The sequence below is a fragment of the Delphinus delphis genome, chromosome 3 (assembly GCF_949987515.2).
Source record: "Delphinus delphis chromosome 3, mDelDel1.2, whole genome shotgun sequence".
Classification (NCBI taxonomy): domain Eukaryota; kingdom Metazoa; phylum Chordata; class Mammalia; order Artiodactyla; family Delphinidae; genus Delphinus; species Delphinus delphis.
Genome location: NC_082685.1, coordinates 13925399 through 13987767, shown reverse-complemented (window position 1 = coordinate 13987767; position 62369 = coordinate 13925399). Strand labels below are relative to the sequence as shown.

At 51.1% G+C, this 62369-nt stretch overlaps 4 protein-coding genes and 1 pseudogene across 4 annotated transcripts; 1 reads left to right on the top strand and 4 right to left on the bottom strand.

The window, feature by feature from the left end:
- Positions 1-3238: 3238 nt before the first annotated feature.
- PLVAP (plasmalemma vesicle associated protein) lies at positions 3239-17429 on the bottom strand. Its single transcript, XM_060006698.1, has 6 exons — positions 16989-17429; positions 11296-11392; positions 10465-11177; positions 8457-8514; positions 8240-8321; positions 3239-3876 (listed from the first exon to the last, which is right to left on the bottom strand). Exons 1-6 carry the CDS (start codon positions 17355-17357, stop codon positions 3870-3872), a joined length of 1326 nt encoding a protein of 441 aa, XP_059862681.1. The 5' UTR covers positions 17358-17429; the 3' UTR covers positions 3239-3869.
- Positions 17430-23101: 5672 nt separating this feature from the next.
- CCDC194 (coiled-coil domain containing 194) lies at positions 23102-27994 on the bottom strand. The gene is made up of 4 exons (XM_060006695.1): positions 27671-27994; positions 25800-25896; positions 25278-25410; positions 23102-24781 (listed from the first exon to the last, which is right to left on the bottom strand). The coding sequence occupies exons 1-4, from the start codon at positions 27992-27994 to the stop codon at positions 24631-24633; spliced, it is 705 nt and encodes a 234-aa protein (XP_059862678.1). The 3' UTR covers positions 23102-24630.
- Positions 27995-31504: 3510 nt separating this feature from the next.
- BST2 (bone marrow stromal cell antigen 2) lies at positions 31505-34080 on the bottom strand. Its single transcript, XM_060006697.1, has 5 exons — positions 33682-34080; positions 32847-32901; positions 32507-32567; positions 32119-32237; positions 31505-31867 (listed from the first exon to the last, which is right to left on the bottom strand). Exons 1-4 carry the CDS (start codon positions 33946-33948, stop codon positions 32138-32140), a joined length of 483 nt encoding a protein of 160 aa, XP_059862680.1. The 5' UTR covers positions 33949-34080; the 3' UTR covers positions 31505-31867; positions 32119-32137.
- Positions 34081-55644: 21564 nt separating this feature from the next.
- LOC132421856 (UDP-N-acetylglucosamine transporter TMEM241 pseudogene) lies at positions 55645-56436 on the bottom strand (annotated as a pseudogene).
- Positions 56437-60523: 4087 nt separating this feature from the next.
- MVB12A (multivesicular body subunit 12A) lies at positions 60524-62331 on the top strand. The gene is made up of 4 exons (XM_060006693.1): positions 60524-60705; positions 60835-60933; positions 61067-61163; positions 62157-62331. Exons 1-4 carry the CDS (start codon positions 60616-60618, stop codon positions 62285-62287), a joined length of 417 nt encoding a protein of 138 aa, XP_059862676.1. The 5' UTR covers positions 60524-60615; the 3' UTR covers positions 62288-62331.
- The last annotated feature ends 38 nt before the right edge of the window (positions 62332-62369 follow it).

The window sequence follows — 62369 nt, the reverse complement described above, 5'->3', positions numbered from 1 at the left end:
GACCTGACGTGGTGGTGATGAACCAGCAGAGGGCGCTTTGCTCTAACAAAGAAGGTGCCTGGCAGTCCTCCAGGGAAGCTCCGGGACCTTAGGCTTCCACACCCACCTGGTGGCATATGAACAGTTAACTCCCCTTTTGCCAGAGGTGGACATGGAGTCTCAAATAGGGTCAGGATCTTTTCCAGAATCAGAAAAAAATCACCTCCAGTAGTTGAAGATACAAACTCGGTTTCAGGGGACACGTGAGCAGAGGCTGGGAGGTGTCCAGGGCCTACCACCCAACTAAAGGGACCTCCGACCCCGTTTCTTCATGACTTCATTGCAATATGTCACAGTCTGTTGATTTGTCTGCTTGTTCGACAGCTGCTGCCCCCCAACCCCCACCATGAAAGGCTTCTGGAGGGAAAGGGTCACTCCATGAGTTTAGTGCATGGATATTACTATTATGTCCATTTTGCAGAAAGACAAGAAGAAGCAACAATCTGGGTCTAGAAGAGGTGGGTGCCCAGATGTCCTCCGTGTGGGCAGGGCCTGGAGGGCTCCCAGGAGGGGTGAGTGGGGTCTGGGTGGGGGAGATGCTTTTGGGGAAGGATGCCTGGGCCCTGGCACACAGCTGGACTGAGGTCCTTGGCTACGGTCCCTTTTTTCCAAGAAGGGAGAGGCGGTTTGTGGGAAGCAGCCATGGGGGTTATTTATAGAGGTCACAGGAAATCCCCAAAGAGTCAGAACCTCACCCAGCGGCTGGACCACAGGGTCTGCCAATTACTCCCTGACTGGTACTCAACCCCTACCTGACTCCCCGCGGGGCGGGGGTGGAGATGGGGAGGACACCAGCCTGGAGAAGTCAGAGCTACAGGGTCAGGGCTGGGAAGAGGGAAGGATGGGGCCCAAGAGGTACCCAGAGGGAGCAAGAACTATGCCTGGAGCATCTAGGGGGGCTGCCTGGAGGAGATCTCTAGGGCTGGGCCTTGGGGGAAGAAGAATTTGCAGGCAAGAAAAAGGCATTCTAGTCTGAGGGCACAACACAAAAGTCACTGAGTAGTCAAAGAGTCAAAGGTCCAGGACAGCTGGAGGCAAAGGCGGCACTGTGTGTGAGGAGGGAGGGCACAAGAGAGCTGAGGAACTGGGCTTTGTTCCCAGGGTAATGAGGAGCCATGGAGGGTATGTGAGCGGGAGAGGCACATACCCTCATGGTCAGATCCCATGACGAATAGATCGGGTGTGGGGGCTGATTAGAAGGATGATATTGGGATGCTCTGAATGGGAGAGACCAACCAAGAATCAGAGACCTGCGCCCATGGGTCCAGAGAGTTAAGGATGGTGATGATGATGATTCTGGACGCACCGCACTGCTTGCGGGATCTTAGTTCCCCGATGAGAGATCGCACCCTTGCCCGCTGCAGTGGAAGCACGTCATCTTAACCACTGGACGGCCAGGGAGGCCCCTAGGGTGATTATTATTACACTTATTTCTAGGTGAGTAAATGGAGGCTGAGATGGACTGAGCCAAGATTTGAATGCAGGAATGTCAGAGTCTGGAAGCCAAACTCAGGTGTCCCACGGTTGCTTGGGGTTGGCTGCTGTCGGCATCCTCCCCAGGACTCCAGGCTGCTCAGGCAGTAGGCTCAGGGTCAGGGACGTCCCTGCTTCCTTGGGGCCTCCAGACTGGCCCGTCTGGGCGGCCAGGCCTGGCTGACCCTCCTGCCCTTGCTTGGCGGGGCCCCAGCCGAGTGTTTCCTGCAGCGGCCCGTCTCTCGCCCGGGTTCCTGTATCCAGGAAATATCGCTCCTTTGTCCCTCCTGACTAGCCTGCCCTAAGTGTGGCGTTGCCAGCCTCCGCTCCTCGTGATTCATCCCCTCCCTGTCCAAGGTCCCAGGGGATGGGCTGGGAGGGAATCAAAGTGGAGAGACAGACAAGCTGAGATTCTAGACCACAATTTTTTTTTTTTTTTTTTTTGCGATATGCGGGCCTCTCACTGCTGTGGCCTCTCCCGTTGCGGAGCACAGGCTCCGGACGCGCAGGCCCAGCGGCCATGGCTCACGGGCCCAGCCGCTCCGCGGCATGTGGGATCTTCCCGGACCGGGGCACGAACCCATGTCCCCTGCATCGGCAGGCGGACTCTCAACCACTGCGCCACCAGGGAAGCCCTTGACCACAATTTTTAGGCCATTTACCACCAATGGCCATTTGCTTTGTTTCCTGGAGTTTTCACTTCTCGGGGATAAAGTCCCAGGAATGGGATTGCTGAGCCGAAGGATTTGTATGTCTTCACTTTTCTTTTTTTGGTCACGCCACACAGCTTGCGGGATCTTAGTTGCCCGACCAGGGATTGAACCCGGGCTCTGGTCAGTGAAAGGGCAGAGTCCTACCCACTGGACTACCAGGGAATTCCCTGTCTTCATTTTTATTAAATATCATCAAACTAATTCCAGAAGGGCCAGGATGAGATGTGCATTTCTACCAGTCCCGTAGGAAAATGCCCTTTTCTCTACATCTTCACCAGCAGTCGGTATTATAGCTTTTTAACACTTTTTCCCCCAGTCTGTTGGGTATGTTGTGATGTCCCTGTGTTCCTCTAATGTGCAAAATTTCCCCGGCTTCCTGCTAATTTAGTGATCAGTCAGTTGAAGTGCTCCCTAATTGGACACTGGTGCCCTTTCTAACATCCCATCTTCCCACCAAAAAACCTCAAACAAAACAAATGCCTGGGACTTTTGTGATATTGTTCTGGAATCATTTTGGTGAGGAGGAGTTACTGCAAAACAGGCTGTGGTACCTCAGTAATTGTTGTCTGTACCTGGGGGAATCTCTGCAAACCTATCAAAAACAAAAGCTACAAATAGATAATCTGCTTTTTCAGAAACCGCTTTTTATTTGTATTTATTTAAGAAACTGCTTTTTAAATATATGCTTTTTAAAAAAATAGGAAAAAAAGCTGCTATTTTAAACAAACACTAAATTGACAACAATGCTGTCACAATGTGGGGTTTTGTAGGCATTTCATGAAACCCTTATTGACTATGATTTTGCCATTTCTCTTCACATATGGAGATGCCTACCGCTTGGGGGAAGCTGGTGTCTACTCACGTTTGCTCCGGGCTGAAGGGTCTTCTGACCTGGGGACACTGGCGATGGGATTCTTCAGCTTTCATCTTATTCCTAGTTTTTTTTTCTCACTCAGAGCCTGATGGTACCTTTTCAAAGCAGAAATCATGACTCTGGAGTCTTTGAAGGGATTTGATAACATTTATTTAGTGCCACTAACATTTATATGGGTCACAGACAGGGCTGGATATGGAGGGGAGAGAGAGTGAAGGGGCAGCACCCTCGTGGGCTCTGAGGGGTCCCCTGGACCAGATGCTCCCTCTCTCGGGGGCCTGGAAACTCTCAGGGGAGGACGAAGGTGAATGTCTTCCTGTTCTCACTCCCCCAGACCTGGAGCGCCAAGATGCTCCAGCTGAGTGTGGGATGCTGTGGGTGCCTTGACCCGCGTGCACAAAGGGATGTGATTCTGGGCAAGGGCTGGGCAGAAAGTGCGTGTGTGATGGCGCCGTGTATCTCTGTGATGTCATTGCCTTGTCTCTGTGTGACGTCACCACCATGTCTGTGTGATTGATGTCACTGCATCTGTGACGTCGTCCCGGCATCTAGGGGGTGAGGGATTGTGTGGTGCGGAGAGAGTGTTAGGGGGTGTGGGTGCGGTGTGGCGGAGGATGAGCAGAGGACGCAGGCCAAGGGCGCCCCCTTTGTCGTGCGTGCGTTATCTGACTCCACCCTGGCTGTGTCCCTCGCCGTGGGCGTCTCGCTGCACCTAGTCTCCAGACCGGTGAGTTGGGGCCACCCCTCGGTCCTCGGGGCCTAGAGCCTCCTCAGCCACTGGGGCAGGAAGGAGATGGGAATACAATAGTCAGACAGACAGACGGCAGGACAAACCTCGCCTGGGCCTGCCTCTTCCCCTGGGCCCCTTCTTGTTCCCAAGAACCCTAGGGCTCCTGCCGGTTTCAACCTGCCCTTAGACTTCGCCTTGTTGAACCTCTGTGGGACAGGTGGGACTGAGATGTGTGCCTATCCATTATATAGACTGAGGTTCAGAGGGGCCGCCTCCTGCGCTCCAGGCCTCTGTTGCAGTCTGTCTGACTCTCTCCCCTTTGCTCCCTAAGGCCCTGGGGATCCTGGGTGTTTGCCCAAAGTCCCCGGCCCCCCGTCCCCCAGGCAGGGCCTCAGTTTCCCTTTTGGTCTACACAGAACTGACCTAGACCTGGCCCCTCACTCATTCCCAGGAGGGTTTTACTAATGAGCCTGCCCCTACTCACATGCTCCCATGGCTCCCCAGCGCCCTTGGGACAAAGCCAGATCTTCTGTATCTGGCATTCAAGGCTCCACCCACTGTGCCTCCACCAGGCCTCCCCACTGGGGAATCAAAACCTGACAAAGTACCCCCCAGATTCTCAGAGCCATCACTTCACTTCCGCCCCTCCCCCTTGCCTTTGCAGGAGCCATCCCGCTGTCTGGGATGCCCCTCCCCCTCCTGGGCCTGCCAAAGGTTCTCACGAGGGGTCAGAGGTTGGCTCAGAGGCTGTTTCCTGATGGGGGAGGTGGGGGCCTCTGCCAAGTCCTGCTTCCGCTGGCCCCCTCCCTTCCTTCCCTGGCTCTTCCCTGGGGCCCCCGCAGCCTCACGTTCCTTGGCTGGCTCTGGTGCCCCCCTTCCCAGCTCCAGGCTCTGTCCTCTACCAGGATTTACAGGCTCCAAGGCAGCCCCGACAGACATCCTTTAACTCCTGCTCACCAGCCTGCAAGGGAGGGTCATCCCTGGCCATTTTCAGAGACTGGGGCTCCTAAACCCCATCGCTCATCTGGACCAGCACAGTCGCCTTCACCCCTGTCTCAGGTTCCCACCTTCACCCTCCACAACAGCGACCAGAATGAGCCTGTGAACACCTGAGTCGGGTCACATCCTCTGCTGTTCACAGCCTTCCCAGGGCTCCCAAAGTCCTCACTGCAGCCCCAAGGCCCTGCCTGATTTATCCTGACCTCACCTCCTCCCACTCTCCCCTCGATCACTCAGCTCCAGCCACACCAGCTGCCTCACTCAAACTCACCGGGCATGGATGGTCCTGCCTCAGGGCCTTTGCACGGGCTGCGCTCACTGCCTGGTGCACCCTTCTGAGAATCCCCTCATGGCTCCTCCCTCATCTTTAGTTCTCTGCTCAAATGTCACCTCCTCAGTGAAGCCTGCCCTGGCCCCGCCCACACCCCACCCCCGCGGAAAAGTCCAACCTCCTCAAGCTTCCTCATCCCTTTTCTGTTTCACTCATCACCAAGGGTCCCTATCATGGCTCCCTCATCTGGTTTGTCATCCACCTCCCCCACTAGACTGTCAGCCGCTCGAGGGTGGGGATTTGGATTTCTGTGCCTTATTCCTCCCTGTGTCCTCAGCACCCAGCAGCTGCTCAGGAAATATGGGTTGAAAGAAAAAACAAACGGTCATAGTGATGGCAGTGAACTTGAATCGACACTCACTGTGTGCTCGGCTCAGAGCCAGGGCTGAGCTCCCATCTTCAACCTTCCACATTGTGACTCGTGCCATCTCCAGCCACGTAGCCGCTACACCAATATTCACTTAATATTTGTCTTCACCTCCATTGTGTTGTGTTTTTTTAATTTAAATAAAGTGATCTCCAAAGCATACTCTGTCTTACCAAGTAAAGGAAAGCTGGTGCATTTGCCATTAATAGAAAACCACTTAAAAATGTTCAATGAAGGGACTTCCCTGGTGGTCCAGCGGATAAGACTCCGCGCTCCCAATGCAGGGGACACGGGTTTGATCCCTGGTCAGGGAACTAAGGTCCCACATCCCACATGCCACACGGCGCGGGCAAAAAAAAAAAAAAAAAATGTTCAATGAAAAAGCAAGACCATGTTCTCAAGTGCGGCTGACGCCGGAGCCTGGGTCTGCCCTCCCTCTGTGAATATGGGAGAACTGCAAGGGTCTGGGAGGCATTAGGGTGAGTTAGCAGCAGCGCAGACTTTCTCGAGGCCCGGAAGGAATGAGTGGAAAAGGAATCAACAGTCCCCATCATGGGGTGGGTGATTTGATGCGGGGCCTCGGATCTGGTCCCCTGTTGGGTGCATATAAAATTTGGACGTTACGATTCAGTCACTCACTGGCTGTCCACTGAGTGCCTGGCCGAGCTGGGGCTCAAAACCGGAGCCGAAGACCCCAGCCTGCTCATGCCCGGCCCCTCTCTCAGAGGAAGGCAAATCAAGGCGGGAGCCCATGGACCAGAAGCCCTTCCTGTGACACTGCAGAGAGAAGCAGGAGGGGCACAGGCTTAAGTACACATTGTTTCCTCTGTGGCGGTGGGCGGGGTGGGGGGGACGTCATTTGGGGTAAACAATGTCAAGAGCTTCCCCATCCTCAGCTGCGACCGGGACAGGCTTGGACTGGGTGCCTGGCTCCATCCCTGACTTGCTGACGCATGACCCTGGGCTGATCACTTCCCTGGGGCCTCAGTTCCCTCCTCTGAGAAATGGGGATAATAATAGAACCTCCTTCCTTGCCATGATGGCTTCAGGCCAAGATGGAGAGAGGAAAACTGTTTGCTCAGAGCAGGGTCTTCTCCCTACCCCCTTGCTTCCCTCTCTGCAGGCTGCCCGAGGCTGAGGGATTTCTCCCAGGCAGAGCTATCCAGAGCGAGGGGACCCAGTTCCGTAAGGGGGTGAGCTCCCCGTCAGAGGGCGTATGTAAGAAGAGGCATAGTGAAGATGGAGCTGGGTGCGGAGGACCGTGGGGAGTTAATGACAGACGTTTGGAAATCTTTTTGGCCCCAAGGGCTTTGTTTAGCACCCTGGGGCTGAAATAGACCTCGCTTCACCATAGCCTGGTGGCAAAACTGATGCTACAGGCTTTGGGATCAGAGGGGTCTGACAAAAATCCCACATACCTCCTTGAACCTCAGGTCCTAAACTGCAAATGGGCTGCCCATCCTAGGTCAGCAGTGTGGTCCTGAACAGGGTAGGGGGTGGGGGGTTGGGGGGGGGGTAAGAGTGACCCTGGAGGGAGCACAGGGTGTTCTTGGAGCTGTGGTCTGAGTCACCTTCCCCGTGACGCACAGGGTGTCGTCCAAGAGATGACCAGGCCCTGGGAGGCAGTGAGGGGGTCAAAGGCATGGAGCCATCACCTGAACATGTGCCAGGCACCCTTGATGCTCCCCACTGAGGCTCTGGGTTCCTTGCTCCTCCAGCCATGTGTGGACAGCACTTGACGGCTGGCAAAGCATTTGCATGCCTTTGATTTCAGAGACCCCCCCTTTTTTTTTTTTTTTTTTTTTTTTTTTTGCGGTATGTGGGCCTCTCACTGTTGTGGCCTCTCCCGTTGCGGAGCACAGGCTCCGGACGCGCAGGCTCAGCGGCCATAGCTCATGGGCCCAGCCGTTCCGCGGCATGTGGGATCTTCCCGGACCGGGGCACGAACTCACGTCCCCTGCATCGTCAGGCGGGCTCTCAACCACTGTGCCACCAGGGAAGCCCAGAGACCCTCATTTTTATAGAAGTAGAAAGTGCAGCTCAGAAGGGTGGAGTGAGAGGCCCAGGGTCACTCTCGGACACTGCTCTCCCTCTTCCCCTTCCTCGGCTCTGTTCACTTCTGCCACCCTAGTCCGTCCACAGGGCCTTTGCCCTGGCTGTTCTTGCCACCTGGAGCACTGTTCCCCTTGCCTTCCCCCAGGCCAGCTCTTGTCTAGCCTCCAGCTCAAAGGTCCCTTCCTCATCCAGGCCCTCCCTTTCCTGTCTGGAGTCTGATCACCTAGGTTCATGTCCCAGCTCTGGCTGTGTTGCCTGGGGCACGATGCACACCCTCTCTGTGCCTCATTTGCTTCATCCAGAAAGTGGGGATAACAGTAGCTCACCCACGGATTAGGATTCTGAGGATTAAATGAGTTAATTGGGCAGAGAGCTTAGGACTGTGCCAAGATCACGGTAAGCATCCGATCGTGGCAGGTTCTTGTTCACCCTGCCTCCTTCATTGTCTCTTTGGCCCACTACTCGGGAGTTTCATGAATGGAACTGTGTGTGTCTTGGTCACTGCTGTATCCCCTGGGTCCAGCATAGGGCCTGGTATACAGCAAGTGCTCGATTAAGGAAGCAACAAGTGTGATGCGAGCCTCCCTCCACCCCAGTCCTGTACCCAGCCTCATCCAAAGCCTGAGACTGAACTGTCTCAGCCTGTCCAGAGCCTCACCTAGCTGATGCTAAGACACTGCTGGCAGGGGGTCGCTGGGACTCCAGGATCCTCCTCTTGAATTCCTCCAGCCCAGCTGGGTCTGCCAAGAGAGGGAGGGGTCAGCCCCGACCTAATGCCTTAGTAACCATCCCCCCAGGGTCAGGGAATGGGCTGGCAACCCAGGATCCAAGGTGGAATCCGCCCCCCTCTCCTGGCTCTGCCCTCTGTCACTCACCAATGGGCGGGGGATTGGGGGCAGGGCCTGCAGGTCTTGGCACTGGTATTGACTGCGACTGTGGGAAGAAGGGTGAAAGGAGGTTGGTGGAGGCCAGGGATCCCAAACACGAGTCCCAGGGAGTTTCCTGCCTCTCCACACCCTTGGAGACCTGAGTTCCTTCCAGGGCAGAGAAAACAGACAGATACCCATGGAGAAGGACACGTGATGATGGATATATAACCACCTGTAGACACCTGCCTTCAAATGATCGGGGACTGCAGGGACCGGCTTCCCTTGGCAGCCCCCGGAGACCCCACTCTGCAGGGGTCCTGCCACGGTCTCCATTACAGCCTTGGTGCCAGCCTGACTCCAATCCAAGACCCCATTGGAGTCCATCCACCCAACCCAGCCCCGCTCCAGACTGAAGCTGACCCACTCTGTAAACCAACTGGCCCTCGATCCTCAATGCCATCCCTTGAAGGACCCTGAGACGATCTTTCCAAACCTGAAATCCAAAACCAGTTCTGAACTCAGTCACCTAAAATCAGATCCCAACCTGAAAACAGACCCTCCCTTAGAATCAAAGCCTGACCTTAACCCAGTCCCAATGACAAACCTGATCTGATCATAACTTTACATCTAACTCTGACCATAGCCCATCCCCTAGACCCAGCCGCTATGAAAAATCTACCCCCCCCACCCCCATTCCCTCAGCGCCAGCCCGGCACTCCACTACAGCCACCCATAAATACCTTCCCAATACCACGCTCAACCCCAGCTCAACCTCAGACCTCAGCCTCCACCTGAGTTAGAACCCCAGCCCAGCCTCAGCCCAAGATCAACGTCCACCCGGCTTCTACTCTAGACCCAGTCTTGACCTGCACTCGAAGCCCAGGCTCACCTAATCCTTCACGTCGAATATATCCTAACACCAGCCACCCTAAATGCAGCCCAATCTCAACTCCTAGCCCACGGTCAATGCCAATTCCAATCTTAATGCCCATGAAGTTCTGAATCCGCCCTTGGCCCCAAACTTCTAATCGTCTCTAGGCCCACCAACCACCTACACCCGCCTGAGCTTCCACTCCAGCCTCAACTGAATGCAATCCCAAACCCCCTGAAACCCTAGATTCGCTCTTCCCCAAATCCTTGATCCAAGAGCCACCCTGCATGTGACCCCTGACCCAACTTTTAACCTTTCCTCACAATCCAAACTCCAAACTCAACCTAATTCTAAGACTAATGAAATCTTACGTGGAACCCTAACCTTAACCCAAATCAACTCTAGACACAGGAGTCACCAAGAACCCACCTTGACCCAACTCTAACCACAAATTTACAGTCCACGTGAAGCCTTTCTCTAGACCTGCCTTAACCCTCACCCTAACCCCAGTATCACTTCCAGTCCTTAACCTGGTGCCCCCTGATCCTTCAACTCAACTCAAACCCATCCCAACCCTGACACCGACACTGGATGAGTCCCTAATCCTAAACTTAAGCCAATTTTGAGGCCCACCTGCCTTCCTAAACTCAACCCCAGTCCTTAACCCTTTCTTAATGTCATTCCCAATCCAAACTCCACCCCAAACCTAATGCCAATAAAATCCCTACGTTAATACATAACCACAGTCCTAAAGCATTAGACGCACAGTCACCCATGTCTGATCTCAGCCTCAAGCCTAAATCCACCCTCAGTGTCTCAGCTCACCCCAACCCCAAAGCAACCACAATTCTAGATTTGCCCCTCACTCAACCCTGGACCTGACAGCCACCCGACCTCCAACTCCAGTCTTAACCCGACACCTTTTCTCAATGCTGATCCCCATTCCGAGCTCTGCCTCAATCCTGACATCAGTGAAACCAGTGAAATTCTCAAGTGAGTCTAAGTAACCCAACCTAGACTGGGAAGCCAACCTCCACACCAAGGAAAAAAAAAAAAAAGTTCAAACCCAACTTCAACATCACCATCAGCTTGGCCTCCAGACCCACCCCGAATGCAACCTGAAGCCAGGGACCTCTGGCCCACCTTCGCCTTGATGCAGGTGTCCAGGGCCGAGTTGCTGACAGCTAGCTGTATCTTGAGCTGCTCAGCCTCCCGCTTCTTCTCCTCCAACTCCTTGGCCAGGTTGTCACGCTCCTTCCGCAGCACTGCTTTCTCCTCCAGGGCCAGCTGGGTCTGCCGGGCACATTCAGCCTGGAGCTTGGCCTCCCGGGCCTGGGCCTCCTTCCCCACCTTCTCCTTGGCCTCCTGACTGGCGCGCAGACCCTGTTCGGCCTCCAGCTTCTGGCGCTGGAGGTCCGAGTTCTCACGGGTCACACGCTCGATGCCAGCCCGCAAGCTCCGGGCCAGCTCCTCCACCTTGGAGCTCATGAGGGTGGGCATGTGGTCGCAGGTTCTCCGGATGGAGGGCAGTTCCGAGCCAAGGGGATGGAACATACTGTAGCCCAGGCTTTCAAGGGAGCGCGGGATGATGGAGTCCCTCCAGAGGTTGCGCAGCTCGATCTCAAACTTGTCCTTGTCCAGCGGGAGGCAGAGGGCCTGCACCTTCTGCAGACGGTCCTCGGCCAGCTGTCGCTCCTGCCGCTGCTGCGCCTGGGCTTTGCTGCACTCGGCCAGCTGTTCCTCCATCGCTCGCTTGCCCAACGCCAGACTGTCCTTGTCTTTGGTACATACCACCTTCTCCTTTGCCAGCTCCACCTCCAGTGTCTTGGCTTTCTGGTTCAGTGTGAGGGCCAAAGCTAAGGGTATAGGACCATAAGCGTCAGGAAGGTTGGGGGCTGCCAAGAGACTGGGTGGGGAGTCAGCTACCCTGCTCTCCACTGTCCATAATTGTAACCCTAACCCTAACCCACTCACCATCGCAGCTCTTGTTACTTTCTTTGAGTTGTTCTTGGCATTGTTTCTCACTCAAGATGATGGCAGCCATGTACCGCTGGTTGTTCACGTAGATCACCTGTCCGGATGTGACACAGGACAGAGCTCAGTGTCTGGCTCCTGTGGGACCCCCTGCCCCCGGCGCTGCCCAGATTCTCAGGGCTGGGGCCTCAGATCCAGCACCCAGGTGGTCTGTGTTGGCATAGTTCACAAGGACATGGCTTCTCTACAGGGGATGCTGGTCTGATCTTCAAAAGTTGTTATGATTATAGACAATGGAATACTACTCAGCCATAAAAAAGAATGACATTTTGCCACTTGCAGCCACGTGGATGGACCTGGAGGGCATTATGCTAAGTGAAATAAGTTAGACAGAGAAAGACAAATATCGTATGATATCACTTATATGTGGAATCTAAAAAATACAACACACTAGTGAATATAACAAAACAGAAGCAGACTCACAGATAAAGAACAAACTAGTGGTTACCGGTGGGGAGAGGGAAGAGGGGAGGGGGAATATAGGGGTAGGAAATTTAAAAAAGGGTATTATGGGATTGTATGAAATCATGTGTGTGAATCTTTTGAAAACTGTAAAGCACTATAGAATTTAAAGGATCTTCCATTCATTCAATTAAAAAAAAAGTTAAAAGAAACCCCACCTGGACTTCCCTGGTGGTGCAATGGTTAAGAATCTGACTGCCAATGCAGGGGACATGGGTTCGATTCCTGGTCTGGGAAGATCCCACATACCGTGGAGCAACTAAGCCTATGCGCCACAACTACTGAGCCTGTGCTCTAGAGCCCAAGAGCCACAACTACTGAGCCCACGTGCCACAACTACTGAAGCCCGTGCGCCTAGAGCCCGTGCTCCACAACAAGAGAAGCCACCGCAATAAGAAGTCCGCACACTGCAACGAAGAGTAGCCCCCGCTGGCCGCAACTAGAGAAAAGCCCGCACGCAGCAATGAAGATCCAACGCAGCCAAAATAAATAAATTAAAAAAAAAAACCCACCTCTTTCCCTAGGCATTTTAGTCAACCAAGATAAAAAAAAAGTTATGATTAATACTATTTGGCAATAAAAAGGAACAAAGCACTGATATATTCTACAACTTGAATGAACCTTGAAAACATTTACGGCCAATTAATAACAGATTTTGGCTGTGCTGTGTGGCTTGGGGGAATCTTAATTCTCCAACCAGGGATTGAACCTGTGCCCTCAGCAGTGAAAGCGCTGAGTCCCAACCACTGGACCGCCAGGGAATTCCCCGAAAAACAGATTTTTTTTTTTTTTTTTGACAAGAATGCTGTCATGGGCTGGATTGTGTCCCCCACCCCCAAATTCCCATGTTGAAGCCCTGATTCTCAGGACCTCAGAACGTAAATGTATTTGGAGACAGGGTCTTTAAAGAGGCAGTTAAGTTAAGATGAAGTCATTAGGGTGGGTCCTTGTAAGAGGAAATCTGGACACCCAGACATGCACAGAGGGAACGTGATGTGAAGACACAGGGAGAAGACAGCCATCAACAGGCCAAGGAGAGAGACATGGAACAGATCCTGATGGGCCTGGGAAGGAAAGAATTCCGCCAACATCTTGAACGTGTGCTTGTGCGAAAATAAAGTTTCTGTTATTTAAGCCACCTGATTTGTGGTACTGTAAGACAGGCCTAGCAAACTAATACAGATGCCAAGATCGTTTCATGGGAAAGAAGATTCTCTTCAACAAATGGTGTTGGCACAACTGGACAACCACATACTAAGGAATGAATTTGGACCCCTACCTCACACCATATACAAAAATTAGCTCAAGATGGGTCCAAGACCTAAATGTAAGGGCTTAAGCTATAAAACTCCTGAGAAGAAAACAGGTGTTAACTCTGCATGACTTTGGATTTGGCAACGGTTTCTTAGATATGATACCAAAAGCACAAGCAACAGAAGAAAAAGCAGATAAATTGGACTTAAAAACTTTTGTGCATGAAAGGACAACATTAAGAAAGGGAAAAAAACAACCCGTAGATGGGAAAATATTTGCAAATCGTGTGTCTGATGATGAGAATAGTAACCAGAATATATAAAAGTAAACTCTTAGCAATTAATAATAAAAAACAACCCAATTGAAAACTAGGCAAAGCATCTGAATAGACATTTCTCCAGAGAAGATATATAAAAGGTCAACCAGCACATCAAAAGATGTTCATCATCTTCAGTCATCAGGAAATGCAAATGAAAACCATGATGAGATATCACCTCACAACCATTAGGATGGCTATAAATAAAACAAAAAACAAGAATGGGCAAGTGTTGGTAAGGATGTGGAGAGACAGAATTCACAGGCAGTACTGATGGGAATGTAAAAATGGTGGCGCCACAGTGGAAAGCAGCCTGGCAAGTTTTTCTAAAAGTTAAACATAGAATTACGCTATGACCCAGCAATTCCACTCCTAGGTATATATACTCAAGAGCAATGGAAGCATATGTTCACACTAAAACCTGCACACAGATATTCACAGCAGTAGCGAAAAGGTAGAAACAGCCCAAGTGTTTCATCCACAGATGAATGGATAAAACGTGATCCATCCATACAGTGGAATATTATTCGACTATCAAAAGGAACGAAGCATTGACACACGCTACAATGGGGATGAACCTTGAAAACATCATGCTGAGGGTGAGAACCCAGACACAAAAGGGCATAGAGTGCAGGATTCCATTTAAAGGAAATCTCTGGAGTAAGTAAATCCATAGAAACATACAGCAGATTTGTGTTTGTCAGAGGCTGGGTGAGGGGGAAGGGGAAGTGACTGCTGGTGGCGTTTCTCTTGGGGGTGATGAAAATGTTCTAAACTGAATTGTGCTGACGGTTGCCCAACTCTGTGAATGTACTAAAAATCATTGTTATGTACACATTTTTCTTTCATCTACACTTTTTTTTAAAATTATATACACTTAATTATTACTATTCTTTTTGGCCGCACCGCACGGCATGCAGGATCTTAGTTCCCGGACCAGGGATCGAACCCGTGTCCCCTGCAGTGTCCCCTGCAGTGGAAGGGTGAGTCACAACCGCTGGACCTCCAGGTAAGTCCCCGTTATGTACACTTGAAATGGGCCAATTGTATGGCATGTGAATTACATTTTAACTTTATAACGTTTTTTATGTCTTTAAAACTTTGGAACAGAATGCTCTGCAGAAATATAACAAGGAAAAGTATGAAGGGTGTAGAGGGTGTGCCTTTCTGTCACTTTTTGTCCTTACTCCTTTGGAAGCTGGCCCTGTCCTAATGACCTGGGCATAGGGGAGGACAGAAATAGCTCTGGAAGCTCCAGTGACGTCTGTTTTCAAAAGCCTTAACTACAGAAAGGGAAGATCTCAGGGTACGAGTTGGTTCCAAAGATGAAGTGCGAAAGAGGTTTTCTTCCAGTTGGAGGAAATAGCTCCCAAAAATACAGAAGTATTTTTCTGCACAGGTTCCCAGATGTCAAGATGATGAGAAGAATATTTACTTAGATCTAGTGCAATCCGACAATACAAAAAAAAGTATCTTCTCTTGTTAAGGAGTGTTCAGGTACATCTTTATGAAGTAACTCAGGAGTCTCTCCCTCACTTTCCTGTAGCCATGGCTGCCCTGGACTCAGAGGGAGAGAACTAATTGATTAGTGAACAAGTATAAACAGTCTGAAGGGTTTTCTGGAATATTTGTTAGGACATAAAGCAAGGAAGCTCTCAAAGACTAATGGAGTTCCACCAAAAGACACAGGAGCCAGACTGAGGGTGTTCCTACGGCCTATTTCAGGATAATTTGACCATCAAAAAGATTATTACGAATGCTGGATAAAGAAAAATCCATGACAAAAAAAATCTCTCCCGCATGCGTCCTGGGTGGAGGTGCTTCCTTGACCCAGGCAGAGTGGGGCATACCCTAAGAAAAACACACTGAGTTAATTTCCCCTTTCTCTCCCAGGGTCTCAGAGCCAGAAATGCAACTGCATTTGCATAGAATTTAAGAAAAAAAATCCGTCTCATAGCACCACCAGGATCAGGGAAAGATCAAAATTCATACTTGGTACCATCAGACATGTGGGGCTGCCGTGGCAGGGGTGGGGCTACTCTCCAGCATCAGTGCCCGCTTCCTGGGGGGTCCTTGGAGAAAACCCTGAGGGGCTCCAGGACAGAGGAATTTGTCAACTTGTGTGTGGGGGGAAAGCGACGATTTTCAAAATTTAAAGTTGTAAAGAGGCAGATTCTTAGATTTCTAATATTCTACAATGGGGCCGTCCGGGATTCGGAGATGCGTGTGAATGTCTAAAACTTTATGATAAAAACAAAAAAAAACCCAAACCAAAAACAACAACAAAAAAGGGATTTCCCTGGAGGTCCAGTGGTTAAGGCCCTGCGCTTCCACTGCATGGGGCATGGGTTCCATCCCTGGTGGGGGAACTAAGATCCTGGCGCAGCATGGCCAAAAACGAAAAACAAAATCCAAAAAACAAAAGAATAAAACTTTATGATCCTGGGATTGCTAATGGCTCCTGGACCGGAAGACCATGCGTGTCCTGAAAGATTCAAAAGGGCCAGTTCCCGGGAACTGAGAAGTCTGAGGGAGCTGCCCTTGTCAGGAGTGGGGAGCATTTGAGGGGGTACATGGTCCAGCCCTGTGGTCTGAGGGGGGACTTGCCTCATTTGGGGGTCTGAGGGGGACTCACCTTTTTCTGAGGATCTAAGGGGGACCGGCCCTGTCCTGGGGGAATGAGATGGGGAGACCTCACCCTTGCCTGGGCAGTTCTGAGGGGAGCTGTGCACATCCTTCCTGCCCAGTGGCAGGGGCTGGGTGGTCTGAAGCCCCAGTAAAGGCCTTTTCTTTCCACGGTCCCCTGCCCCAAACAGCCCAGACACCTCCTGTGGGAGAAAGAGAGCCTGCCCCTCTCCCCAACCCTTCCCTTCCCCTGCCCACCCCTTCTCTCACCCCATTCCAGCCAAAGCCTGAGGAGGCAACATCTCCTCAGTGTTCCCAGGAACGGGACCTCCTCAGAGGAATCGTGTATGTGTGAGAACATGGGGGATCTTGCTGAGTGCGTTTGACAGGAGTTGGGGGTACGAGGGGGGGATGACAGTCTCCACGAGACCCAGGGTTGCCCATTTCTGCTCCCTGCTGCCCCCCGTCCCCCAACAAGCCACCTCTTTTCTTAGGCCTCCATTTCCCCTCTGCAAAAGGGTTTGAAATCTTCTCCCTACCTCCTGGGACTCAACGAAGAGATAATATTTCCTAAGCGGACATCCAACCTCAGGCAAACCTGAACCATTCATACTAATTGCTAAGAATCCAACACTCTGAGCGCTTATTAAGCCCGCTCTTACTTGCAGCTAGTGTGTGCTGGTACGTTCTGGGCGCTTTATACACATTAAGCCATGGGCCTAGGTCTGACCACAGACCGGATGCCCAGTTCAACTTGAACTCCAGATAGACCACAAATCATATTTTAGTCTAAGTGTGTCCCAAGTATTGCATGAGATATACGGACAAAATACGCATTGCTTCTCTACACGGGCTCGGCACGCAAAATGTAGGGTCCGTGACTGTCCCTGTCTCATGAACGAGGAAAGTGAAACTCAGAGAGGTGAGGTGACCAGCCTGGGGTTCCCCGGGACGGGTGTCCGGCCTGTGGACTTACCCGGTCGGCCTGACACTGGCGGAAGCTGGCGTTGATTCGGTCCAGGTCGCGGCGGGCGTTTAGCAGCATCAGCATGATGGCATCCTTGGCGCGGGAGGTGAGGTTGAGCTTCTCGGACAGGTTGGCCTGGGAGGCTGTGAGCCCCACCACCTGGCCGTAGAGGCCGTCAGCCCGGCGCTCGGTGGCCTGCAGGTTGGATTCGGTACTCACGTGCGCGTTGCCGTAGACCATAAAGAGGACAAGGCCCAGGATGATGAGGAATTGGATGAGCGAGACAAAGAGGAAAAAATAGCGCAGGTAGTACCAGCAGCCCCTCGGGCTGCCCCCTGCCCGTGAATAGGGTCCCCCGTGCTCCATCGCCGAGCCCATCTCCTCCCAGCTTCTGCCCGGTGCGCCGGCACTGCTCTGCTGGCTGGTCTGCTCTGGGTGGCGGCTTCTGCCCCTTCTAGACCTTGCCACGGCAGGGGGGAGGGGGGAAGTGTTTATATTACTCCTCTTAATACTTCCTCTGCCTGGCTCCTTCCTGGCCAGGAGGAAACGGGGGCTGTGGGTTATCACAACACTCCCACCCGGGCTGTGAAGGGAAGGGGGGAGGGCACCATGTCACGTCTGGGCCTCTCTGATTAACGCTGGGTGGGGCACCGGCGAGGGGACCAGGCGTTCTCGGCCTGCTGAGCCTCATTTTCCCCACCTGCCCTTGCTTTGTGCCCAGAGCTGGTCTCACCTGCCTGTGACCTCATGTCAACATCCCCATCGTGGGGAGGAGGATACCGAGACGAAGGGAGGAGAAAGCACCACCTGGGTGTCTCACTCTGGTCGTTCACAGAGCTGGACTCACCTCCCCTCAGGGAGGGCTGGCTACAGATGTGTGCCCACCTTACATGGCAGTGATGATTATAGGAGCTAAATTGTGCGGAACGCTTAGCTGAGGGCCAGGCACAGGGTAGGAGCTCAGTAATTGGCACAGGAAGGCCTCACAGAGGGCTGATGGGTGGATGGTGGTGGCGCGGGTTCCCCTAGCTGTCATCCCACCCAATGCCCGGCTCGTGGAGGCGCTTAGTAACACAGGCAGCAGTGAACCTGGGGCCAGGGTGAGCGTGAGTGAGGGGCTTCTCCTGTCTCAGTTTTCCCCTCTGTGAGATGAGGTGGGCACAGTACCAGGTCCCAGGGCCGGGGAGGGGGCTGGGAGAAATGATTTGCCGTTGCTATTATTACTACCATTTCCTGCTGGAAACCTCATCTTGGGGCTCTGTGAGATGGTGAAGGGGAAGCGCCAGATAGAGGGGGTCAAGCTTCACTGTGGGTCACCCCCAGGTGGGCAAGGAAGGGGTTTCGGGACTAAGGAGCAAAGGATTCTGGGTATGCCCTCCTACATGTCCCCCCAGATCCAGGAGCTCCAGGGAAAACCCCTACGCTGGGTGATGCCAGAGGCCTCACCAAGAGCCCCAGGCCTGGCGGTGAGGGGTCCTCAGTCTTGGGGAGACAGAGTGGGACACAGCCCCTAGCCCCATGGGGTCAAGGCTGACAGGATCCGAGGGGAACGGGGCAAGGGGATGGAAAGGAGGCTGGACCATGGGTGGGTGATGATAACACAGTTGCTGTCCACTGCCTGTGGGGGGCACAGCAGGCTGAAGGCGGTGGCATGGGGACCCAGCCCCCTATTAGCCAGGGTAGTGGAGTGGGGGGTAGTTGAGCGGGGAGGGGTCCTCCAGGGTGGTGTTCATCAAGGAGGTGGGAGTTGGGTCGGGATGGAGGAAGTTCCCAGGGATGGGCAGGAAACCCCTGTCTGACCTTTGGCCTTTGCAGCTACCCATTGATTCCTGATTCCGGACCCTTCCCAGCCACTACTGGGAGGGAGGAGGGTTGGGGGCTGCAAGTGGTGCCCAACCAGCTATTTCTCTGGGTTGGTCAGGCCCACCCAGAGTCCCCTGGAGCAGGGTGGGAGGAGGACATCTCCCATCTGCATTAATGGGGAGTCATGTAGGCAGAGTGAATACATGGTTTCAATGCAGGCCTCTGGAGTTAAGTTCTGGCTGGGCCACCTACCGCTGTGAGACCCGGGACAAGTGACTTCTCCTCCTTGAGCCTCAGTTTTCTCCTGTCTAAAGTGGAGGCAACAAAGCCAGTTGTGAGACACTTGTCACAGTGCCTGGCACACAGTTAACCTTAATAAAAGGTGGTAGTTTTTTAAGGTGGGGTTGGATCATCCACAGCCTCTGATGTGAGGCTGGGGAACTGAGACACAGGGGAGGGACACTGTCCCAGCTGTTGTTGCCCTGGGCCTGTGGGATCACCAGGGGAAAGGGGGCATGACAGGTGTAGAGCCTGGGTGACAAGGGTCCAGTTGAGAACTCAGGCAAGGGGGCAGTGCTTAGGCCAATGCCAGGAGCTGTGACAGTCTTGGTATGAACTTAAGATCTTGGCTATCTTTCACTGTATATTGAAGATGTTGCATATACGTATGTATGAACATGATATCTGTTGTCAAGGGAAAAGAAAGGCAACCATAAACTCCTGGAAAACCAAAAAGCCACTCTAGACCTGATGTGCTACAATTTTGAGCAACTGCCACAGTGTAAGAACAAGAGTTTTCAACATACACACTAATGTCTTTTGTATCAAGCTCAAAAATAACATTCTTTTTGGCAATTTGATCTCACAACTTTGCTTTGTAATGTTTCTTTTTCCAATAATTTGTTTTAAAAGCTAGATTTTTTTTTTTAAATGGAAAAGGTAATGATGAAACTTCCTCTTTTTGCTCAACATTATGACTTTGAGATTGTTGATTCCTTTTGACCGCTGTTTAGGTTTTCAGCACATACATTACCATAATAATTACCAATGGGCACTTAGACTGTTTCTAAATTTTTGTTTCAGTGAACAAAATAAGACTTGATATCAAATCTCCACAAGTGAAATTGCTGGGTCCTAAAGCAATAACATTTTACATTTTGACAGCTGTCATCAATTTGTCCTCCAAAGAGGTTGTTTCCATTGACACTCCTGCCAGCAGAGTCTAAAATTTCTAAAAACAGACTCTCTGAACACGTTCTGCCTGAATTCCTGGCCAGAAAATTCCAGAGGGAGGAGGTGAGCAACTGGTCTTCGAATTCACATGAGGTCAAATGCATCGAATGATGTGAGCATTTGGTTTTTCCCTGAAAACCATTTGTCATAGTGACAGGAAATTTTGTGCGTGAATCTCTCTGAATTCCTTTGGAGGGACTTCGATTTTAATTATTGTTTTCTAAATTAAAAACAATCCATTTGGTTTCATTTGATTGTTTGGGCAGAGACGGGAAGACTGTCCTGAGGAAGTCAGCTCTGTGTCACTCTGAAGACCGACACTGAAGTTCTCAAGGAGACACGAGGTTTTTAAAAACTCTCACAGAACTTCAGGAAGGTTCTGGAGGAAGCGATATTTCTGGCGAAGAAAAATTTCAGCAAAGTTCAGAAAACCCTCCACTTTTATGCCAACGTGTTTGGGTTTTGGTTAAATGCAAAGGAAATTAAGTTTTTGGGCTTTTGGAGTTGACAGAGGAGGCAAGGAGAGCCCTTTGTGGGCAGTGGGGGGGAAGAGCCTGTCCTCTCTGGGCATCCGTGTTCCTTCCTGAAAAAAGGTGACCCACTTTCTTACCTGGGACTGGGCGCCAACAAGGTCAGGCTGCTGCTGTCCCCAGTGCCCTCCACCCAGCTTGTGCCAGCCTTCCCCTTTCCACCCCCCCTCCCATACACTCCTGTTTCTGTAGCCACGGAGGGACCCCAGGGTGACCATGAATAGGGGAGGCCAGGGCAGGGACCTGGGAGAGTGTGCTGGGGGCAAGGTGGAGACACAGAGGTAAAGACTTGGAGACAGAGAGACAGACGGAGACTTTGAGTGGTAACTGGACAGGTGGAGACAGGGAGGCACAACAGAGCAAGGGCAGGCTGGGGGCTGGCCCTGTGGGGAGGGAGGCAGGTGGGGTCTGGAAGGCAAGGCAGCTGGGGGATTCTCCGTTCCGGCGGGGGAACCAGATCTGACAGTACCCCTCCTGCTCACACACCTCCCATGGCTCCACATGTCCCCGGCGCTGATTTTCAGGGATCTGGCAGGTATGGCCAAGGGGAAGCTAGCAGAATAAGTGAACAGTAATGATCATATTTTAGGTCCCATTTACAGCCCTGAGCCCAGCCCTTTGTGTGCGTCAGCCCTGGACTCCACAGTGAGGGTCTGAAGTCCCTGGGGCCCCAGACAAGGCAGGGCCAGTCTCCAGCCCTAGCTGACTCCAGAAGGAGAAGCTGTTTCCTGCTCACTTCTGGATTTACGCCAGAGTTGCAGGGGGAGGGGGGTGTCTCAGACCCACCTTCCCTGCCTCTCAAGTTCTGGGCCCTCAGCCAGCAGCAACCAGGTGTGCAGACTGGGGTGACCCCTGGTGGCCAGCAACGGAACAAAGCGGTTAGACTCTCATTCCTCCCCTCAGCCTCACCTCCTCCTTTTGCGGGGGGGCCCTCCAATTCCTCCCCCCACCCCAAGTTGGTCCTCTCCCAGTAAAGGCCCTGATCAGGCACCACCAAGCCACCTCCAAGGTGGGTGGGGGGATAATAAACAGGACTGGCTGAGGGGGGATCAGAGTTTCAAGTGTGCTGTTCCCCTCCTTACAGCAGCCTCTTCAGAAATTTTTCAAAACAAATTTTAATTATTTTAAGGGTAATACATGCACATGATTTTTAAAATGCAAACTTTACAAAAAGGTATACAGAGGAGCATGAGACTGCTTCCCCCGCCGATCCCCAGATCCCTGATTCCTTTTCCAGAGGCCACAGCTGTGACCAGTGTTTCCTTCAGAGATATTTGGATAAAAGTTTCCCCCAGCCCCGAATTTTAAAAGACGTACACAAATTATTGCTCTCCTGCTTTTTTTTTTTTTTTTGCGGCACGCGGGCCTCTCACTGTTGTGGTCCCTCCCATCGCGGAGCACAGGCTCCAGACGCGCAGGCCCGGCGGCCATGGCTCACGGGCGCAGCCGCTCCGTGGCATGTGGGATCTTCCCAGACCGGGGCACGAACCCGCGTCCCCCGCATCGGCAGGCGGACCCCCAACCACTGCGCCATCAGGGAAGCCCTGCTCTCCTGCTTTGTACATTAGTGCGTCTCAGAGAAGATCAGCTTTGGCTTTTTTAACAGTTTTATAGTGGGAATTCCTTGGTTGTCCAGTGGTTAGGACTCTGTACTTTCACTGCTGAGGGCGCAGGTACAATCCCTGGTCAGGCAACTAAGATCTGCAAGCCGGGCAGCTTGGCCAAAAACAAAAAATAAAAAAACCCACACAAACCAGTTGTATAGCAGTCCATGGTGTGGATGGACAGACACTCATTTAAACAGTCCCCAACTGACGGACACTGAGGTTGTTTCCAATTTTTTGCAATTACCAAGAATGTAGTAATAATGTCTTCATTTCTCCTCTCCCCCACCCTCATCTTTTTAAAAGTAAACTTTTAATTTTGGAATACGTTTAGATTTACAGAAACTTTGCAGAGATAATACAGTCTCTGAATAGCCCTCATGCAGCTTCTTCCAATTTCTCGGTCAAAACTAAGAAATTAATCTTCGTATATTACTATTAACTAAACTCTAGACTTTATTTGATTTCCTAAGTGTTTTTCTGTTCCAGGATCCAACACAGGATTCTCCACTGCATTCAGTCCATCATTTTGTATACATTTAAATATGGTTGTAGATTTAAAATTTTTTTTAATTAAAATAATATGGTTGGGCTTCCCTGGTGGCTCAGTGGTTGAGAGTCCACCTGCCGATGCAGGGGACACGGGTTCGTGCCCCGGTCCGGGAGGATCCCACACGCCGTGGAGCGGCTGGGCCCGTGAGCCATGGCCGCTGAGCCTGCGCGTCCGGAGCCTGTGCTCCGCAACGGGAGAGGCCACAACAGTGAGAGGCCCGTGTACCGCAAAAAAAAGAAAATAATAATAATATGGTTGCTGAAAAATTGCCTCAAGAGGAGTTGATGGGTCAAACAACATGTGCACTTTTAATTTTGAGAGATTCTGGAAAACTGCCCTCCCAAGTGGTTGTACGAATGAGCAGTGCCAACAGCAGTGCCAACACAACGTATTCACAGACTTTTAATTTGTTTTTATTTTTGTCTTTGACAAACTAAAGGGTAGAAAACGATATCACATTTTTTTCAGTTTGCATTTCTTCTCTAGCAGTGAGATTGGGCCCCTTTTTCGTATATTTCGATGACCAGGCTGCCCGTGTGCTTTGCCCATTTTCTACTGAGTTATTTTTTGAAAAATTAATGTAGAATAGATCCTTACATAATAAGGAACGTAGTTTATTCCTGGATATAAAAAATTATCTGAAAGCGATTTTTCTTTTCTTCGAAAGGATTTTCTACCTATTTGTTTAGATATAGGAAAGTTTCCATTGATTCTCTTGGGTTTTCTATATATAGTCATACCAACAGCAGATAATATTATTGGGTTGACTGTTTCTGAGGCATTCCTGCCAAAAATGCCAATTAATCATGAGGAAACATCACAAAAACCCAAACTCAGACACCACAAAATGACTCGCTTCGGCTTTTTAAAAAATGCCAGTGTCAAAAAAAAAAAAAAAAAAGCCAGTGTCATGAAAGGCAAAGACAGATTGAGGAATGTTCCAGATTAATACAATGTGTAAGCCAGGATACTCTTTTGTTACAAGGGACATTATCAGAACAGTTGGAAAAATCTGATTACGGTCTGGAAATTAGAATCTAAGTGTCCATCGATAGATGAATGGATAAAGAAGATGTTTTATATATATATACACACACACACACACAATGGAATATTACTCATAATAGTCTCATAAAAAAGAAATCTTGCCATTTCAACGACATGGATGGATCTAGAGGGTATTATGTTAACTGAAATAAGTCAGGCTGAGAAAGACAAATACTGTATAATCTCACTTACATGCAACTGTTGCTATTTTGATGACCTTTTCAGAATTTTTCTCATTTGATCCATTTAGTATGGCGAATTTTATTACCAGACTTCCAAATATTGAACCATCTCTGCACCTCAGGCATAAGTCACTTTGTTATGGTGTATCTTAAAAACGTGTTACTTGGTTCTCTGCTAAAATTCCATTTGGGAGTTTTGTACCCTCTTCATAGGGAAAGGGGTCTGTAGTTTTCCTATTGTGCCATTTTTGTCAGCTTTTGATGTCAAGGATATGCTGGCTCTCACCATTCCAATTACTCATCTTACAGGCAAGGTAAACTGAGGACCAGAGAGGAGAAGTAACCCCTTCAGGTCACTCCCAGGTCAGGGCTGGACCCTAAGTCCTCACGTCTGTGCGATGAGGGCAACACTGTCCTTGTCCTTAGAGGGGACTTAAGTCCCAGCTCTGCACTATCTCACCTCGTGACCAAATGGACCTTAATTTCCCCATCTGCAAAATAAGCATTAGATGGTCAAAGAGAGAGGGTCGGGTCTTCTTTCTGCACAGTTTCCGTTCAGGACGGCTGTCGGTCGAAAGCTGAGCGTTGACGGGTGTCGACTGAGCATCTCATCTAGCGTGGGTACCTCTGTAAGTGTCCCAGCAGGGCCCCCAGTGTCTGTCCTCCTGGCCTCGAGCCCTGATCCAGCTGGGGTCTGACTCACCCCCTTGCACGCCGCGCTGGTCGCCTGCAACCCCCGGAAGTTCCCGGGCGAGAGCGCGAGCGGGGATTGGGCCGAGGTCGGGACCCGGAGCGGGTCCGGGGGTGTGGCACTCTGCGCTGGGGGCCCGTCTGGGCTTCCAGGGCGTAACTGCCGGGAAGGAGGGAGGGTCCCGTCAGCACCTGGACCCCGCTTCCCCAGAGACCCTCCAGCATTCTTCCGCCTTTCCTGGGAACGCCCCCTCCCCAGAGATCCCATGCTCCAGGATCCCTCATCCCTTCTCCACCCCTGGCCATTTCCAGGACCCCTCCCCACGGACTCCCAGCCTTTTCCCCAGAAGCTCCGCCTCCAGGCCCCCGGCCCCTCACTCGGTACTTGATTTTTCTTGCATCCTCTACTTGCACTCCCCGCCCTCCCCTGAGCCCCCAATATGCGCCCGACCCCAGGGACCCATGCCTCCAGAGTGCCAGCGCTAACGTGGGGTATTCCCGTCCCCAAAGAGCGCCTCCCCCGCCCCCCAGGTTCGCCCCCCAGGTTCTAACGCCTGACCTTCAGGAGGGCCTTGACTCTCCACAAGGCCCCGCCCACATGGGCAGGGGCATGGGCTCGCCCTCCCCCGGACCCTTCCTGCCCACTCGTTACTCACACGTGCTCGCGCAGCGTCGCCTCCCGGGCTGCGCAGGCTTCACTCTCGGCCTCCGCCGCGCTCGCGCGCCGCTGCGCCGCGTCCAGCCGCTGCCTAGACTCCGTGGCCGCCGCCTCCCAGCGCGCCAGGGCTTCTGCGGGCGCAGGGGGCAGGATCAGGCTGGAGACCAGGCTCATTCCCCTCGCACACCAGCTACGAATTCATAGTCTGCCTACTATTTGCGTGGTTTGTTTTATTTGAATTAAGTTTGTGTGCTGTTTGCCCGACCTTTACGTGTCATTTGCATAGCTTTTCATAGGTTTACATTACTTTGGGGAGTCTCTACACGGCGTGTGCACATTTTGTTGTATTTGCATTGTTCTCTGATATTCGCATGACCTTTGCATATTATGCGCATTTCTTTCACAAATTTTCGCGTTCGTCTGCTTTACGTTTGCACCTGTACGTGTCATTTGCGTAGCTGGGAACCTTCTAGGCTCCTCCCACCTCTAGCCCTGCCCACCACTTTGCACCCCAACACACCTGTCAGCGCCCCGTTCTCTGCCCCCATCTGGGTCCCCTGAGCCTTGGCCTCGTCCATCTCAGTCTTCAGTGTCATCAGTTGGGTCTGAAGCCGACTCTGCGGAGTGGAGGGGAAGTGAGGGGGGAGGGGGGGAGGGGAGAAGGAGTGAATTGACCCCGCCCTTTCTAGGGGAGACTGAGACTACATTGGCGTTCCCTGAGCTTTATTTGGACCTTTGGGGGTCCTGTAGCTGTAAAACACAGAAGTGGCCTCTGAAGTCTGGGGTACCGAGTGGTGACAGGTGCCTGCCTGGAAGAAGTTCTCTGTCCAGGTCATCCGGCCCCTACTCCAGGCCAACTAGATGTAGAAAAGGTTTAGCTCTGCCGACAGGATCTGGTTCCAATCCTAGCTATGTCTAGACTCGCGGACTGGGGTTTCAGACCAGCACAAGCCAATTTGGTGGTTGACAATTGAGTTTCAAGGGTATACTTAGTCACCTCTGTGAGACTGTTACAGTAGAAGTGGAAAATGGGGTTTTTCTTTCCTACTAACAAGCCGGGAAAACAAAGGAATGAGTGAATGGCTATAGAAACAGCAAAAGCAGGTCTATAAAGTTAAGCAATCCTAGTTTCACTTTAACTGTTACTAATCTGTAGTGCATGCAACTAGAATTGTCCTACACAAAGCTAATTCCTTAATCACTCTCTGACTCTATGTGAATTATATCCTGCACCTGGCATTCTTTTCTCCCACACTCCCTTGTAACACTCCCTTGTAGCTTTCTTCATTTCAGAGAGGAGGTCACCAGCGATAATCTTGGAGATGACCAGACCCAGTTACAGAGCTGCCTGATGTCTGCTGTGGCCGTTTTGAAATTTCCCGGAAGAAAGAAGAATGCAAGTCCATCACTTCCTTGATCCTTATCACCTACCCCAGACTACAAGCCCTGACTGTAAGACTTCTCCCTATTCCCCCAGAGAGGGGAGCACAGTTTTTTTTGAGGTGCTAGCCTGCTGTGTTCCCTCTTTGCCTGGCAAAGAAATAAAGCTACTCTCTATTTCCTCCAAAAACTCTGTCTCCGTATTTCTATTTGGTACCAGGGTACAGAGGCCGAGATTTTGGCAACAAGACATTCTGCAAAACCACTGGCCTGGCTTCCTTGGAGAAGACTCCATCGAGAGGCAGAGACAGAATTTGAACCCAGTGCAGGCTGCTGTTAACCTCGGCTACCCCAGGCCTTTCCCTCAGGCAGTCAGGAAAGGTGTAGGGATGAATTTTCAAAAGGCATGAATTTTCAAAAATTCATACACTGCCCAACCTCTGCTGCGCCTGGGACACAGGGGTACACAGTAGTTACTCAATAAATGTGAACGGTTGGGACTCTGAGGATGATTCTTCTGCGAGGTCCAGGGCTGGGAAGGGTTAAGGAAGAGTTTGAAGGGGGTGGCAGGAGGAAAAGGGAGGACCTGGCTGGTACCTCCCCCAAGAGGCCAACTTTAGCCTCCTAATTACAGGTGACATGAATGTCCCTCTCTCAAAATAGAGCTGCTCTACACTGGCTGGGAGGTGGGATGTTGAGTGGGTACCTAGGGGGAGGGTTAGCACAGGGCCTCCCCAGGTGGGCTTAGGGGTCTGAGGCTTCCCTAGCCTCCACCAGTGATTTGGCAAATAGCAGAGGACAGTGACACCTTCTTGGTCAGAAGGTAGACTCAGGGCTGAACTGGCATTGTAGGAGTTGGAAGGAATTACGTGTATATTCTTATTTGCCTCCCTCAATTGAAGAATGGCGGAAACCAAGGCACAGGGCGGGGGGGGGGGAGCCCCAGGGATGTGTGTGCACCCTCTCCCCCCCATATTCTGGATTCCCCAGCCCCCCACCCTGCCCACCTACCTGGCGGCCCTCACAGGCCCTTAGGGCCTCCTCCAGCTCCTGTCGGACACCCTCGGCCTGGTTCAACTGCCTGGTCAGGGCCTCCTCGCGCTGGGCAGCCTCTGCCAGCCGGCGCCGAAGTTCCTCGACCTCGGGCTCCAGGTCTCCAGGCGGCGCGGTGGTGTTGGCCCCTGGCTCTGGGCAGCGAGGCCTCCGGGAGGCCGAGGCGGCCAGATTCCAGGCCAGCAGGGCTGCTCCAGCCGCCACCGCTGCCAGGAACACAGCGGCCCCGCACAGGGCGAACACTCGCCAGGCGCGCCCTGGCTCCGGCCCCGGCTCGGCCATACCGCCGTCCACAGCTCTGGCCCCAGACGGCCACGAGCATTTAATTGGCACCTTGGGGCTCCAGGGACACCCACGGTTCCGCCCTGCTTGGCGGTGGCTTCGAGTTTGTTGGGAGGGGCTGGACCCACGCCAAGGGCCAGCCCAGATTAGTGGAGCCCAAGACAGGACTGGGGGGTCCTGGATTCCAGTCTGACATCTGCACCCCACGTGACCCTCTGAGCCTCAGTTTCCCCCTCTGTGAAGCGGAGATGACAGTAGCTCCTGCCCCGTAGGGCTTTGTGGGAATCACTTGAGTACATCTGCGCAAAGCACCCATTTGCACAGGGGGTGCTTGGCGAGGGTCTGGGGGTATATTGTCCCCATTCTGTTCATGGAATGACCAAGCCTAGAAGACGGGAGGCTACTCGAGCAATTGAGGTTGGCCTGGCTCAGGCTGCCACACTTTTCGTGGCTGGCTGTGAGGACCAGAGGGTAGACGCAAGGGTGGATCCGTCCCATCTCCCTGCCCGTTCTCCACTAGGCCACCAGGGGGAGACCTTACAACGTGAATAGATCCAGGAGCGTTCACACCGTTCCCCAGACTTCCCTCTGAGTCAAATCCTCTTCCTCCCCCTCCGCCCTCTTTCCCCTTATTTCCTCTTGGCCCGCCTCCATTTCCACCTCCCTTTCCTCCTCTTCCTCCACCCTACTCCCTCTCTTTTTCTCTTCCCCCTCTATCTCCCCGTCTTACCCCTCCCCCCTTTCTAATCCCTCCCCCTCCTCTTCCTCCCCAGCAAGACCCCTAGCAGGTCTTTGATGTCACTTCCTGCTCTTAGCTGCCTCCTGCCCTCCTCAGCGCTCTTCAGGCCAGCGCATTCCTACCCCAGGGCTGCCTGAGAGCCCTCTCCTCCCTCTTTGCCCAGTTAACAGTTCCTACCAGCTCTCCCCTGTCCACCAGTATGTCTCCTCCTCCAGAACCCTCCCCCTTCCCCACTAACTCAGGCCCCCTTTTTTTTTTTTTTTTTTTTTTTTGCAGTACGAGGGCCTCTCACTGTTGTGGCCTCTCCCGTTGCGGGGCACAGGCTCCGGACGCGCAGGCTCAGCGGCCATGGCTCACGGGCCCAGCTGCTCCACGGCATGTGGGATCTTCCCGGACCGGGGCACGAACCCGTGTCCCCTGCCTTGGCAGGCGGACTCTCAACCACTGCGCCACCAGGGAAGCCCTCAGGCCCCTTTTGATCAGCTCTCTCAGCTCTGCTGTCATTTTACCTGTGTGTGATTCCTGGCTGCCTCCCCCATCAGACTGGGTGAGCCCCTAGAAAGCAAAGCCTGCACCTGCCCTGTTCACAGGCCACCGCGTGGGCCTGGCACACAGTAGTTGGCAGAAATGTGAGCTGAGTGAACACTATGAACTAGAATCTGTGTCCCTCCCTGACCTGCCCAGCCCCCCGCCCCCCCCAATTCCACATTAAGAAACCAGAGCCCAGAGAGGCTAAGTCTCAGGCCAGGGACACACAGCAGCCACAGGTCACTGCCAGATTCCTGCTGAAGCTGGAATCCCCCCAACCAGCCAGGGAAGAGGGGCCTTTTTAGGAAAGAGGGACATTTATACCCTAGCCATTGGGTGGGAATTTAGGGGAAGAAATTGAGCAGGTCAAACCCATAATATTGGGGCAAACCTGCCCCCTCCATCAGCGAAACGCAGCCCAGGTATGGTGGGGGTGGGAGGCGGAGCTGTTTTGGGACTTTCCAGTAGCCCAAGCTGGGAGCTGGGGGGAAGGATGTTGAGTGGGGATGGGAAAGGACTGAAGTCATGTGAGAAAGGTCTGCTTCCCTGCAATCAAGAGAACCTGCTGGAAGCAGAGGGTTCCATTGCCTGAGCAGCTGAGAAACCCTGAGCGAGTCCAGTCACTCCTCTGGACCTCAGTTTCCTCATCTGTTAGATGGGGCTGCCGATGGGGGTGGTGGTGAAATGACTCAGTCATTGTAAAGGGACTCCATGGGAGCGCCTGCTGAGTCCCCCTGTGAGCTGGGGACACTCACAGAACTGACGGGCACCCAAGCCTCACCTTCTAGAGCCGAGGTTCTCACCGGAATTGATTCTGCCCCCCAGGGGAAACTTGGTAATGTCTAGGGGCATTTTTTTGTTGTCACAACCTCGGGGTAAGGTGCTATGGGCCTCTAGTGGGTGGAAGCCAGGGATGCTGCTCAACGTGCTACAGTGCCCAGGGCAGGCCCCACAGCAGAGAATGGTCCAGTCCAAATGTCAAGAGTTTGGAGGCCGAGAAACCCTGTTCTAGAACTCCAGAGCGGGAAGCTGGTGCTCCGAGCAGGAGGTAGAGACTAGCTGAGGCCATGAGGCAGGAAGGAACTTGACAAATCAAAATGCAGAGAAGGGCTTCCCTGGTGGCGCAGTGGTTGAGAGTCCGCCTGCCGAGGCAGGGGACACGGGTTCGTGCCCCGGTCCGGGAAGATCCCACATGCCGCGGAGCGGCTAGGCCCGTGAGCCGTGGCCGCTGAGCCTGCGCGTCCGGAGCCTGTGCTCTGCAACGGGAGAGGCCACAACAGTGAGAGGCCCCTGTACCGTAAAAAAAAAAAAAAAAAAAAAATGCAGAGAAATGGTCACAGGGGGTGGAGCAAGAGGAAGTTAGGGGCTGGGGGTGGTGTCGGGGGGGGGGCGTCAGGGGGGCCTGTGGCAGGGATGGGGTTTGGGGGTCCCTGGGAGGGCAGCGGGAGCCATGGAGGGGGGGCCCGACCATCTGGGCTCGGGACCATGGTGAGGGCAGTGCAGAATTCTGGGAATTCTGGGCAGATGCAAGGGACCTGCCCCCACCCCCAGCCACGCACAAGAAGTTGCCCGGACAATAGTCAGGATTCCAGGCGAACTTGGAGGAAGGAAGATAACAGAGGAGGAAGGAATTATGGGCCATGGGAGGATCCAAGAAAGTGGGTTGAAGGGTTTATCAGATGGTAGGCTTCAATTTTGAACACCTTCCAATTTTTTTTTTTTTTTTTTTTGGCCGTGCCGCGCACTTGCGGGATCTCAGTTCCCCAACCAAGGATTGAACCCGGGCCACGGCAGTGAAAGCTCAGAATCCTAACCACTAGGCCACCAGGGGACTCCCAGTGGCCTTCAATTTTGAGAAGCAGAGAGGCTCTCTGGAGGAGGGGGCATTGTGACACAGGCCTGTGTGTGTCTGCAGATGCAGGTTTGATCCCAGCCCTGCACTTTCTGTGGGAAGGGATTGGGAACCAGGACAAAGTGTCCCTCACCACAGCCTCGGTTTCCTCATGGGACCGCTGCCATCAGAAGATCCCGGCGAGGAGATGAGAGCAGAACACTGCAGGCGAGCTGATGAGGGTGTAGAGGTCTTTAAGATGATCCAAATGGACAAGAGGGCTGGGGAGGCAGTGGGGTGGTGGCTGCCAGAACCGCAGGGATTCCTGAGAACATTCTAGAGCAGGGAAAGCTGGATGTGGATGTCAATGGGTGTCCACCCTGGCCCGCAGGGCAGCCCCCAGATGCTTGGGGGTGACACAGTAACACTCCAAAAACTTGAGAGAAAAAGTTTCCCCTCCCCAGAGGGGTGTTTACTTTTTCGGAGCCCAAAGACCCCAGAAGAAAGTGACTTTCTAGAAACCGTGTCAGCAAGAAGCAGGCGCCCCACCTTCCACCCCCATGCCCTCCTCAGCTCTAGGGCAGCCTTGGGCCAACTCCGCTACTTCTCCATGCCCAAGGTATCCCTCCAGAGCTGCCCCATGGACCCCTTAGGCTACCCCATCCCCCCTCTCCTCCCCACAGCCGTGTTGCCATGTGGTCCCCTCAGAACGGGCCAGGTCAGGAAGCCTCAAAGGGGGAAGCAGAGAGGGAACCGGACCAGTCCAGGTTGTGGCCTAAAAGACATCAAAACAGGGACTCAGAGGCAGATACAACACGGGCTCCGCGCCCTCAAGCCCTGCCCCGCTCCAGGACCGCCCCACCCCCACCCCCTCCCTGCTCACTGGGCTCTCCCTCCCTCTCCAAGATTCTTCTCCTCGGGGCCCAGCCCTCTGCCCCGCAGGTAGGCCACCTCCCCAGACCGTGACCCATCCCCGACTCCCATCCTTTCCCAGTTTTCTTTTCCCCGGAGCTGCCCCCTCCTTACCGGCCGGCTTTCTGGGACCTCAGATCAGCAGAGCCTCGAGGACCACGACCACGACCACAGCGAACAGGACGCTCGAGCAGCTAGAAGAGTTGTTCTCAGCTGAGGCCTCACTCCCTCTTCTGGAGTAGAGATCGGGACAATTCAGACAACTGCCAAGCCGGCTCCAGCAGCTGGAGGCTGCGCCCCTAAGAATCTCCACTCCTCCCCCACCAAGTCACTGGGGAGGAGAGCTGGCAGCGGCCACCCCATGGCTGTGTGACACACGGGACAAGGCTGGGACTTAAACTTTGCCCCCTGAGCAACGGGGTTTTTCGAAGCCAAGGGGGTCGCGAGTCTTCGGGGTGGGGTGAAAGGGGAGTGGCCAGTGGGGGGGGGGGTCGTCTCGGACCTTAGTCGCTGCACCTCCGCCAAAGTGTCCTCCAGTTTCTGCTTCAAAATCTTGACCTCTCCTGGTGGGGTCGGGTACAGAATCGAGGGGCGCGTCAACACACTGACCACGCCCACTCACCTGGCTCCAACCCGGGACATGTCCCCGCCTCTAGCCCCGCCCTCATTCAACCCACGCTGGGAAACCTGGCGTGCTCCCCCCTCCCCTACTCCAAATGGAATCTGGTCCCATCCCTCCCTCCCGACCCCAACCCTGGGACCCTCCCTCCTTAGTCCTTTTCAGTAACTGGCCCACCCCTCCGAGCCCCGTCCGTGGAACGCTGGCCTTGTGCTTTTCTCACCCTGAAGCTCTGCCACCTGTGCCTGCTCCATCTTCAGAGAATCCCTCAGGGTCACCTGCGACGCGGGGGTGGGGGTGGGGTGTGGGAAACTGGACTTCTGTCCTTGGGCCCTGGACCCCTCCTTAAGCCCTGGGATCAGAGGAGCTTGGGTCCAAACCCCCTTCAGTTTCCACTCCGACCGTCCCCTGCACCTCAGTCTCCCACCTTGAAGAGTGGCCATAACCCCCACCCTCCCAGGGCCACCGATAAGGGTGTGATCCTCGAAATGGGAGTTTTGAGGCCCTCCCCAAGAGAATTTGGAAGCTCCCCATGCCCAAACTCTAGGAGCAGTTTCCAGATCCCCCGGGGCTATTGCCCAAGAAGAGTGAGAGGTCCTCCCAAAACCAGAACACAGGGGGGATTTCGGAGTCCAAGTAGAGGACCAGTGGGAGTTTCAAGGTTCCCCCATATCGGGACACAGATGAAAATTCCAGAGTCTCTCAGGATGCGGTGGGAGTATCAAGAGCCTCTTTCTCTGGGACCTGGTGAGGTCCCGATCCCAACCCCTAGGGGGGGCTTCTGCTCTCCCAAGACTGGGGCCCGAGGGGAGTTTCTAGCTCCCACACCCCAGTACCCTGGAGTCTGGAGGTTCCCCCATATCCTAGCAGGGATACTGAGGTCCCTGCTCTGGGGAGCACCCCACCCCACACTAGCACCCTGGAGAGAGTTTACAGGTCTCCAAACCCTGGTGGGGACATCCAGGGGGGAGTTTTAAGGTCTATCTTGATCTCCACGTAGACCCTGTAAGAACCCCCCCGCAAGGACAGGGCCCTCTCTAGGGGGTGCAGTGGCTTACCACCGTCTGGTTGCAGGTGGCCGCCTGGACCTCCATCTCGTGTAAGACTTCCTGGGCCTGGGTTAGCTGGTGCTGCACGTACCGAGTGCGGTTCTGACACTCCCGCTCTGCTTGGAGGCCATCCGTGCAGTGCTTGCTGTTGGCGCTGACAGCGAAGATGACCAAGGGTACAAGCAGAGCCATCAGAATCACCAGGAGCAGCAGGAAGCACAGGCACCGCGGCAGCTTGCAGCAGCGCAGCACCGGCTCATTCAGGTGGTCAACCATGGGCACAGGGCTGTAGTGATACAAAGTAGTGCCCTCCAGCTCTGTCCGTAGGGAATCTGGACGGGAGTTAGGGGAGGGCGCTGGAACCTCTTCTGGGCTGGGGCTACCCCCTTATTAGCATAGGAGCTGTGCTGACCAATGACAAGTTCCAGGAGGATCCTCTGACTTGGAGATACTGGAATGAGGGCATCTAAAGGCAGAGCAGAGCCCAGGCTTTCTGTTTCGGTTTCCTTTTTCCCTTTCTCAGAAAAAGAGGTGGGTTGTTTCTGCCTAATTATGGCCTCGGGACTTTCTGGGTTGGTTGCTGGCCAGTGAGATCCTGTGGGAGGGGAGCTGGGGCTACCTGCGACACCCCATCTCAAGTCCCTGCCCTTCTCCTTTATGTTTCTGAGGGTGACAACTGCAGTTACTGAGTGTTTAGTGCATGCCACCTTTGTGTTCATCTGTACCACGACCTGAAGAGGCCGAGGGCATTTTTGGTTCCCAAGTCCCCAGCTGGGGAAACTGAGGCTGAGAGGTGACTAGTGGACTGGGGACAGGGTCTGGGTCTGACAGAAGAGGCTGGGTTTTGAATTCAGGGGTCTCCCTGGTGACCTAGCAGGGGTTCACTTAGCATCCCTGCCCCTCCCCCCCGCCAAGGGGACCGTAGGGTGCCATGGAGGGTGTCAGAGGAGGGACCGTAGCCTGTGGGAGCGGAGAGGCGATCTGGATGGACCCACGAGACTAAGGCTGCAGTCCCCCTATTTGGCCACCAGAGGCTGCCCCAGCCAACAAACCAGGTCCCTGTTCTAGCTCCACCCAGGAACCGGCTCCTACTTCCACAATCTGCCCCTACCACCCCAGGACTCCACATAAACCCTCTGAACTGTCAGCGAGCAGGACCCTGTGGGGCCTTCATTCCTGAGTTGTTTTTACAGATGTGAAACGCCTCCCTCGCCAAACGGAAGATGTTAACTACTTGATGACCGTGAGCATGTAGCCCCCAGGCCTAGTGGTGCCTAAGGATTGATCATGTTTAACTAACCCCTGTGACACCACCCTGTTACCTCACCATCAGCCAATCAGAGAATTGTGCACGAGCTGATCACAGACCCTGTGACCAACACCTCCCCCCACCGCCGCCGCCCACATACCCGGACTTTAAAAATGTTTTGCTGAAACCCTTCGGGGAGTTCAGGGTTTTTCTGAACCCCGCGTTCACGAGCCTCCCGCCTCCTCGCATGGCCCTGCGATAAACCTTTCTCTGCTCCAAACTCTGACGTTTCGGTTTGTTTGACCTCACTGTGCGTAGGGCACACGGACTTGTGCTAACAGAACCTCAGTTTCCTCATCTGTAAAGTGCGGCCATAACAGGAGCAGCCTCAGCAGGAGGGGCCGGTGAGGAGTTCTGAGTAAAACGCTTTGGCATCCAGTAGGCACTCAGTGGATGTGTGGACGGCTGTGTGGCTCGGGGCAGAAGGAGAGGTGGGTAATGCAGAAACACGGCCATGGAGTGAGGAGCACATTTTGAGGAAAGATGATCATGTCCATCTGGAACACGCTGAACCCAGAGGGCCCGGGGGTCGTCTGGGGAGAGGCCTCCAAAGGGGGTTGGACCCTGGAGTGAGCTTCAAGGAAACTCAGGCCACACTGATCTCCCCTCCATGTGGCCTGGGGAGCCAGAGCTTCCTGTTGGAAATCGGCTTGATTACAGGCTTCCAGCTGCCAGCTGTGACCTCTGGAAGGCAGCTGCGTGCATTTCCTGTGGCTTCTTCAGCCGCAGCCTGACCACAGCCCAGATTCTGTTGCGTCAGCCATTTGCCGTGTTTGCAGTCAGCTGGGTCAGATGGTGCATGGGGCCGAGGCCAGGGGCCCATGTCCCCAGTTGGACATCTCTCTGCCTAGAAGACCCCCATTAAAACCACTCAGCAGCCAGATTGACAAGGGATCAGTGATGATCTTGCTGAGGAGGCCCAGGGGGAGCTTGTGTGTCCCATGAGTAGGGTCCTCCGTTCCAGGCCAGGACTCCAAGTGCAAAGACACGACCCTTGGGAAAGCTGACTTATTGGAGCCCCGCTGTGCTGGCCTTCAGACTTTAGGTTCAGCTTGGGACCATGATTTCAGGTAGAGGCCAAGAGAGTGTGTGAGCAGCCCTGCCTCCCTATGGGACCCTAGGCAAGAGATTTCCTCATAGCCCCAGTTTCCATAGCTGTAAAATGGGGGTGATCATAATAGAACCTTTGGGTGCCCCCCTTACATTCTGCAACCAAAGCAAGTGCCTTATTCACCTCACTCTAGTCCCAGTGCTGCAAACAGAAAGTCTGTGGGTTTTCCCGCTAAAATTCCCAATGGAAATAGTTATGCCACCGTTCTGCTGATTTTAGCTTTGCTATTTTTTAAAGAATCATTTTATTTTGGTTTGCAGAAATATAGCGAAGAGAGTACAAAAACATTCCATAGACCCCACACCCCATTTTCGCTACTTTGACCCTCTTACAGCTGTATGGTGCCTTTGTTACAATGAATGAACAAATTCCGATTGATAACATTATTATTAGCTGAAGTCCATGCATTATTCAGATCTCCTCAGTGTGTCGCTAATGTCCCTTTTCTGCCCCAGGATCCTCACAGGACATTTATGTCTCTGGGCTGAGACAGTGTTTCAGACTTTCTTGGTTTTGATGAACTTGACAGTTTGGAGTCAGGTGTTCCGTAGGAGGGCCCTCAGCTGGGATTTGTCTGGTGTTTTTCTCGTGGTTGGACTGGGCTTTGGAGAGAAGAACCACAGAAGGGAAGTGCCCTTCTCATTACACATGTGTCCAGGGCACGCGCCGCCAGTGTGACTTATCCCTGTGATGTCGACCTTGATCACCTGGCGGAGGTGGTGTGCCCTTTGGAAGGAAGTCACTATTTACAGCCCACACCTAAGGGATGGGGAGTCGTGCTCTACCTCCTCGAGGGCAGAACATTTGTGTACATTGTTTGGGATTCTTCTGCCTGGGAGATTTGTCTCTTCTCCCTCATTTATTTATTTATTCAATCATTTACTTATATCTGTGTGGACTCGTGGATATCAATTTTACACTCGACATTATTTTGTCACTCAAATTGTTCCAACTTTGGCTCTTTGTTACTTTTGACAAACTTAGTTCCACCAAAACATACTGGAACATTCCTTGTAGGCAAGTAGAAACCACAGGCTCATAAGGGGTTCAGTTAAGAGGAGGCCACCATCATTCTCTGGGGCGGGCAGGGCAGAGACACTATTTTAGGAGCAGGGAGCACACACAAGGGAGATTTTTCTTTCCTTTTCTTTTTCTTTTTTTGGCTGTGCCTCATGGCTTGTGGGATATTAGTTCCCAGACCAGGCATGGAACCCAGGCCCTCAGCAGTGAAAGTGCAGAGTCCTAACCACTGGACTGCCAGGAAATTCCCATAGGAGATTTTTCTTTTTGTGGTTAATTATAAGAGAATAATGTAAGACGTTAAAGCAACACATTTCGTAAAGGACCAAAAGCCCATCCATAATCCTTCCTTCACTTAACTGCTTTATTTCTGTTCATGAAACTACACACGTATTTCATTGCATTGACAGAACACCTTACTTTGGGACATTGAGGTGTTTTCAGTTATATATGGCCATGTGTGGGCGACAGAGGACATCGCCATGCTTATAGGAAGGCGCTGACCCAGCGACGATTCCGCCCCCAGGGGACATTTGGCAATGGTTGGAGACAACTGGGGGAGGAAACGCGCTGGCATCTAGTGAGTGGGAACCAGGGCTGACGCTCCACATCCTATATAATACATAGGACGGTGACCCCTCCACTACAGAGGATGCTGGGTCTCGACAGTGCCGAGGGTGAGAAGCATTGCCCTGGAGGGTCTTAGGTGCAGCTTAGGAATCAGACTCGACCTCAAATTCCATCTTGGCTCTGGACCAGCCTCTTCACCTTGCTGAGATTGTGCTTTCTTTTTTCTTTTCTTTTCTTTTCTTTTTTAAAAAATATATGGTTATATAGAATTAGCTCATCTTTTTTTAAAAAAATTATTTATTTATTTGGATGCGTTGGGCCTTCATTGCTGTGCACAGGCTTTCTCTAGTTGCGTCCAGTAGGGGCTACTCTTCCTTACTGGGGGAGGGCTTCTCATCGCCGTGGCTTCTGTTGCCGAGCACGGGCTCTAGGCGCATGGGCTTCAGTAGTTGTGGCACACGGGCTTAGTTGCTCCATGGCACGTGGGATCTTCCGGGACCAGGGATCGAACCTGTGTCCCCTGCGCTGGCAGGCAGACTCTTAACCACTGCACCACCAGAGAAGTCCCAGATTGTGCTTTCTTATCGAATGGGTGTGATATCAGCTCCTTCCCAAGTTGTTATGATGATGAAATAAATCAATATATCAAAAGTGTTTAGCTCAATACCTGGTGCCTTCTCACATCCCTGTGAGAGTTCATCCCTGTCACCATTTGATAAGTTTTGGATTCAATTGAATTCTTTCCTTAGATTGAATTCCCAGAAATGGGGTTACTGGGTCCAAGGGGAGGCACGTCTCCCTGGCTCTTGCTTTCCCTAAAGAGGAATCAGAATTTAATCTATTGCCTGCCCCTGAGTGGATTCTTGTCTCTCGATATGTCACAGTCATTCTTGTTTTCCTTCCAGCTCCTCCCATGGTCCCTGTTCCAGCAGCTCCTCCCTCTCCTGTAAGACACAGAAGCTCCAGGGTGTCCTCCACCCACATTGGACATTTCCCTGGGTCCACAGTTCAATCAGCACTCCTTTCTCAGTCCCAGGGCTGAGTGTGGGCATTCAAACCATGTTTCTTGTTGCAAGAGGTCACCAAAAGGATGTGACCACTGGTTGAACTGGGAGCTGGACCAGGGCAATTGGAGGTTCCATATCTCTTCCTTTATCCTTGGAATGTATATTATGTCCACTTTTCTCATTTCAAGTCACTTCAAGACAAACCTTGAGAAAGTAATGCACTTTTGAGACCATCTAGATGATATATCTGACTGTACCCCCATTAAGGCCTCTGTATAAACTTGTAAGATTCTGGTGGGTGGGTGTAGATATCTACTCATCTTGCAGCCACACAAGACAAGCCTCATAAGTAAGTTCCCTTGCTTATTAAACCTGCCACCTACCCATCTGGAGTGGTCTGCCTCTTTCTTCCATCTCTCCTTACCCTCTCTCTATAGGGGCCAGTTTCAGATTTCACTCAAGGAATTCCAGAGGTTGGGAACCAACAATTGGTGAGCCAGCCAGGAGACTGAAAAAATGGGCCTTGGGGAAGAGGCATTGCAGGGGAAATTACAGGTTGGTCATCAACCTCTCTGTGGGGAAGAGTGGCCTGTATGTAGATGCTCATGGACCTCTGCATAAGTTCAGGGATGTCCTGAAAACACCAACTGGTCTGATGTTCTGTTTGAGGAACTGTGCAGAGCGCACTTCAGGAAAGAAGGGAGATTAATGGCTTCCACAGGGGGCTGGCCACTGATGCCCAACCAGAGGCTGAAGTTTGAGTTAGAAGTTGAGGGAAGAGCTGAGGTTAGAGAAGGATGTGAGGTTGTTCACTTCTCTCCTAACTTTGGGGCTGATGGACAACGTGAGAGAGCAGGATGTTAAGTTGGAGAACTGAGTGTGCTGTGTTTCAAAGCTAGGAGGGTGCAAGCTGTCTCAGATTAAGGTCGGGACACTTGTGACAAAGCCACTAAGAGGTAGGACCCCTGGGAAAGTGAGGAGAGTGAACGGGAAGATGTGGTGATTGATGGTGAAACAGACAAAGCACTCTGTGCTGTCGGACCCCTGAGACCAAGGAAAGCAAAAGCACAGCAATGACAAACTCAGCCAGTGGGGCAGCCCCCAGTTCAGGAAACATTCATGATGAGAGAATATATGCCTGCTGAGGTTACTGATATAGCGTCTGGGAAAATTAATAAACATTTAATTTAAAATGGAGTGGGGAAGCCTGAAAGACGAGCTCTCGTACCTTACCCCTCAGTGTCAGTTCTGCAACAGAAACAGATGGTACCTTTGCATCTCCGACAGGAAGAAGATTACTACTTAGCTACCCAACAGGAGGAAGGAAGGATTTCTCCTTGCCTGGCAACGGCCCAGCCAATGAGAGACTGTCACAACTCAGCCAAAGAAAAGCCACTACACTTCAAACTCCCAGTTTCCTCCAATGGATTCTTTGTTTATAACAGCCCTTCCCAACTCCCCCCCTTCTCGATAAAAGAACGTTTCTCTCCTATGTCTCCAGACTTGCCTGTGGTTCTCCACAGATTGCAAGTCCCAAATTGCAATTCTTTGCTGTTCCCAAATAAACCCATTTTGTTGGTAAAATAACTGGCTGTTTTATTGTTTTAGGTCAATATTACTTGGTATCTGAGAAGTGGGGTTCTGAGAAGACCCCCAGTGACCCTGAGGCTGGTGAGCAAACAGGTATTTGTACCCACAGAGCCCACTGAACTCCCTGCTTCCTTGCCAACCCTTGAGTTTGAGGGTAAATTTTCTCCTGGATTCAAGCTCTGCTCTTTTTGCATTTTGAAAGTCTCCAGGCTTTATTTGGGAATCTGCTTATTGTATTTATTTATTTTTGAAGCCTTCATCCTTTCTGTTAAAGACTCTGTCCTTTCTGGGAGTACTCATTTGGCACTTCGGCCTGACTTTTGAAACCAGGCTATTTCTCCTGGAACAGTGCTAGTCCTCAGTCTAATTCCTTTTGCAACCTGGCTGTTCCCATTGGAAGTGTGCTATTTACTTCCCAAGCGGGGGGTCAAGCTGGTTCTTTTTTTTTTTTTTTTTGCGGTACGCGGGCCTCTCACCGCTGTGGCCTCTCCCGTTGCGGAGCACAGGCTCCGGACGCGCAGGCTCAGCGGCCACGGCTCACGGGCCCAGCCGCTCCGCGGCACGTGGGAGCCTCCCGGACCGGGGCACGAACCCGTGTCCCCTGCATCGGCAGGCGGACTCTCAACCACTGCGCCACCAGGGAAGCCCCCAAGCTGGTTCTTTGAATGGGGTGAAAGTGAGGGCGGATCGGTGGGTTGGGCAGAGGCATACTTAAGTGGTCTGCGTACCACCTTGGCGGTGCTGTGTGCAGGAATCATGCACAGTACCCTGCTTTCACTGGCACCACAGGAATAGCAGTTGGTTTGTGGTCTTTCTGTATCTTATTGTTCATAACTGCCCCTACTGAGCATGCGTGTAGTTATTTTCAGTCCCTTATATCATAGTTTCTTTGTATTCTGTTGCTAGAGGAGACATTTGTCCAGGTGCAAGCCTTCCAGTAAAGGGTCCCAGGTCCCAGCCTGTCTCAAAACTTACCACCCTGGTTTTCCAGATCTATATCAGTTAGTCCACATGCTTGTTGGTGAGGGTCAAGACAAATATCGGATGAAACTAGACAAATGGGAACATCCTCTGAAAGAGATTTAGAAAAATAAACCCCTACCTTTTGGCAAGAAGCTAGAACATTTGCTGGAGACCTCCACGGATAAGTTACAGGAGCTTTTCCTACACCTATTGATTGGAACAAAATCTAGGCTTGCACACAAAAATCTGATGAACCTGTTCATGACTATTATAATCAACTTCAGATTGTTTTCAAAGAAAATTCTGGTCTTCCTTCAGATGCTGAATCCACTTGGGTAGCCTTTAACTCTGTGTTTACTAGTGTGCTGAACTGGGATCTTTCTCTTTTAGTTAAAAGGACCAGGGTCGAGGGGGGAACTATGTCCACTCCAGATTTAGTTAATCTGGCAAATCAGCGCGCTCACACCCTGGATGCGTCATCGAAAAGAAAGACCTGCAAAATTCTTAATTTTCAACTCTGAAAAATGAAGTTCTCTAAATGAAACCAAAACTTTCTAGCTTCTGCTATTATTGCAAAAAGCCAGGACGTTGGAAATGAGATTGTTACAAATTTAGGCTTTCAGACGTCTTCAGTTTTCTAACCAGCCTTTCTAATTCCCAATGATGAGGCTCTGAGGAATTACCTCGGCTCTTCCCAATACTCTGTCTTAATCTGCTCAGAGAAACAACTCTCCAGACTGGGAATGAACCTCTCTCTGTCCTTATGGACACTGGAGCCACACTCTGGGTGTCCAATCCCACTGCTTTAGAGCAGCCCCTGCCTTGGAGAACCGAAACAGTTCAAACATCGGGAATCTCTGATGAACCTCGAGAGGTTCCTGTCTCTGAACCTATTCCCTTTTGTTTAGGCCCCTTGAGGGATACCCACCCTTTTCTCCTTAGTTCCTCTGCCCGTATTTATTAGGCTGAAACTTCTTAGAAATGTATCATGCCCGAATTTGTTTCTCCCAAAATGGGGAAAGAATACTTGAATTTGACAGTAGCAATCAAAATAACCAATCCGGTGAATTAAATAACCCTTCAACATCTTTTATTTGCCCCATCTCTGATGATACTGGAGCTGATTCTGGAAACCCTGATCATTTTTCCCTATTGATTCAGCTACCACCCCCCTTATGGGCAAAATCTCCATCTGGTGTTGGCAAAATCCACAGTGCATCTCTCATTGCTATTCAAGTAGATCTCTCAAAACTTCTCCCCAGGGACTTCCCTGGTGGCACAGTGGTTAAGAATCCGCCTGCCAATGCAGCGGACACGGGTTCGATCCCTGGTCCGGGAAGATCCCACATGCCACGGAGCAACTAAGCCCATGCACCACAACTACTGAGCCTGCTCTCTAGAGCCCACAAGCTACAACTACTGAGCTCACGTGCCACAACTACTGAAGCCCTTGCACCTAGACCCCGTGCTCTGCCACAAGAGACGCCACCACAGTGAGAAGCCTGCACACCGCGACGAAGAGTAGCCTTTGCTCGCCGCAACTAGAGAAAGCCCGCGGGCAGCAACGAAGACACAGCGCAGCCGAAAATAAATAAATAAATAAATTTATTAAAAAAAAAAAACCTCTCCCCAGAATTAATCAATACTCTATAAGTAAAGATGCGCTTCAAGTTATAAAGCTCATAACAGAAGATTACAAGGGTCAGCACCTCATTATTCCTTACACTAGTCCTTATAACACTCTTATTTTACCTGTGAGAAAACTCAAGGGCTGAGGATGGAGGTTTGTCAAGGAACTCCGAGCAATAGACAACATTGTTATCCCTTGTCACCCTGTTGTTTCTAACCTATCCACACGACTAACATTCGTTCCCACTGAACGCAAAAGTTTCACCATAATTGATCTATGCAGTGCATTCTTCAATATTCCAGTTGATAAGGCTAGCCAATATCTTTTTGCCTTCACCTGGGAAGGACAACAATACACCTCAACAGTAGTGCCCCAGGGTTTCACAGAGAGTCCCTCTTAACTTTTCATAAATATTTATTTATTTATTTATTTATTTATTTATTTATTTATTTGCCACACTGCACGGCGTGCAAGATCATAGTTCCCAGAACAGGGATCGAACCCTTGCCCCCTGCAGTGGAAGCATGGAGTCCTAACCACTGGACCACGAGGGAAGTCCCTTAACTTTTCACAAAATCTTGAAAGCTGATTTGGATAATGCAAAATTTTCTTCAGACTCTACTTTGTTGCAATACATAGATGATTTGCTCCTATGCTTCTTTTCTCAATCCTCTTCACGGGAAGATAGCATCCACCTGTTAAAACTTTTGGTCTTGGGAATTCCCTGGTGATCCAGTGTTTAGGACTCGGCAGTGGCCCAGGTTCAATCTCTGGCCAGGGAAATAAGATCTTGCGGCCAAAAAAAAAAAAAAAAAGAAAGAAAGAAAGAAAGAGAAAAAACAAACAAAACAAAACAACTTTTGGTCTTATAAATTCTCCAGAGAAAAATTGCATTTTGCTCAAATTTAAGGTTTGATGTTTACGGTACCTGATCTTGGAACGAGGACTACATTTGGATCCAAGTAGGCTTCACAGCATCCTGAACTTCCCAAAACCTAAAACTAAGCAGCAATTATGAGGTTTTCTTGGGCTAGCTGGCTACTGTTGAAATTGGATTGCAAATTTCTTTCTTATGGTCCAGCCCTTATGTGCTTTAAAAACATATAAACAGCAAACTTGACCCCGTTATTTGGGGAGGTCAGGATGGCATAGCTTTTGGAGCCTTAAAGAAAAACTTAATGAAACCACCTGCCCTTGGACATCCTAATTATCAGCTTCCCTTTTTCCTTTTTTGTATTTGAGAAGGAAGGGAATGCTCTTGGAGGACTCATCCAAAAACATGGGGACCGTCGTTGACCCATAGGGTATTATAGCAAGTATCTGGACCCTGTGTGCCACAGAATACCCACCACCTTTGCCTTAGAACCATTCCTCCTACTGGCCTTCTGGTTAAGGCCACCAAAGAAATAATTATGGAATCCCCCTTAACCATCTTTGCACCCCATGCAGTAGAACCTCTCCTGAATTCCCAGCACACTCAACACTTTTCAGTTGCTTATCTCCTATGAAATCCTTTTGCTAATTGCTGTTCACGTAACTCACGTTGTTGTAACCTCAACCCTGCTATTTCTCTCCTCTCCTTCACTGACGCATCCCCTCATGACTATTCAACACTGACAGATCACCCTTTGACTCTCTGTAATAATTTATAGGAGACTCCTCTAACCAGTGTAGATAGTTCATGGTTTACTGATGGTTCCTAATTAAAGGATGACAATGGTAAACATCGTGCTGGGTATGTTACTACACCTCTGAAAATTGTTGAGGCAGCACCTTTATCTTTGACTACTTCGACCTGACAAGCTGAATTATACACTCTCACTCAGACTTGTACTTAGGAAAAAGCAAAACTGTGAACATTTACACTAATATCCAGTATGCCTTTGGGGTAGCCCATGACTTTGGGATATTATAGAAACAGCAAAGTTTCCTTACCTCTAATGGGGAAAATATTAAAAATGGCTCTTGGGCTTCCCTGGTGGCACAGTGGTTGAGAGTCCGCCTGCCGATGCAGGGGACACGGGTTCGTGCCCCGGTCCGGGAAAATCCCACACACCGCGGAGCGGCTGGGCCCGTGAGCCGTGGCCGCTGAGCCTGCGCGTCCGGAGCCTGTGCACCGCAACGGGAGAGGCCACAGCAGTGAGAGGCCCGCGTGCTGAAAAAAAAATGGCTCTTATACCCAAAATCTATTAGATGTCATGCTCTTGCCAGCCCTTTAACTACTATTAAGATCCCTGGGCATTCCAAGCTTGACTCCCTAGAGGCTAAAGGAAATCAACTCACTGATATTTTTGCCAAAAACTGCTCTCAAAGGAACCTAATGGCCAGGGGCTTCCCTGGTGGCGCAGTGGTTGGGAGTCCGCCTGCCGATGCAGGGGTCACGGGTTTGTGCCCCGGTCCGGGAAGATCCCACATGCCGCGGAGCGGCTGGGCCCATGAGCCATGGCCGCTGAGCCTGCGCGTCCGGAGCCTGTGCTCTGCAACGGGAGAGGCCACAACAGTGAGAGGCCCGCGTACCGCAAAAAAAAAAAAAAAGGAACCAATGGCCAAACTTCTGTCATGGTCCAAAGGGATGCTCCCTAAGATGATGATCTAGAAAAATTGACAAGAAATGCCCAACCATTGGCCCCAGAAAAGGAAAAGCAATGTTGAAAATCTAGTAACTGTTCATTTGATAAAAAGAGAGAGCTCTCGTTTGGGTTAAATAACAAATCCTGCTGGACTTGTACATCATCTGGTGACCTGAAGGTAAAGATATCCCAGAATTGAGGCAGACGACATCTGGTGAGGAAGCTTTCCCAAGATATTCAGGCTCAAAGGTTTAGAATTCACAGAAGCTTCTCTCTCTCTCTCTCTCTTTTTTTTTTTACATCTTTATTGGAGTATAATTGCTTTACAATGGTGTGTTACTTTCTGCTTTATAACAAAGTAAATCAGTTATACATATACATATGTTCCCATATCTCTTCCCTCTTGCGTCTCCCTCCCTCCCACCCTCCCTATTCCACCCCTCTAGGTGGTCACAAAGCACCGAGCTGATCTCCCTGTGCTATGCAGCTGCTTCCCACTAGCTCTCTATTTTACGTTTGGTAGTGTATATATGTCCATGCCTCTCTCTCGCTTAGAAGCCTCTCTCTTTCATCTGGACTATTAATTGACTCTGGATTCTTACCTAAATCCTTGGTCTCTGAATTTGCAAACTACAGGCTGTATTATTGATAAAACATTTAGTTCCAAATAGTTCTTTTGAGATAACAATATTGTTTTTTAAAAACAAGTCTTTGAAGTTTTGCTATTTTTGTGAAAAGTCCATCAATTATTGCTTCCTGTTTAATCCTGCACTGTCTTCCCAAACCGCGTGTTTAATTTTCAGTTTTGAGTGTCCTCTTGCTGGTCTCACTACTCTAAGATACAGACTTTAGACGGGAAATGCCTGAGAGGTCTCCCTCCTACTACCCCTTGTTACTGGAATGTGACCTCAGTAGGTTTCCAATCTGTGCACTTCTCCCTCCAGCTTGGGCCATGACACCCAGGAAAGTTTTCCTCGCATCAAGGGACAAAAGGTCACTGAATCTGGAAAAAAAAAGAAGCCTGACTCTTGATCAACAATGTTTTCAGAGAAAGATCTTTGATCAAGAGGGGAAAATGTGAAAATTAACAAAAAAAACCCTCACTTAAAATGGAGTCAAGAGGCCAGGACGGGTTCGTGCTACCACTCCTTCCCAATTGCAGATTCAACAGGAAGAGATGGTATCTTTGCATTTCCGACAGGAGGAAGGTCACTACATTGCTACCCAGCAGGAGGAAGAAAGAATTTCTCCTCGCCCAGCAATTGTCCAGCCAATGAGACTGTCAAAACTCAGCCAAACTCTTAGAGGAAAACATAGGCACAACACTCTATGACATAAATCACAGCAAGATCCTTTCTGACTCACCTCCTAGAGAAATGGAAATAAAAACAAAAATAAACAAATGGGACCTAATGAAACTTCAAAGCTTTTGCACAGCAAAGGAAACCATAAACAAGACGAAAAGACAACCCTCAGAATGGGAGAAAATATTTGCAAATGAAGCAACTGACAAAGGATTAATCTCCAAAATTTACAAGCAGCTCATGTAGCTCAATATCAAAAAAACAAACAACCCAATCCAAAAATGGGCAGAAGACCTAAATAGACATTTCTCCAAAGAAGATATACAGGTTGCCAACAAACACATGCAAGAATGCTCAACATCACTAATCATTAGAGAAATGCAAATCAAAACTGCAATGAGATATCATCTCACACAGGTCAGAATGGCCACCATCAAAAAATCTACAAACTATAAATGCTGGAGAGGGTGTGGAGAAAAGGGAACACTCTTGCACTGCTGGTGGGAATGTAAATTGAAACAGCCACTGTGGAGAACAGTATGGAGGTTCCTTCAAAAACTACAAATAGAACTACCATATGACCCAGCAATCCCACTACTGGGCATATACCCTGAGAAAACCATAATTCAAAAAGAGTCATGTACCGAAATGTTCATTGCAGCTCTATTTACAATAGCCCGGAAATGGAAACAACCTAAGTGCCCGTCATCAGATGAATGGATAAAGAAGATGTGGCACATATACACAATGGAATATTACTCAGCCATAAAAAGAAACGAAATTGAGCTATTTGTAATGAGGTGGATAGACCTAGATTCTGTCATACAGAGTGAAGTAAGTCAGAAAGAAAAAGACAAATACTGTATGCTAACACATATATATGGAATTTAAGAAAAAAAAAATGTCATGAAGAACCTAGGGGTAAGACGGGAATAAAGACAGACCTACTGGAGAATGGACTTGAGGATATGGGGAGGGGGAAGGGTGAGCTGTGACAGGGCGAGAGAGAGTCATGGACATATACACACTAACAAACGTAGTAAGGTGGATAGCTAGTGGGAAGCAGCCGCATGGCACAGGGATATTGGCTCGGTGCTTTGTGACAGCCTGGAGGGGTGGGATAGGGAGGGTGGGAGGGAGGGAGACGCAAGAGGGAAGAGATATGGGAACATATGTATATGTATAACTGATTCACTTTGTTATAAAGCAGAAACTAACACACCATTGTAAAGCAATTATACGCCAATAAAGATGTTAAAAAAAAAAAAAAAACTCAGCCAATGAAAAGCCACTACACTTCAAACTCCCAGTTTCCTCTGACGGACTCTTTGTTTATAGCAGCCCTTCCCAGCTCCCTCTTCTATAAAAGAATATTCTTCTCCTTTGTTTTCCAGACTTCCCCGTGGTTCACCATAGATTGCATGTCTCAAACTGCAATTCTTTGCTGTTGCCAAATAAACACATTTTATTGGTAAAATAATTGGCTGTTTTATTGTTTTAGGTCAACACAGCCAAGTTCCAGCAACAGGCTAAGGAAAGTATCCAGACGTGGTTAGTGCGGCTTTGGGATACCTGGGGTCGTGGCATTTTTCTGACTGGCCAGGAGGCAGAGAAAATGAGTAATATTACCACACACCCTGCCCTCTAGCAGCACCTGCATGTACTTGGGGGTTCAAATGACTCACTCCCTTATAGATTATTCCAGCCTCCAGGGCCCAGTGAGGGAGATGTCCCTGGGCATGTGGGACCCTGAAAATCTATAGAGGAGGTAGAACAAGTTCTTAGGGAGCTGGGAATAAGGGAGGCCATCTATGCTTTTGTCTTTGAGGGTCCTCATTGGGCCACATTCACTGCAGAGATGAAAGCCAAGATACTCCAGTCTGCCCCCAGCACCTGGTAGGGACTGGTATGGGATGTTGATATCCATGCTGAGCTAAGTCATGGGAATGGGTATGGGTCCCCGAGACAGAGGGGGAACTAGAGAAGACAAAAAGCTATCCCAGTTGGCTGTAAAGGGTTCAGTAAAAGTAACCCAGGAGCAAATGTGGTTTAACCTCATTGCTGCCAGGACCTCACCTGAAAAGGAAGACGAGCAACCCAATTAGTCAACCTGTGGAAAGCCTTAAGACTGGAATAGTTCAGACCTGCCCTGACTATCCCTGGTGCCCTGCTAGCTCTCACAGAAGCCTCAGGGATACAGTCCTATTCGGGATGGGTGCCTCCCATGCCTCAGGTGTAGGATGCAGGGCAAAATCGCCTCCAGGGGAAGCCTATTGAGAGCAATTGGAAGCTCCAAGTTGAAGTGACTGTTCACTAGTCCCCTTGAAATAAATAAAAGGTGATGGCTCTGGTTGACACTGGAGCCAAAGGTACTCCACCACATAGCCACACTCAGAAGTTTTCAGGCCCCCTTTGTGCCACTGATGATTATGGAGGGCAATGCCTTTGGTTAGGAAGGTCCCTTTGACATTGTAAATTGGGTGTTCTCCCCACCGAGAATACGAGGTTTTTCTCTCTCCAATACCAGAGAACATATTGGGTATTGACATCCTACAAGTTCAGTCTACAGACCTCTACCTGTGACTTCCACATTGAGGTTAGAGTAATCAAACCAATGCTGAGGGGGGATGTCAGCTGGGAACCAGTAAGTCTACCGGCCCCCTCAAATAGTGGTTACTGGGCTTCCCTGGTGGCACAGTGGTTGAGAGTCCACCTGCCGATGCAGGGGACACGGGTTCGTGTCCCGGTCCGGGAGGATCCCACATGCTGCGGAGCGGCTGGGCCCGTGAGCCATGGCCGCTGAGCCTGCGCGTCCGGAGCCTGCGCTCAGCAATGGGAGAGGCCACAACAGTGAGAGGCCCGTGTACCACAAAAAAAAAAAAAAAAAAAAAAAGTGGTTACTGTCAAATGATGTAAATTGCCCGGGAGGCATAATGAAATAGGAGAAACTATCCCCAAACTGCACCAAGTGGGTATTGTACACCCTGCCCATAGTGCTTCCAACAGACAGGTATGGCTTGTTAAAAAACCAGATGGGTCGTGGTGGGTGACCCTGGGCTATCGAGAATCGAACACAGGGATGTCCCCCATCCATGCGGTTGTGCCCCAAATTGCCACCATCTTAGATATCTTGGCCATAGTCCTAGGAATGTACCATGCTGTGCCGGACTTAGCAAATGCTTTTTTTCAATCTACCCCCGGCCACTGAGTCACAAGATCGATTTGCCTCCAAGTGGGAGGGGCAACAATGGACGTTTCAAGCACTTCCCCAAGGCTACCTGCACAGCCCCACCATATGTCATGGGATGGGAGCCCCAGACCTGTCCCTGTTCTCCTTCCCCACATCACTAAAATGAGCCCATTACATTGATAATATAATGTTGACAGGTAAACACTTGCGTCTGCTGCAGGACACTCTGCAGATTTTGCTGGAACATCTGTGAGGGAGACGATGATGTGGATGAACCCACAGGAAACTCAAGTCCCAGGCACCACCGTAAAGCTTCTGGGAGTCATTTGGTTGGGTGAGAGGTACATTGTCCCAGAAGCCATGATTGATAAGGGGCAACCAACCCCTAAGAATCTGAAAGAGGTCCAAGCTTTCATAAGGGTTTGGGGGTTTTGGAGGACTTTTATTCCCCACCTGATGCAACGCCTCCATCCTTTTTAGAAAAATTTTATTGAAGTATAGTTGATTTACAATGTTGTGTCAATTTCTGCTGTACCCAAAGTGACTCAGTTATACATATATCTATATATCCTTTTTCATGTTCTTTTCCATTATGGTTTATTACTGGAGATTGAATATAGTTCCCTGTGCTAGACAGTAGGACCTTGTTGTTACCCTTCCTATATATAGTGGTGTCTCCATCCTTTATACCAGCTTTAAAGTAAAGAAAGGGCATGTGGGGATTAGAGCAACAAGCTGCCGTTGAGAAGGCAAAAAATACTAGTGAAGCAGTTGAAAGCTCTGGGCATCTCCCAAGCAGGGCTATCATTTGAGTTTGAGTTAGATAGGACATCTCGCGAAAACCAGCATATCATGGTAATAACATCCCTTCTTATCAAGGGGTGTATTGACAATACGCTCCATTGACCCACCTCTGCCATGGCTCAGACTCCCACGTTGACTGAGTGACTGCGTTTTGCGCAGCAGAAGAGCACCCGGTCGGCCAGCCCACTCTCTCTAGAAATGCGAGCGCTCCCAGGCGTTGTAGAGTATGTAGATCCTCCAAACACCCGCTGCTCCCACCGCCTCTATTCCTGTGTAGCCCCTGCAACCTGTAGAGAGGAGGTCGGGGAGATTCCTGCTGATGCCTGCTTCACCTACAGGTCTAGTCGGGCAACCGGTGACAGGGATGGTAGTGGTTATTCAGCCCAACACTGACACCATCTGGATGTCAAGCGAACTGCAGCAGCCCGTGGGCTGAATTCAGAGCGATTTGGCTGGGGAACACTCAGGAGCCCAGGCTGTTTGCTAAACTTTGCACTGATAGTTGGACTGTTCTGAAGAGATTAACCCTATGGCTTGGACAACGGGAAGCCAAGGGGTAGATGATCGTGAATAAGTCCTTCTGGGGTGAGGATATGTGGAGAGACATTTGGGTTCGCTTCCAACAGCCTGAGGCAGCCCTCACTGTTTTCCATGTCCCTGGTTCTTAAGGTGCTGACGCCCCCTGGCAAATGGGGAGCTGATGCTCTAGCCCAGTATGAGCCCTAGTGGACCCCTCCGTAGATACAGCAGATTGGGCGCATAGGAACTGCAGCCACCGCAGTCCCTGACTGGGATGGCATATTGCCAAGGATGCTGGCTTGCCCTTGAAATAAAGTGACTTGGTTAACGCCATAACAGCATGTGTGTTCTAAACAACACCCAGGCAACTGCCACAGGACTCTGGCGCCATCCACTGGAGTTCCCAACCAGTGAGGGATTGGCAAATTGATTATATTGGCCCCCTCCCTCCAAGCGAGGGTTCTAAATGTCTTGGTTTACGTGGACACGGCATCTAGCCTAACCCAAGCTTTCTCCTGTGGCTGCCCAAGCCGGGTTGCCACCATTAGGGGATTAGAGAAGCGGAGTACAGATACCCTCTTCGAAAAGACAGTGACCGGGGGTTACATTTTAAGGGTCACGTTGTGCAAGATTAGGCAAAAGCACATGATGTGGAACGGAAGTTCCATTTCCCCTAAAAGCCACAGGCAGCAGGGTTGGTAGGAAAGAAGGATGGGATTTTAAAGCAGCAGATTAAATGACTAACAGGTAAAACCACCTTGGCCGATTCGACTAAAGTACTATCGCAGGCTTTAAGACATTTTTTTTTTTTTCTGTACGCGGGCCTCTCACTGTTGCGGAGCGCAGGCTCAGCGGCCATGGCTCACGGGCCCAGCCGCTCCGCGGCATGTGGGACCTTCCCGGACCGGGGCACGAACCCGTGTTCCCTGCATCGGCAGGCGGACTCTCAACCACTGTGCCACCAGGGAAGCCCCGGCTTTAAGACATTTAAATGATTGACCAATAGGGCCTGTTGCCTCGTATGCCAGACTGGGGAGCCCTGCCAAGACACCTGACACTGTAAAGTTACGGAAGTGACGGGAGACAGCCACTGGCTCGACTCTCATCATGGTGGATCACCACGCTGTGCGGCTGAGATCACCAAGCCCCATCACACCTGAGACAGACGTCGTCTACCGGACTTTGCAGTGGGGCGTCCCACGGGGATGGGTGAGTTAGTTCACATCCCCAGGTGAGGAGGAATCCTATTGTCCTGCTACAAGCTGCGCCCATGGAAATGCGCTGTCCCTGGAATGGAACACGTACCACTGAGACGGACGACAAGGTGGTGGTCCTGGTCTGACATATCCCACCCCCAGTCCATCTCGCGCCTGACAGCGCTGCCTCTGCTGGCCAACATATATGCTATGTACAACCAGGTCAGGTTCCTAAAGCTGCAGACATGTTAACATCTAAGGATCAGGCCACAGGTGTAATTCTTCTAGAAGGGAAGACCTCCCAGTACCAGTTCCTACTAAATCATCTGTTTTTCGTTTGCTTGTTTGTTTGTTTTTTGCGGTACGCGGGCCTCTCACTGCTGTGGCCTCTCCCGTTGTGGAGCACAGGCTCCGGACGCGCAGGCTCAGCGGCCATGGCTCACGGGCCCAGCCGCTCCGCGGCATGTGGGATCCTCCCGGACCGGGGCACGAACCCGTGTCCCCTGCATCGGCAGGCGGACTCTCAACCACTGCGCCACCAGGGAAGCCCCTAATCTGTCTTTTTGACCTTAGACTTCTGCTGTTCCTATGGTGTTCGGTCACAGGATGGGGACATGATGGAAATACCTTCCTACAGTGGGCCCACAGATACGCCCAGCAATCAATCCAACTGTTGGGTATGTGGGCAGCTGCTCCTCTCTAGTTCATTGGGATCGTCATGGTGGGTACCAACACTCCAGTAATGAGATAAGAAGGCACTAAAGCAGTATGCGACATTACAGAAAAAAACAAATTAGGATGAATGCTCTTAATTCATCTGATATTACCAATATTGCCTGGGGCACAAACCGTCAGTAACACTGGACATGGGTATTCTTTTTCTGTCAATCAATCAACACAGGCAGCCCAGCCAACCGCTGACCAGAAAGGTCCTAAAAGCACCACCATCAGAAGCATGGGTGGCAACGCTCAGATTTGGAATGGATTCATGTGGCTTACCCCGGGTTAGGGATACTTGAGCACCTAGGCACCCCTATGTCGGGAACAGAAAAAACACTTTCAACAGAACCCACCCAGTTGTACCAGGAATATGGGGAGGACACCATTGGAACTGTGCAGGTATCCTGTCATATTAAAGAACAGCAACTGGTCTGGCACTGACTGGTCACGTCACCCACATATGTATTGGGTAACCCTAAACAGGACCCAACGATGTGTGGGAAAACCCTTTGTCTGTGGCTGGATGGTTGGGCTACTACACCCTGGGTATGGGGAGAATCCACCCTACAGTAACAAAAGTTGCCAACTTCCCTCCCCTCATCTGCTATCTCCCAGGCGGGCAAGTTCTGTTTTCCACTGGTGCGATCATTTGGCCGCTGTCTTTATTCCCTCTATTGGCCTGGAGGACGTTAGAGCACACATAGAAGCCCTTAGTCAATACACCCAGCCATCCTTAAATGAGAAGAGCTGTCCTCCAAAATAAGATGGCCTTGGACATCACTACTGCCTTGCAAGGAGGCACCTGGGCCGTTATCCAAGCAGAATGTTGTGTGTTCATACCCGATGAGTCTGCTAGTGTAGCATCTTTATTAAAGCACATGAGGACACAGTGAATGCCCTGAGTGACCCCCAGCCTCAGGGACTCAAGAAATCAGTGGTTCAGATCATGGTGATTTCGAACACACACAGCAGTGAGCGGTATAGCTGGCAGTGAGCCACAGCTTGAAGTGAGATCTTAGTTCCCTGACCAAGGCTTGATCCCTGGTCGTGGTGGTGAGAATGCCAAGTCCTAACCACTAGACCACGAGGGACTGTGGCTAGAGTCTGGGCCCCAGTCTTTGTCTGCCTTTAAAAGAGAACATTCTGACAAGGAGACGGAAGGTAGAAAGTAAAGTAAAGCATCTATTAGAAAAGCAGAGTACAGATGGACGGGTGAACTCACAAGAGAGTCGAGCCTTTGGGAGGTTTCAATTCTTTATAAGGGGGCAGTCTTTTGGGTCTTTGTTTCCCCTCTGGCCAATCATCTTGCTTTGGGCCCATGGCTGATTTGCCTCAGGACCCTCCGTAGGTGCACACAGCCCTCAGACAAGATGGATTCTAACACAAGGGCCTCTGGCGGGATGGGGGCGGGGAATTGACATGACTTATTATGGTCTGGTGTCCCCTGGCCGCCCCTCTTTAAAAAAAGTTATTTATTTATTATTTATTTATTTTGGCCGCACCGGGTCTTAGATGCGGCAGGGGGGATATTTGTTGAGGCACACGGGATCTTTAGTTGAGGCACGCGGACTTCTTCGTTGCAGCATGTGGACTTCTTAGTTGTGGCATGCAAACTCTTAGTTGTGGCATGCATGCGGGATCTAGTTCCCTGACCAGGGATTGAACCCAGGCCCCCTGCATTGGGAGTGTGCAGTTTTACCCACTGGACCACCAGGGAGGTCCCTGTCCCCTGCCTTTTGACGCCCCAAGGAGCCTTTTAACGCATGTGCAGTGTCTTTCTTGCCCCAAGGATGGGAAATATGTGACCTCTTGATCTACTTTTTTTAAAGATTTATTATTTTTTAATTTATTTCTGGCTGCGTTGGGTCTTAGTTGCGGCATGCAGGATCTTCGTTGAGGCATGTGGGATCTTTTGTTGCGGTGTGCGGGCTTATTTCTCGTGCACGTGGGCTCTGTAGTTTGCGGCACGTGGTCTCTCCAGTTGAGGTGCGCGAGCGCGGTAGTTGTGTTGTGTGGGTTTCATTGCCCTGCGATGTGTGGGATCTTAGTTCCCTGACAAGGGATTGAACCCGCGTCCCCTGCATTGGAAGACAGATTCTTTACCACTGGACCACCAGGGAAGTGGCCAAGTTCTTTTTCTGTTTGGTGTTTTATTTATTTATTTATTTATATTTTGGGGGCTTGCATTGGGTCTTCGTTGCCACGCGCAGGCTTTTGTCTAGTTGCGGCGAGCGGGGGCTACTCTCTGTTGCGGTGCGCAGGCTTCTCATTGTGGTGGCTTGTTGCAGAGCACGGGCTCTAGGCGCGTGGGCTTCAGTAGTTGCGGCATGCGGGCTCAGTAGTTGTGGCTCACGAGCTCTAGAACACAGGCTCGGTAGCTATGGCACACGGGCTTAGTTGCTCCACAGGAGGTGGGATCTTCCCAGACCAGGGCTCGAACCCGCGTCCCCTGCATTGGTAGGTGGATTCTTAACCACTGCGCCACCAGGGAAGCCCCTTAGCAAAGAAAATCCAGGTTGCACACTGCTCTGGGGTCATAAGGCATTTTAGCTTCACTGTGCTGAACGTGAGAAAGAATCCTAAAAATCCACTGGCACAGTAGCTGCCATGGAATCTATAGAAATACAGGAACAGAAAGTCCAGGACGCTGAGGAGATCCCCTGTGGGGTGAGATGCATATGCCAGGAGCACCACAGTGAATAGATAGTTTAAGTACTGCTGGTCAGTGTCACTTAACGCATTGGGTTTCTGGGATTTCTGTAGTATCTTATAAGCCCCTATGCAGCATAAGTGAATTACAGCCCAGAAATAAGCATCTGGATCAAACTGGGAGTCACTGAAGAGCAGGCACCCTGCGGCAGCCAGGAGGAAGGGGGCACTACAGATCTTTGCAGGAGATGTTTTCTCTTTCTGAAAACATTTCTGGTGCCCACAGATGATAACTTTGGCTACATTATGCAAAATGAGAAACATAGGAATGGCCAGTCTGGACAGTGCCCTGGAACCAGCATAGGTGATACCCACAAACAGCACTGAAGCAGGAAGCCATGTGAAAACATCAGATCTTGAACCGCTCTTGATCTCTGCCCAGCCCAGTTTCCATGACACATGAAGCAAAAGTCCACCAATTAAAGCCTGCCACCCTTGGAATAACGCAGGGTAGGTAAATTTCAAGACAGACAGGACATACTTGTTCGTGAGGTAAGAAGCCAGGTAGCAGGTACAAAACGTGAGGCTGACCAGGAACCGCCTCACGCACATCTGTCAATTTGCGCCGCTTCCCCGGGGAACCCGCGGGAGTCCCAGGGCCTCCGCGCAAGCCGGACCACCCAGTGGCCAACCTCTTGATCTTTTACTTAAACAGGGTATAGCCTCTCTCTGTCCCTGCCCTAACTGTTATCTTAAAGTGCCTGCAGGAGACAAAATCCAACTATTTACCCTTATTTCCATCTCAAAGTGCAAACGGGAGGCCAGTTGTAAATATCTAGCCTGGAGCCCACCTGCCTCTTGCCTCAGGAAATGTAAACAGAAGGCTAGTTGTAAATGTCCAGCCTGGAGCCTATCTATCTCCTGCCTCAATGGGGCTCTTGGTGGGAAAAATTGTTACTTGTTTCGGGCATCCTTATCTTAATCTGTGTTTCCTCTCCCAGCTACCTATGTTGCCTCTGTGCTATCTGCCTCCAGAGCCACATAGGCGCCTAACGAGCCACCTCCAATGCTAATGCAATCCCTGGCTGACTACTCAGTGCATATCGTGGAAGAGGGGGGCCATGTGAAATTGTAAGAGCTGGTCATGAGGGGCGGAGTGTTGGAGTGTAACCGAGAGTGGGGTCTGACTGCTCACTGCTCAAAAGCCAATAAAGAGACAAGGTTGGTGGAAAGGAAAGTTTGCTTTATTTTGGAGGCCGGCAACCGGGGGGCGGGAGGATGGACTCCTGTCCAAAGGCCAACTCCCTCTGAGGTCCCTGCATGCAGGGGCTACATGCAGAAACTGCACAGTCAGCTCTGACAGTCGTCTTGAAATTGGTCATGCGGTGGTCTGACCAGCATCATCTTCATTGTTTTAAGTACAGTTAATCTTCAGCTCCAGGGTTTGCTCCCATTTCTTTGAGGCCAGTTCTTGGAATTGCGTAAACTGGAGCAGCTTAGGTCCTGGCTGCAGTCTGGTCATCATGTAGTTAACTTCTTCCACCTGGTGGGGGGGTTCGGTATCTACAAGACAGCTCACAGGATATGGCTCAGAATATTATCTATAGCCCTTGAGAAGGAACTAAAAGTCCTTGACTATGCTTAGTGACTAAACTATTATTATTTAGTCTCGCTAGACTGTTTTCCTTTGTTTCTACATTTTCTTATTTTTCTGACTAAATTTATTCTTCGACTAAAATTTTTCCACAAACAAAAGGCAGGCTGAGGACATGGGGAAGGACCAACTACAGGGTCCTGCTCCGTTTCAGGAGGAGGTCATTGAGAGGACGTGGCTACCAGTTGACCCTCGAGGTGGACCCAGGGAACCAGAGGCCCCTCACCCCCTCTCCATCCTTGGAATGTATGTTCCACCCACTGTTCTCACAAAGGGAGCCATTTTCAAGGATGCAGCCTTGAGAGAGTAAAGTGTTGTTGAGACAATCTGAACGGTATATGCGACTGAATCCTGTTAAGATCTTTATATAAACTTTTAAGATTCTGGTAAGCAGTGTTGCTGCAAGAGAGAAAGTGGGGTATGAGAGGATGGTCACATCCCAGGTCTTAGGTGAGTCCCTGGGACGGCCACCAAGTGTGGGTTCTTGGCTTTGCACAGGAAAGAATTCAAGAGCGAGCCATAGTAAAGTGAAGGAAGGTTTATTCAGGGAGATACACATGCCACAGACAGAGTGTGGGCCATCTCAGAAGGCAAGAGGCCCCAGGATATGGGGTTGTCAGTTTTTATAGGGGTGGGTAATTTCATAGGTTAATGAGTGCGAAGATTATTCCAACTATTTTGGGGAAGGGGAGGGGATTTCCAGGAATTGGGCCACCGCCAACTTTTTGGCCTTTTACGGTAGGCCTCAGAACTGTCAGGGCGCCTGTGGGTGTGACATTTAGCTTACTGATGTATTACAATTAGTGTATACTGAGGCTCAAGGTCTAGTGGAAGTCGACTCCTCCGCCATCTTGGACCTAGTTGGTTCTAACTGAGGTAGGAGATAGATGGGCCCCTGGGCTGGACAGCTGGTGTTTGTCAAGTGGAGTAAAATTGAAGCTTTGTTCTCACCCAGACACTCCAAGGACAAAGCTGGTGGCAGAAGCTGAGCTCTGCTGAAGTAAAGAGATAAGATGACAACTCCTGAGGTTAAGGAAAACTTCCCTGTCTGCACATGCTCAGGAAGGCTCCTTGGGGGTCAAAAAGGGAGGGGGCACCACCCCATAAGTGTGGACATGCACCCACAGGCCTTTGCGGTGGGATCCATCTTAGCAAAAAGTTGTGCACGCATGTTGGGGAGTGACCTAGAACAGGTCAGATGTGGGAAAAGAAATGAGATAATTGGCCAAAGATAAACAAAGACCCGGAAGGACTGTCCTATATAAGGGATTTGTATCAGCTCTTTACTGCACTCTTCCTCATTAGAGAGGTGGCCCATACCCTTTCTCTCTAGGTGTGTATTTCTGCCTAGCTTTCTGTGTATTCTGTATTTCTGCCTGATTTAAATAAATAAACTTCTTCTCTGTGTGCCCTCCCATACACCACGGTGTCTCTAATAATAATAATATTGTCTAATAATAATAATATTATTGTCTCTAATAATAAACTTTGTACCTGTTTTTACAATTTTTGCCTCCTTGAAACATTCCTGCTTTCAAACGGGGGAAACAGCCAGGGCCCCTTTGCTTCTAGTCTCTAGCCCCTGGTGGTATAGTGGCTAGGATTCCTGGTTTTCATCCAGGCTACCCAGGTTCAATTCCTGGGCAGGGAACTGAGATCTCTCTTCAGGACCACTCACTGCCGTCTCTCCGAGATCATAACCAGTTTATGTCGTGTCCTCAATGGCTATGTCATTCTTTTAAAGGTTGTGCCCTGCCCCTTTCCTATCTCAGTGTGGAGATCTATTCATCTTGTGGCTGCCTGAGACAAGCCTCGTATATAAGTTCCCTCGTTTGTTAAACCTGCCACCTACAAATCCGGAGTGGTCTGCCTCTTTCTTTGGTTTCTCCTTGCCTTCTGTGTATGGGGGTCAGTTTCAAATTTCACCTGGGGAACTCCTGGGGTTGGGAACCAACATTCCTCCTAAGCAGTGGGAATAATGGGGTACTTCAAGGGGACCCCATAGTCTTGAGATTGTAAAGTGAAAGAAAGTCTTTCAGAAAGTTCTGAGGACTGTTCCACCGGTTAGAGGTCAAAGCACAGTTGTATAGTTTTTGAGTCAAGGTTTTGACAGTTTACGTAGTCCAGATCTGCACATACAAGGTGAGTAGTGGGTTATCATGACCCTTTACAGGATTGAGAAAGAAATGTTATTTCCTAAGGAGCAACCTTCCTGGCGCCGGAAGCTCTTTTCTTTCAAGCAGTCACTCCTGTGTTAAGGATATCTAGTTAACGTATAATGCAGATGCACAATGCACGCTAAAGGGGAGCAGGTAGTGGCCCAAACGGCAGAGAGAATTTTATGTTAAAAGTTTTTTTGTCCTGCCTTAAAAACAATTTTATTTCATCACAAATATAAAAACCATTATTTTTTTTTTCTCACAGGTGGTACAAAAAACAGGCAGTGGGCTAACCCAGGATATTGTAAAAAATTGGAAAATATACAGGAGTAGATAATATTCTCTTCCCTAGTTTTCCATATTTCCCCCTGAGGCGTGTAAAAGCATGTAGCCATGCTAAATGCTTTTATAACATTAAAAAAAAACTAATTGTATCTGTGAATAATTCCTCAAGTTACACCAAGATTTCATGGCTCAAGTTGGTCCGTATTTTTCGTTAAACTAATCGCAGCATAACACATGAAAGTGTCCTTTCGGATGACCTCCTGGAGCTAGAATTGCGAGTTTTTCATATTTCTCCCCCAAATTTCCGTGAAACACCGACCGTATCTCTGGAGTAGAGGCTGATACCGCAAGGAATTCTGGGGAATGTAGTTTTGGTTTGCAGCTAGCGAGACATTTCCGGCAGAAGTTGCTGGGCGTGAGAAGAAAGCGAGACAGTTTTCCGCAAACGTCGCTCAAAGGCCCACCGTGGGGTTGGGGGGTTGCGGGGCGGGGAGGGTGGGCATGAAGGGTGTGGCTGCTTGTCCCTACGCGTTTGGCCGGCGGCTTCCCCGGCACGCTCATACGGCGCTTCCGGGCCCCCGGTCTTGCAAGGCCGTCTGGGAGTTGTAGTTCAGACTCTTGCCCGAACTCCGAAGTCCAGCTGCGCCTAGGAGGTCAGAGGCCGTCCCCCGCCTTCGGTGCTTGGCTTGGAGGATGGATCCGGGGTCCGGGGCCGACGCGGCCCCGTTGGCTGGTTTGGCCTGGTCGTCGGCCTCGGGGCCCCCGCCGCGGGGGTTCAGTGCGGTGAGCAATGTCAGGGGACCAGGGACGAACAGGGAGAGAGGCGGCGACACCAGGGGCCGGGGGTTGAATGGGGGCAGAGTCGGCTGCGGCCGGGTAAGAGCCTGGCGCTGACCCGCATCCGCGCTGTAGATCTCCTGCACTGTGGAGGGGGCGCCCGCCAGCTTCGGCAAGACTTTCGGGCAGAAATCCGGCTACTTCCTGTGTCTCAATCCTTTGGGCAGCCTAGAGGTAAGGGGCCCTCACCTTCGGAGTCCCCGGGGTCCTCCCACTCCCCTTTGTCCATTCGCTGAGCTCTATGCTAGGCACACGGTCCTTGCTGCTGAGTGATTCTCGATGTATCCCCTCCCCGCCCCCCCGCCAGAATCCACAGGAGAACGTGGTGGTCGATATCCAGGTCCTGGTGGACAAGAGCCCCCTTCCGCCGGGATTCTCTCCGGTCTGCGACCCCCTGGACTCCAGTGAGTCCCCTGTCGAAGGCGGGAGTGGGGTGGGGGGTCAGGGGCACGTTCGCGTCTCTGCGGGGAGGGTCCAGGAAAGGAATGGAGGGACCACAGGCATGCGATTTTTGAATTTTGGCTGCCCCCTTGATGCACTGGGTAATGACAGTGTTGGCTGAGGACTCAGAGGCCTGATCTAGGGCGGGACGATGTACCCCACCCTGCGTAAAAATGTGCCATTGGTACAGTCTCTGTTCTAGAGTAAGTGTTCAGTCAATGCGACCTGTTTTATTACTGTTACTACGCCTTCTTCTTACACTGTAGCTAAGCTGATCCACGCGCAGTTCTATTTTCCACTTCCACGCTTTTGCACACGGGCTCCGGTTACCCTGGAGCTGCCCTCCCAGCCCCGACTGCTCTGCTTTCTAACCATCAGGCTCTCCCTGCCTCTTATGTCCTCTCCATGTCTTGTCATTTATATTTGGCTCTCAGCATATATCTACTGGTACTGGACTTGGCAAACTTTTCCTGTAAAGGGCCAGGTAGTAAATATGTTAGGCTTTCCAGCCCAGATGGTTCCTGTTGCATATATATAATATATACCCCTTTAAAAATGTAAAAGCCATGCTTTGCTCATGAGCCAGACAAAAACGGATTTGGCTCATAGGTTGTAGTTTGCTGACCTCGGGATTAGAGGGCTGAGGGAAAGTGTGTTTGGAGGGCCAGGATGGGTGTCCAGTTCTGTCTGATCCCACAGCTACCCACCCTCACTGTGGTGCCCATGGCCGCCCGATGAATGCTCCTCCATGTCACCAAAGATGAGCCTGCCCCAATGGCTCCTGAAAGCTTCATGGATTCCCCTCCTGTGGCTTTACCGTTCAGGATGTAACCGCTGACCCAGCTCCATCCAGACGGCTGCCTTAAACAGCACCTTGGCGAGCATTCTCCTGGAGCCATCTTTGGACCCCTTTCCTGCTTCTCCCCTTTTCTCATTCCCCTGTCCCTCACTCCCAGAGGCCTCCGTGTCCAAGAAGAAACGCATGTGTGTGAAGCTGGTGCCCTTGGGGGTCGCGGACACAGCTGTCTTTGACGTCCGGCTGAGTGGGAAAACCAAGACAGTGCCTGGATACCTGCGAGTAGGGTAGGGCCACCCCCCAGCCCTCCTTCCTTGGCCTCCCAACCCCCATACCTACCCCTCTGACCCTCAGGGACCCCCATGAGTCCTTC

Excerpts from the sequence above, each read along its gene's own strand:
- MVB12A (XM_060006693.1), top strand. The coding sequence starts at position 60,616 with ATGGATCCGGGGTCCGGGGCCGACGCGGCCCCGTTGGCTGGTTTGGCC. Across the intron at positions 60,706-60,834 it reads CGCCGCGGGGGTTCAGTGCG|ATCTCCTGCACTGTGGAGGG; the intron begins GTGAGCAATGTC and ends TCCGCGCTGTAG. Across the intron at positions 60,934-61,066 it reads ATCCTTTGGGCAGCCTAGAG|AATCCACAGGAGAACGTGGT; the intron begins GTAAGGGGCCCT and ends CCCCCCCGCCAG.
- BST2 (XM_060006697.1), bottom strand. The coding sequence starts at position 33,948 with ATGGTTGACCACCTGAATGAGCCGGTGCTGCGCTGCTGCAAGCTGCCG. Across the intron at positions 32,568-32,846 it reads ACAGGTGGCAGAGCTTCAGG|GAGAGGTCAAGATTTTGAAG; the intron begins GTGAGAAAAGCA and ends CGACCCCACCAG. Across the intron at positions 32,238-32,506 it reads GCGGAGGTGCAGCGACTAAG|AAGAGGGAGTGAGGCCTCAG; the intron begins GTCCGAGACGAC and ends TCTCTACTCCAG.
- CCDC194 (XM_060006695.1), bottom strand. The coding sequence starts at position 27,994 with ATGGCCGAGCCGGGGCCGGAGCCAGGGCGCGCCTGGCGAGTGTTCGCC. Across the intron at positions 25,897-27,670 it reads GGGCCTGTGAGGGCCGCCAG|AGTCGGCTTCAGACCCAACT; the intron begins GTAGGTGGGCAG and ends TCCACTCCGCAG. Across the intron at positions 25,411-25,799 it reads AGAGAACGGGGCGCTGACAG|AAGCCCTGGCGCGCTGGGAG; the intron begins GTGTGTTGGGGT and ends CTGCGCCCGCAG.
- PLVAP (XM_060006698.1), bottom strand. The coding sequence starts at position 17,357 with ATGGGCTCGGCGATGGAGCACGGGGGACCCTATTCACGGGCAGGGGGC. Across the intron at positions 11,178-11,295 it reads AAGTAACAAGAGCTGCGATG|CTTTGGCCCTCACACTGAAC; the intron begins GTGAGTGGGTTA and ends CTATACCCTTAG. Across the intron at positions 8,515-10,464 it reads ACACCTGCATCAAGGCGAAG|TCGCAGTCAATACCAGTGCC; the intron begins GTGGGCCAGAGG and ends TTCTTCCCACAG.